The sequence below is a fragment of the Nicotiana sylvestris genome, chromosome 1, assembly GCF_000393655.2.
Source record: "Nicotiana sylvestris chromosome 1, ASM39365v2, whole genome shotgun sequence".
NCBI classification, from domain to species: domain Eukaryota; kingdom Viridiplantae; phylum Streptophyta; class Magnoliopsida; order Solanales; family Solanaceae; genus Nicotiana; species Nicotiana sylvestris.
The window spans coordinates 175034355-175101978 of NC_091057.1; the positions used below are offsets into that span (position 1 = coordinate 175034355).

The 67624-nt window shown below is 38.6% G+C and overlaps 5 protein-coding genes across 6 annotated transcripts; 2 read left to right on the top strand and 3 right to left on the bottom strand.

The window, feature by feature from the left end:
• The first annotated feature begins 12537 nt into the window (after nt 1–12537).
• On the top strand, nt 12538–21860 carry LOC104225214 (pathogenesis-related homeodomain protein). 2 transcript variants are annotated; one of them, XM_009776979.2, is made up of 9 exons: nt 12538–12896; nt 15178–15917; nt 17163–17328; nt 17423–17546; nt 17639–17751; nt 17854–18414; nt 20013–20279; nt 20796–20885; nt 21009–21860. In XM_009776979.2, exons 2-9 carry the CDS (start codon nt 15418–15420, stop codon nt 21429–21431), a joined length of 2244 nt encoding a protein of 747 aa, XP_009775281.1. In that variant the 5' UTR covers nt 12538–12896; nt 15178–15417; the 3' UTR covers nt 21432–21860. The 2 variants fall into 2 exon arrangements, with proteins under 2 accessions (XP_009775281.1, XP_009775282.1); XM_009776980.2 differs by lacking the exon at nt 12538–12896 and adding an exon at nt 12903–13062.
• A 1181-nt stretch (nt 21861–23041) lies between these two features.
• Nucleotides 23042–28064, top strand: LOC104225213 (TIP41-like protein). Its single transcript, XM_009776978.2, has 8 exons — nt 23042–23293; nt 23877–24062; nt 25555–25642; nt 25964–26077; nt 26197–26256; nt 26338–26379; nt 26500–26628; nt 27824–28064. Exons 1-8 carry the CDS (start codon nt 23154–23156, stop codon nt 27938–27940), a joined length of 876 nt encoding a protein of 291 aa, XP_009775280.1. The 5' UTR covers nt 23042–23153; the 3' UTR covers nt 27941–28064.
• Nucleotides 28065–30657: 2593 nt separating this feature from the next.
• On the bottom strand, nt 30658–32601 carry LOC104225212 (zinc finger protein 4-like). The gene has a single exon (XM_009776977.2). It carries the CDS (start codon nt 31534–31536, stop codon nt 31018–31020), a length of 519 nt encoding a protein of 172 aa, XP_009775279.1. The 5' UTR covers nt 31537–32601; the 3' UTR covers nt 30658–31017.
• A 10167-nt stretch (nt 32602–42768) lies between these two features.
• Nucleotides 42769–47182, bottom strand: LOC104246130 (uncharacterized). Its single transcript, XM_070171425.1, has 4 exons — nt 46931–47182; nt 46383–46492; nt 46073–46140; nt 42769–43104 (listed from the first exon to the last, which is right to left on the bottom strand). The coding sequence occupies exons 1-3, from the start codon at nt 47068–47070 to the stop codon at nt 46118–46120; spliced, it is 273 nt and encodes a 90-aa protein (XP_070027526.1). The 5' UTR covers nt 47071–47182; the 3' UTR covers nt 42769–43104; nt 46073–46117.
• Nucleotides 47183–47944: 762 nt separating this feature from the next.
• LOC104246145 (alpha-L-fucosidase 2) lies at nt 47945–54365 on the bottom strand. Its single transcript, XM_009801909.2, has 10 exons — nt 53864–54365; nt 53443–53588; nt 51556–52397; nt 51272–51404; nt 50653–50811; nt 49973–50197; nt 49702–49803; nt 49422–49557; nt 48727–48922; nt 47945–48436 (listed from the first exon to the last, which is right to left on the bottom strand). Exons 1-10 carry the CDS (start codon nt 54078–54080, stop codon nt 48130–48132), a joined length of 2463 nt encoding a protein of 820 aa, XP_009800211.1. The 5' UTR covers nt 54081–54365; the 3' UTR covers nt 47945–48129.
• Nucleotides 54366–67624: the final 13259 nt, after the last annotated feature.

The following is a 67624-nucleotide window of genomic DNA, read 5'->3' on the forward strand; positions in this document are numbered from 1 at the left end:
ACTATCCTTATTTTAAATATGGGGTATTATACCACTGAACCTATCAAAATGACGAGGTCTCTTGTCTGAACCCTGACCACCCCCCTATGATAGAACCATCTCAACTCTCCTGGCCACATTGGCCGCTTCAAGAAAAGAAATCTCACTCCCCGTCTCCTTAGCCATCTGCAATCGAATAGGCTGAATGAGTCCCTCGATAAACCTCCTCCTCTCTCTCTCTCTCTCAGTGGGAAGTATAAGAAGAGCATGACGGGCCAAATCAATAAACCTGGTCTCGTACTGAGTAACAGTCATAGAACCCTGTTGGAGACGCTCAAACTGCCTCCGATAGTTCTCCCTCTGAGTGATAGGAAGAAACTTATCCAGAAATAGCTGAGAAAACTGATCTCAAGTCAAAGCTAGTGACCCGGCGGGTCTAGCCAAATAATAATCTCTCCACCAAGTCTTGGTGGATCCAGACAAACAAAAGCAGCAAAGTCGACCCCATTGGTCTCCACTATCCCCATGTTCCTAAAAACCTCATGACAGTTATCTAAATAATCTTGGGGATCCTCATAAGATACACCGCTGAAAGTGGTAGTGAAGAGCTTGGTGAACCTGTCTAATCTCCACAAGGCATCAGCAGACATAGCTGCTCCATCACCGGTCTGAGCTACCACACCCAGTTGAACTGCTCCAACTGGCTGAGCTGCTGGAGTCTAAAACTGGGGAGCCATCTGCTCCGGAGTGCAGGTAGTAGGAGTCTGGGATCCTCCTCCAACCTAAGAGATGGCTAGTGCTACAGGAAGTAATCATGCCCGGGTGACACTCTCTATAAGGCCCACTAGTAGGATCAGAGCATCCTGGAGGACTGGGATAGTAATCAAACTCAACCTGAGGCTCCGCCGCTGGTGCTGCTGCTCTGGGCTGAGCTCTACCCCTGCCTCGCCCTCTGCCCCTTGTGGGAACTGTTGTTGGGGGCTCGGGCTGTTGATCAGTATATGAGGAAGTGCGTGTTCTCGACATTTGCGAAAGAATAGAGTAGAAATTTAATTAGCATTAAGAAACCAAATCATACGACAGGAAAGAATAGATGTGAAGTTTTTCCTAACTTTGTAGCCTCTCAGGATAAATACAGACGTCTATATACTGACCCCTCAGACTCTACTGAGTTTTTCCATGAATTGTGAGACCTAAGTAACCTAGAGCTCTGACACCAACTTGTCACGACCCGAATTTTCCACCCTCGGGAGTCGTGATGACGCCTACTAGTGAAAGCTAGACAAGCCAATTATTCCGATTTAATTACCTTTTTCAAGTCTTTAAGTCCTTATAATTTCAAAACAACATATCAAAACAGCGGAAATAATAATATCAATAACAATGCAGAAGAAAAAATCTGATAATTTAACTTAATACAAACTGCGAAAGTCTAAATACAACTCTACCTAGAATTTGGTATCACAATTTCACAGACTGTCTAAGAGTACTACAAATAAAGTCTGAATAGAAATACACGAATTTGTCTCTGAATAAGTAAAAACAGAAAGAAATGATAGAAGGATACGCCAAGGCATGCAGACGCCTGCAGGACTACCTCGAGTCGTTTGTTGGACTGAAGTCAGCAACCTCACCGCAGTCCAAAAGCTACAACACCGGGATCTGCACACAGTGCAGAATGTAGTATCAGCACAACCGACCTCATGTGCTGGTAAGTGCCTAGCCTAACCTCAGCGAAGTAGTGATGAGGCTAGGACCAGACTACCAAATAAACTTGTGTAGTTAAATCATATACAACGGAAAATAAAAGCAAATATTCACAGTTAAAGATGGGAGGGGAAAACATGCTACGGGGAGTTCAGATAAAAACAAAATATCAAAGAGGAATGGAAAGAAACCAGAATTTAATTGCTAACAATAATGAGGAAAACAAACACAATATTCACTTTCATTTCTTTCTTGTTGCAGGCGTGCAACCCGATCCCATTTCATATATCTTATTGTAGGCGTGCAACCCGCTCCCATTTCATATATCTCGTTGCAGGCGTGCAATCCGATCCCATTTCAAATATTTCCGTGGTGGCATTCCACCAGCTCCCATTTCATATATCTTGTTGCAGGCGTGCAACCCGATCCCATTTACAAATCAACATAAATCACAAAAGAATCCCGGCAAAGGAACAAGAGTATAGCAACAACATCCCGGCAAGGGAGACAATATCGTAAACAATAACATCATGGCAAGGGAGATAATAGCATAAACAATAACATCCCAGCAAAGGAGACAATATCATAAACAATAACATCCCGGCAAGGAAGACAATATCATAAATAATAACATCCCGTCAAGGGAACCAACAATGTTAATCAACATATTAGGCATGAATAAATCTCAATGGAGTCACAACATTTACACCACTAGACCCACAGACATGCTTGACACCGACGTATAGACACTCGTCACCGTGCCTATACATCGTACTCCACAATTTACACATAGCAATTAAGACACAACTCCTAATCCCTCAAGCTAAGGTTAGACCAAACACTTACCTCAAACTTCCACGGCCAACTCAAGCCTCAAACACTGCCTTTCCTTTAGAATTCGCCTCCAAATTACTTGTATCTAGCCCAAATTAATTTAACAACATCAATAAATGCTAAAGAATTCATACCCAATGCTTAATTATAGGTTTTCTATCATTTTCCCAAAAAGTCAAAAATCGACCTCAGACCCGCTTGGTCGAAACTCAAGGTTCAGACCAAAAACCGATTAGCCATTCACCCACGAGCCCAAATATGCAAGTAGTTTCGAAATCTGACCCCAAAATGAGATCTAAATTCCAATTATTCAAAAAGCCTCAACTCTACCCAAATTCCTAATTTCTACCATAAAAACCCTAGATTTTTGGATGAAAATTGATGCAATGCAATGGGGAATTGAAAGAAAAAGGTTTAGAATCATATAATAATGCTTTGGGGAAGAAATTGTTCTTTGAAAATCGCCTCAATGCTCTCTAGATTTGAAAATATGAAGTTATGGACTCAATCCCGATTTGCTACTATTTTTAATTCACTGGACGAGCCTTCTCCGCGTTCAGGCCCAGTTTCCTTCGCGTTCGCGTTTAGTGGCCCGCGTTCTCTTAGAACCAAAATCCCTTTCCCCCTGTCCCAGGCAAAAGGCCTTCGAGTTCGCGATAGCAGGTCCTCGTTGGCGAAGGGTAGCACCCCCAAAGCTTCGTGTTTACGTCCTGTTTCTCGCATTCGCGTAGAAGGAATTGTCCTTCAAACTGACTTACCCTTCGCGTTCGCAAGAGTCCTTCCGCGAACCCGAAGAACAAAACTCCAGAATACCAGAAACTGAAAACCTGCAACTTTTCTAAGTGTAAAAACATCCCAAAACCTATACAAAATTGACCTGAGCCTTCGGGGCTCCAAACCAAATATGCATACTAACTCAAGAATATCATATGGACTTACTCGTGCGATCAAATCGCCAAATTAACATCTTTAACAACAAATTTAGCATCAAAATAAAAAAAAATCTCAAGAACACTTATGTTTCAAATTTCACAACCGAGGGTCCGATTCACATCATTTCAAGTCCGTTTCATACCAAATTTTACAGGCTTAATCTAAACACCATATAAGACTTGTACCGGGCTCCGGAACCAAGATACGGGCCTGATACCATCAATTTCAAATACATTCAACTTTCAAAAAACTCTAAAAATTTCAGTTAAACAATTTTCTTCAAAAATTCATTTCTCGGGCTTGGGACCTCGAAATTCAATTCCGTCCCATATTTTCCTACGGACCCTCCGGGATGTTTACCCAAAATATTGACTGAAGTTAACTTAAGTTCATTTTAAAAGCAACATTTATCATTTTTCACATATTTTCACATAATAGCTTTCTGGATACACGCCCGAACTGTGCACACAAATCAATGTAAGACAAAAAGAGGTTTTTAAGGCCTCAGAATACATAATCGACTTGTAAAACAAGTGATGACCTTTTAGGTCATCACAGACTAGCTAGTTGTTGACAGGTTAGAGTGCACAATTTTATTTTCTTCAATTGTTTAACACTTATAATTATAGAGGCAAAATTCTACGTGAGCAGTAAAAATAAGGGGAAGCTATTGTCACGACACAAAATCCATTATAGGCCGTGATGGCGCCCAACACCGTTGTTAGGCAAGCTAACACTGATCAATTAGTGAATTCCCATTTTAAATAAATTAGTAAGTGATAACTTTCTCTTTGTTTGATAAAAAGTTTAGGAGTTTGAAATTTTAACGTAAATAAATGGAAACAATAAATACGAATCGTATTCATGTAAGTAAACCAAAGTCATAAGTCTACTAGTGTGTGTGTCAAGACATGGTGTCACAAGTACGTGGGCAATCTAGTAGAATATACAAAACCATACTATCTTACTGTTTGAAAGGAATAGATAGGAAAATAAAGACATAAGGGAGACTCCAGCTACTGTAGAACGGCTCAAAAGGGCAGCTCACCGGGAAGTCTCAAGCTGGGGAGTCAAGTCTACGCGTTGGACTGATAGCCAGATGCACCTGCCTCAAATCTTGTACAATCGAGTACAGAAGTATAGCATGAATACATAAAAATATGTACCTAGTAAGTATATCGTCTAACCTCGAAGAAGTAGTGACGAGGGGTCGACTTCGACACTTGCTAGGGCCAACAATATAATAATATGAAGTTTTAATTTTAAATCATAATGTATGTAGATAACACTAAGCTAAAAATAAGAATAATAACTGAAAAATCCTTCCATCATATTTAAGAATTCAAGACACTTTCTTCATTTAAAACAACTTACCTTTCAAGAAGCAAATTATACAAACTATAAAGAGCTCCAGTTCTATTATCACACATAAATACCACCGAGGACGTTCGGCCCGATCCAACATAAGTATAAATTGTGTACTGTCGATGGTCGAATGGCATCATAGTTGCATCTATTCACCTCGCTCGCGAATCATACATGCGACACGGTCAAACATAAATTTAAGGAATTTCCCCGCTCGCGAATCATGCGTGCGATGCGGTCAAGTATAATCTTATCATTTAAATCATAAACCTTTCTAGATTCTTTTTAAAAATAAAGACAATTCAACTTGAAGCCTTTAAATCTTTAGAAAATCCTCAACTTAATTCCTTTCGTTACAATTAGCACATAGAATCAAATAACATTGTCCATAAAGCATGGTGTAAACCTAAAACTACTCGGACATAACAAAAATAGTAGTTACATACGGACTCTCGTCACTTCATGCGTACGTAGCCCCCACAAACAATCACATATTAATTAAGTTTACCTATGGGGAAATTTCCCTCTTACAAGGTTAGAAAGAGACTTACTTTGCTTCAAAGCCTACTTCCAAACTCAAAAATACGCTCAAACCCTCAAAACGGAGTCGAACAATCCAAATTTATTCAAATAGTGTAAAAACCAATCATTATAAGTTCAAAAGTTTATATTCTAACTAATAAAGTAATTACCCAACCCCAAAGGCAAGATTCCTAAAATTCACCCCGGCCCACGTGCCCGGATTCCGGAAATTTTTGAAGGAAGTTGTTACTCATAACCTTAGAAACATAAATATATGATTATCACTAAGTTTCATGATCAATTTCGTGGTAAAAATCTCATTATTGTCAAACCTTAGGTTTTTCATCTAAACCCATAATTTTCACAATTTTACATGTTAATCTACCCATAATCTAAGTATTTAACTCACATATGGTAGAAATTACTTACCCCCAAAAGCTAGATGAAAATCCTTCTCAAGAAGCTCCAAAATCGCCCAATAATAGACTGAAAATGAGTCAAAAATATCTAAGTCCCGTATTAAATGAAGTGTTGGGTTGGCTGGCATCGCACCTACGGATGGGCTCCCACTCCTGCGGTCCCGCTTCTGTGGAAAGGGAGCCGCTTCTGCGGCACCTAGGTTGCCTTTCCTTGGCTGCTTCTGTGATGCTTGGCCCGCACATGCGAGCTCGCACTTGCGGCTGACCAATCGTAGGTGCAGTTATGACAGTAGCTAGAGCTTCAGCTCTTGCTCCAACTTTCAACTTGGTTTGACCCTCGTCCGATTGAAGCACATGGATCCCCCCTCGAACATGTCAACAAGTTTGGAATGATAAAACGGACTTGCTCGAACTCTCGAAATGCCCGAAACATCATTAAAACTAAGATTCACACCCTAAAACCAATTGAATCAAACTTATGAACTTCAAGTTCTTCAATTTACTTCCAATGTACCGAAACGTACCTATACTACTCAGAATGAACCAAAATTTGTGTGCAAGTCTTAAATGACATTACAGAACTATTCCCGATCTTGAAATTCCATTTGGACCTCGATATCACCAAAATCTGCTCCAAACCAAATTTAAAGAACTTCTAAAAACCTTCAAGAACCAACTTTCACTATTAGGCGCCAAAACACTCCCAGATCATCCAAAACCCAACCCGTACATACACCCAAGTCTGAAATCATCATACGAACCTATTGGAACGGTCAAATTCTGATTCTTAGGTCGTTTTCTCAAAATATTGACCGTTTTCAAACTTGGCATTTTAGGTCAACCTTAAGGAACCAAGTGTTCCGATTTCAATCCAACTCTTCCAAATCCCGAACCAATCATACCGCAAGTCATAAATTAGTAAAAGCAAATACGGGAAGTCTTATTTAGGGGAGTGGAGTTCTAAAAAGAAAAACGACTGGTCGAGTCGTTACAGCTATAAAGCAGGTTAGTTACTTTAAAAGTGCTTTACAATGTAGAAAACGTTGATATGGTGGTAAAAGCAGTGGTGTTCGTAGAATATTGTATAAACATGTTGGTTCGTCGATCTATTGTCACAATTTAATTTTTAAGTGGTTTACACCTAGAATAATGATGGTTATTTATGTTTTTACTTTCTGTTTCGAATTAATATTTTTAATTTACATCAAATTATACTATATTATAATTGTGAAGACCTAAAGGGAAAGTTAAAAAACCAAAATGCCCATAAAATCTGAATGGCCATTTTACCCTTTAGTCAAATATTACCCCTATAATGTTATTGTGGGCATAAATGTAATTATATATTTATATTTTGTTTCTTTCAACTTCCATGTTAATAGCCTTTCTATACCTTCTCTACATTCTTTATAGCATTAAAATTTTCTTACTTATTACTGATTGTTTGTATCTTTCATATTCTACTGAAGTAATAATAATTTTCTTGCACAACTTTTTACATTCTTTAAAGTATTCTATAAAAGTGCAAAATAAGGTGTCTAAATATTTATATATAGTATTGTAAAATAAAATGTATCAAAGAAAGTGTGATGACCCGGCCAGACGTCTCATGAGTTACCGCTCCGTTTCCCCTATTTATGCTTTATTATGTTTCGTTATCCGTATTTTATATGATCGAATTGAGTAGCTTGTGTTCGAAGTGGATTTGGTAAGAAATGAGACACTTAGTCTTTTTTAAGAAGGTTTAAGTTGGACAAGTCAACCGGATATTGATTTATATGTTAGAGGGCTTAGACGTGAGTTCCGATGGTTCGGTTAGCTTCGAGAGGTGATTTATGACTTAGGAGTGCGATCAGAATTGGTTTTGGAGGTCCGGAGTAGAATTAGGCTTGAATTGGCGAAGTTAGTATTTTGGCAATTTTCGGTTGGTTGGCGAGATTTTGATCCGAGGGTCGGAATGGAATTCCGAGAGTTGCTATAGCTTCGTTACATCATTTTAGATGTGTGCGCAAAATTTCAGGTCATTCGGACGTGGTTTGGTTGGGGTTTTGATCGAATACATATTTCGGAAGTTTTTACAAAAACTTAGTCTTGAATTCGATGTGAATTGATGGATTTGGCGTTGTTTGAGGTGTCTTGATGATTGGAACAAGTTTGAATGAGGTATTGGGTTGTGTTTGTGCTTTTGGTTGAGGTTCCGGGGGCCTCGGGATGATTTCAAGTGGTTATTGGAGGAGTTTGATGTTAATTGCAGCTTCAGATTTTGCTGCTTCTGGTATTTTTGCACCTGCGGTTTGGGGACCGGAGGTGCGGTGCTGCAAAAGCGTCAAGATGGGCGCACAAGCGGAAAGAGGCCAGGCGAGCTGGACCACAGAAGCGGCTATTGGGATCGCATCTGCGGAATCGCAGATGCGGAGGGAGTTCGCATATGCGGTTTTGGGCTGGTTTAATGAATTCCGCAGAAGCGGAGGTTTGACCGCAAATGCGGTACCGCAAAAGCGGGTTTTGGACCGCAGATGCGGAAATGCCTGGCCAGAAGGTATATATTTCATCCTTCGCGATTTTTGAAGGGTTTGACCATTTTTGAACTCGGAATTGGGAGCTTTGGGCGATTTTGAAGAGAGATTTCAAGGGAACTTCGATAAGGTAAGGATTTTGGACCTAAAACACACTTCTATGGTAATATTTCATGGATTGAGACTGAAATTTAAGAGATTAAAGGACTAAAAATGGAGGTTTAGGGTTTGAGTTTAAGAGGACTTAAATTAAGGATTTGAGGGGGTCAATTGAACTCCGATTCTTGTGTTTTGGATATGTATGAACTCGTGGGGAGGCGAGGAATCTAATGACGTGAAAATTTCTGAGTTTCGAGAAGTGGGCCCGGGGCTAGGGTTTTGCTAATTTCGGGACTTTTTGATATTTTTCGAATGTTTTCGCTTGGGCTTTGTTCCCTTAGCATATTGTGACGTATTCGTTCTGATTTTGGATAGATTCGACGCGCGTGGAGGCCGATTCGAGGGGCAAAGGCGTTGCGAGCTAGAGTTGTAGCCGGCTCGAGGTGAGTAATGATTGTAAATGATGTCCTGAGGGTTTGAAACCCCGGATTTGCACATTATAGTGCTATATTGAGGTGAGACACGCGCTGGATGAGCGTGAGGCCTTTTACTACTGGGGATTGTGACTCGGTCCGTCCCGAATGATATTTTACCGCGTATTTGATTGAAACTTATTTGTTATCATCATTATTTGGACTGATTGCCATATTTGGGCTTTGTGCCAACTATTTGAACCCTTCGGGGATTTTTATCACTATCTCCTCACTGCTTTGACTTATTATTTGAACTCAGTCCTGTTGATATCTATTGTTTTACAAACTCAGCCACTTTTACTCAGATTTGAAACTTATGTAATATTTCTAAATGATGTTTTGGGCTGAGAACTACTATTTTACTAATGCACGAGGGGCTTGTGATGATTTTCTAACTGAGTGAGGCCGAGGGGCATATGTGAGGATATGCTGAGTGATATGAGGCTGAGGGCCTGAGATACTTTATATGCCACGAGGTGGCTTGAGTGATGTGAGGCCGAGCGCCGAGAGATGATGCCACGAGGTTGCTTGATATAGCACTTGGGTTGTAAGGGGCCCTCCGGAGTCTGCACACCCATAGTGAGCGCGAGTACCCATCATGATCTGGGAGAGTGAGCCTGAGGGGCTGATATTATACTGAGAGTGAGCTCGAGGGGCTGATACTGTACTGAGAGTGAGCCCGAGGGGCTGATACTGTTCTGAGTGATTGATACCGTGCCGAGGGGCGGATTTCTACTTGTTATTTACATATTGAATTACCTGTTTTACTTGTTTTAAAAGGGATTTCGTTTGATTTATTCACTAATTTACTGCCTTAAATGATTTTACTACTTGATATGGAATTGCTTTGTGCCCTTACGTGTTTTCATACTTTCAGTCGTTATTTATAATTATTACTCACTAGGTCGGAATACTCACATTACTCCATGCACCATGTGTGCAGATTCAGGTATCGCAGAGTTCGCTCCTGAGTGCTGATCCTCCCAGTCCAAGCAGTGATTCGGAGACTACGAGGTAGCTGTTGGCGTCCGCAGCCCCGTGCCTCCCTTATCTTATCATTTTCGTGTTCTTAGAACTATTGTATCGGATTTAGTGTTCAGTAGACTTGTATCTGGATCTCTTAGTTGCTCATGACTTGTGACACCCTGGTTTGGGCTGTGTCGGGATGGTTCTTACTGATGTTATCGTTAATTCCGCAAATTATGGATATTATATCATGCTTTAGAACTGTTTATGATATTTAATTGTTTAAAAGAGGTGTTCTGTTTGGTCTGACTGACCTTATCTTCATGAGAGACGCCATCACGATCGAGTTCGGGAATTGGATCGTGACAGAAAGATGGCTTTCTCTTCGAAAATAATATGTTTAGTGATTTTTTATTTACCAAACAACTCGTATTCTATCAAAAACTTTTGATAGAGAACAAGAAGCAAAAGAATATATGTACATTAACAACAAGAGGATTATTTGCAGTTTCCTCTTCTGTCTTCCCATTTTTTTAAGTAGGTGTTACTTTATCTTTTTTATATAAAAGAATTTAAATTCTTCTCCGAGTCACTATCCCTTCAAGATCTAATTCTATGAGGTTATACAGTGCTGATCATTTTATATTTTATATTAATTTTTCTTTGTTACTTCCAATGAGTATTCATGGAACTGTACAAGTATTTATTTTTCATGAGATATATTCTCATTCATGTTAGAACTGGTAATTACGATAGATCAATGGTGATATTCAAAGTAAAGTTTAATGTGCAAGTATCTTTTTTTTATATAGACTCATTCATGCTAGAATTGGTAACTACAACAGATAAATTGTGATATTTAAAGTTTGACGTCTATTCTAACTGGAGGTCATATTACTTCGACAATATTTACTTATAAATTGTATTTTTTTCTTCTTTTTATTAGTTTCTGGAAGAGTTTTAAAGTAAAAATGATATTAATGCAAAAACATCATGTAAAAAGTCACAAGCATGTTAAGCTTATACGGAAAATTTTCAGGACTGTACTGAATACCTTAGAAATTATCATCTTTTATTCAAATAGGCTAATTATTCATCAAATTGAGCTTGTAATTTTTTTTATTTTATATTTTGTTATTACTCATTATGCACATACTTTAATATATTATCTATATTATTTTAAACAAATATGGTTTAATTTATATGGGACACACGTGCAACACAAGTATACAAAAATTAGTATATTAAATAAGTGATACTATATGACATCATTTATTAAAGGATGTCTTCGCCATTGAACAAGGGAGAGGCGAGGGCAGGGAGCGGGTATATATTATTTTGTGAATTTTGTTTCTATTTTTAGTGATTCCCAAAGTTAAATAAGAATGAATACCACTACCTAGGGGTGTTCATAAAAACCCGAAAAACCAAACCAAACCGAAAACCAAATCAAACTGACCAAAAAACCGATACTTTTTAGGTTTGGTTTGGTTTTGGTTTAAATTTTAAAAACCGATCAAATTTGGTTTGATTTTTGTTTTAATCAAAAAAGTAACCGAAAAAACAGAACCAAACCAACTATAAAAGTAGCTATTTAAATTTATTATTACACCTATATATATGTATACTTTTATATAAAGTATTTAAAATTTTATAGTACATCTTAATCACTTGTATTTTTAGTCTAGTTCTTTGCTATTATAATAATTTAATTCTTTGCTTTTACATTCTAATTTGATTGGTAGTTTTCTTTTGCTAAATACAAGAATTTATTTCATATAAAAATAATCGATTTTTAATTGAGTACTTAAATTATTTTTCACTATTTGATTCAATTATTATCAATATATCTTGGTAAATGATAGATTTCTCAAAGAGCAATTGATCTGATAGTGTTACATTGAAAATGTAGTTACCGGAATATGCGTTTGGTAGTGTATCTCTCATATTTAAGAAAACTCCCGATAAATAACCGAAAAATCGACAAAAACCGAATCGATAAAAAACCAACTTAATTGGTTTGGTTTGGTTCCAATATTTGAAAAACCAACTTACTTGATTTGGTTTCTTTTTAGGGAAAAATCGACTCAAACCGAAGCATGAACACCCCTACCACTACCACCATTAAGAGCGAGACTTCAGGTGTATAACAAAGATATACTAAACTCGACTTCCTAATGAAATGTTTAACTGATGTCTTGACATTGGGGGGCAACTGCACAGATAGCCATTGTTAGGAATGCTATTTAAAGATTAGCCAGTATTTATTTTGTCCTGAATTTTTAAACTAAATATCTTGACTTCAGGACAATTTATGACATTTTTATTCTGAAAATTTAAATTGAAAAATTGAAATTCAGGACACAATGACTAATTCCTAAATAGCAGTCCTTTAGAGTGAATATCTGGTGTCATTTCTACGAAACTATGCAACAAGGAAGCGTTTTTCCTAGCCCAATAGTAAAATGGGATCTTTACACAAATAGCCGCCTTCATTGTTTACTTTTTGTATTCGATATATATAGATTATAAAAAATTATATAATATGTTATATATGAACTATACATATATATCATACATCTGTGATTATTTTTAGTTTAAGTTGCAAAATGTGCGGCTATTTTGGGTTAATTGAAAGTTTGAAACAATCCCTTCTTTGTTGGATCAAACTTAAGCCCATAACATAAGGCCCAGCCTGTGAAATCTGGAATGATCAGAGCGAAAGTAAGGGAGGCAAAACAATGGCGGCGCGGCAAAAGTGACCGCGTGAAATGTGAAATTTTCGCTTGAAAACGTTTTCAGCACACAACATAAAGGCACTGCACCAGTCGCACCCTGATTTGAAGGACCAAACTGCACCAGACTCACGCCTACCGACGACACCCATATGTTATCGGCTTAGAGAGAAAGCCTCGGGAACGCCAATTTCTACAGCCATTCTTCCTATTTTTCATACTCTCCTCCACTCAACTCACTCACTCACTTTTCCCAAAAGAAAATTACACCCTCAGTTTGAAGCCCTAGTTCCTACACTCGATTCAAATTCTTTCTTCGTCTCTCTCTCGATTGAAAAAAAAATTAAGGTAATCTTTAATTCTTCTAACCCTTGTAAATTTTGTTGGTCCACACTCTTGCAAACATCGTTTGGGTAAATGTGCGTAGAAACAACAAGAAAAATGGAAATTTGGGACATTTTCAACATTACACTAAATTCATGGATTTTGCACTAGATTCTTTATTCTACTGTTGGTTAGTGTTTTCTTTTTCCTTTTCCCGTACCTTTAGCTTCGCTTTTTTTATTCTTTAACATATTACTAGAGCTAAAATTATGCAGATGAGCTTAATTGTTCGGGTTACTTGAGTTGGCTGGTGGATATTGTATAGTTGCGACTCAAGCTTCTGTCTGTCTCTTTGTTATAAATTGCTAGTTTCTAAAGACAAGCTTTTGACAGATTGGCAAGAAGTTTTTTTTTTTTAAAAAAAAAATTTAAAAAGGAAGATTGCTTTGGTAAAGGTGGTGCTTGTGACAGCTTGTGTTCACGTAGACTATTCTACTTTGGTAGAGGAGATAAGTGAAAAAGGTATTTATGTAACACTCAAATCTAGAGGTCAAGTATGATATGAATTATTCTCAAACTAAACACAAGAAAAGAGAAGGATCCAAGATTTAGCTTCCTTTTCCATTCAACTCTAGTAAATGTAATTTAGTTGGAGATATGCGTAGATTTATTAAGTAGAAATCATGATCCTCTTTTCATTGTATGAACGTGTAATTGATGTTAAGTTTTATTCTTATTATGTCCTTGATGTCTTATTTTGATTTTACATGATGATGAGCACGAATGCCAGGCAAGTGTATATATTGCATAATCCAAAGGAGGAAGTTATTGGTAGTAATTTCTACTAACAAAGAAATAAAGTTTATTATAAAGAGTATAGTGCTACCTTTCTAGCATTTGGTTTAATGTTATATTGACCTTTTCTTTTATTTAGGAAAGTGGACATTATTTTGGACTGACAGATGAGGAAAGTATGCTTTTGTAGTGACCTAAGATCAAGTTATTCATTTGCTCGAGCTGTTCATTGTGGATTAGCCGATTATATCAACCTGAAAAACTTCCTTATCTCAGTATTTCGCCTGTCATTGTCTTTATATTTCTTCCAGAAACTAATGGATTTGTAGGCCAGTGTACTCATCTAGTCCGCCAAAAGAAAATTGAAATTTAATGTTGTTTTGTGCTCAGTTTTTAATATACATTTGAAACAAACTTTCTCATAATGTGGTCAACCTCACTAATTTTACTTACCTAGGTTCGCTAGCTCCTTTTGTGGTCTCGTGTCAGAAGTAAACTAAGTTAAGCCACTCCACCAAAATGCTTTTTATTGATTGAGCATTCTGGAAAATGTTATTGTCTTCTTTCCTCGGTATTTAATGCTGCACCCCAGGCTATCAAGAAGAAGGAACACCACTCACTGTGTCTTTTTGTGTCTGTCGCTGAATGGTTAAAGCTCCCAACCTAGTAAAGGGGCAAATTGTGGGTTCTATTCTTGCTGGACGGGCTGAGAATAGTGCCCGCTCCCTTGCACTTGGGGAGTTGGATGGCTGTTTCTCTCTTTGGAACTTTCCTTCTTTTTCTTTTTAAACGTTAAAGCAAAGGGCTTAAAATACAATTTTTCTAACTAGCCAAAATCTCCTCCCCCAATAGTTAACGCAATATGTACGGCTTGCACAAAAGATGTCACTATATATATTTCATAGTTGAGATTCTAGATTCGTCCAAAAGGAATAAACGAATAGGCTAAGGGCCGTACCTTAATGATCCCTAACCACGTTGATATTCACGAGTTCTAGTCTTTTGATAGGTAAATTATAAGTTACACCATTACCAATTCCAGGGACTTTATGTAGTAATTATAGCATGTGGACGAATGTATTTGGATAGTTTTTCTTGGCCCCCACTACTTGAAAGCAATGAAGGTGCCGAGAGCTGGTGCTATTTATTTCTTCATATCCTTACTACTCGATGGAGATCAATTAGCGTCTCTTGCCTCTTTTGTACAGTTGCTTTTATGAAGTTTAGCAGTACAAAAGTAAATATAAGTAATTAACAGTGCTTTTGTATCATGTGACTGGTGATGAAAACATTAGAGAAAATGCCAGCAACCAAGTGTCTCATCTTTTAACTGATTTCATATCATACATTAATTCTCATTATTTTAAGCGCACAATTGATGAGCTTTTCTATTCTGTATCTCCCGTGTTAGTAAGTATTTGAATGCAATTGAGTGTAAGCTTTTTCAAAAAAAGCGCAACTATGATCTGATATTTATGTGCTCATGCCTTTTTTTTTTTTTGGGTCACAGAAGCAATATTGGATTTTTCAATTTGGAGTGTAAGAAATTCAGCGCCTTGACATTGTCTTTCTGAGGATTGGGATAACAGATTGCTTGTGATCTTGCATTGAATATATTCATCACTGCAGTAACTTAGAACTTGAGCACAGAGGTCATTCAGACTAAAATGAAGCGCATAAACTAGTGGAAGCAGGGATTGTAGGATAACTGTCTCCTGAAGACATTTTTGGTAATTCCAATCAGAAAGAGATGAGACCACAGCTAGAAGATCAAACTGAGATGTCGACTCTTGGAAACACAGCAGTGTCACCTGGAAAGGTGGCAAGAACAACTGCTAGGGGCCATAACACAGCATTAGCAGGTAAAATGTCTGAAAATCCTGGTGTTGAACAATTGGGAGATGCATTTGAAAACGCTGTTCAAAAGCTTAACTTATCAGAATGTCAAGAGAAAACACCTGGTCAACCTAGAAAAAGAAAATCTACTTCAGGAACCCCTATCAGCAGTACTAGACTTCTGCGCTCGAAGTCAAAGGAGAAATCTGGAGCTTCTGAGGTGAATAATACTGTAGTAACTGATGAAGCTAATGAAGAAAAGAAAAGAAAAAGGAGAAAGAAAAAACATAGCAAGCATATAGCTGTGAATGAATTCACAAGCATAAGGGGCCATCTGAGGTACTTATTACAAAGAATAAAATATGAGCAGACATTGATTGAAGCTTACTCTGGTGAAGGCTGGAAAGGACAGAGGTTTGTTAAATTGTATTAGAATTGTTGTGTGGTAAAATGTGTGATACCTTGTTGTATTTTTGTTATACACAGTTTGTCAGATTTTCAAATACTTGACCCTCTCATAGCTGCTTGTTACTCTACTGCAATATTTTCATATTTGTAAAGTTTGAACAGTATACAAGATCGATATTGACCAGTGGATAAGGCTGCTCCTCCCTTAACCAGAGGTTTTGAGTTCGAGTCCTGGGTATGGAAAAATCCTTGGTAGGGAGCGCTACCCCCCGAATGGGGCCTTACTCGGCGCGAATCCGGATATAGTCGGGCTCCAATGCGGGTACCGGACACCGGGTGGGAAACCAAAAAAAAAAAAGATCGATATTGATGAAAGAAAGTCATAATACTAGTGTAGTTCTTTGAAACAAGAGATGTTACTATAAAAAATCCTAGGTTAGTGCTTGTATACGAGGCTTCCCTGGTATCAATAAAATTATTTACCTTACCAGAAATGAAAAAAATCCTAGGTTAATTTTGTTTAAATGATGATGGCTTGAGCTTGCAGGTGCACACCACTAAAGATATGTTGTGAAGTAGCATCGTGGGCCTTGTACAATCTCAAAGCTTGTTGCAGGATATCAGTTCTTTTTCTTTGTTGGCAATATTGCATAATCATTCTGTTGATTTTTGTTTTTGAAGTATTCCGTGAGGTACAGACTTATCGTAACAAGAAAATAATTAGTTATCCGTGAGAGGTACTTTGGAGGTGCTTATGTGTTGCATTATCAGTGTTGCTTTAATATGATGGTCTAATTATTTGCTCTTTACTAGGAGGAAGCAGGTGGAAGCAAACTAACCCTGTAGACTTATTGGTATTGTGCTTTACTGACATCTGCCATAGACAAAGGCAATGGGTTTAGCAGCAGCCAGTTGCTATTGCCCCAATAAGCTGATTCTAGTTTATCGTGTCATGTCACATTGCTAAGGCAGGGAGAATGTATGTTGTATGCCTAGTGCATTGTTATATTTGTAATTATCTACTGTTTCAGATGGTGCTTCACCCTCCACCCTTTACTGCAGCTACCAGCTTAACCTAGCCTAACATTATCTGGCCTGTCGAAAAGATAATAGAATAGAAATTATGTTATCTCTAGTATTTGTTATTCCTTGCTTAGCTCACTTATGCAGTATTTTCCTGTTTATTTTAAAAAATTGAGAATATACTTTGCCGAATCGTTGTTGAGTTTTATGGTGTTGATAATCTTGCAGCTTAGAAAAGATAAAGCTGGAGAAGGAGCTAGAACGAGCCAAGGCTCATATTTTTCGTTACAAATTGAAAATTAGAGATTTATTCCAACGCGTTGATGCTTTACTCGCTCAAGGGAGACTTCCAGCATCTTTATTTGACAATGAAGGGGAGATTGACAGTGAAGATGTAGGATATACTTGTTGACTGCTGTTTTTTTAGATGTGTTCACAGTTTTATGGTGAGATAATTGGATAACTCAGGCATCTTTATTCTTCTGCAGATATTCTGTGCTAAGTGTGGCGCTAAGGATCTGCCGGCTGATAATGATATTATTCTCTGTGATGGCGCTTGTGAACGTGGATTTCACCAGTTGTGCTTGGAACCACCTCTGTTAAAAGAAGACAGTAATATTCAATTATCCTGTTGATAGTTGTTCTGATAGCTTTTGTTTTCTTAAGTCTCTAGTAACTTCTTTACACTCTTGCTATGCTTGCAGTTCCACCTGATGATGAAGGCTGGCTTTGTCCTGGCTGTGATTGCAAAGTTGACTGCATTGACTTGCTTAATGATCTTCAAGGAACAAATCTTTCCATCACTGACAGCTGGGAGGTTTTGTCTTGATCATTCTTTCCGGATAATCAGCAGTTAGTTTTTTTTTAATTGTTATGATCTTAAACATTGTTCCTAAGTGTCTGCTTCTAACATGTGTAGAAAGTATATCCTAAGGAAGCTGCTGCCGCTGCATCCGGGGAAAAGCTGGATGATATTTCTGGACTTCCATCAGATGACTCGGAAGATGATGATTACAACCCTGAAAATCCAGATGTAGAAAAGAATGATTCGGGAGATGAATCCAGTTCTGATGAATCTGATTTTTTCTCTGCATCTGAAGATTTGGAAGAAGTCCCTCCTAAAGATGATGAGATCTTGGCGCTTCCTTCTGAAGACTCAGAAGATGGTGACTATAGTCCTGATGATCCAGATAAGGATGAGCCGGCTAAGACAGAAAGTTCAAGTTCTGACTTTACTTCTGACTCTGAGGATTTAGGTTTGATAGTTGATACTAATAGGCTGCCAGGTGATGAGCTAGGGGTTTCCAGTTCAGTAGATAACAGTAAGCCCAGCTTGGCTTCCCAAGAGGAAAAACCTAAAGGTGGCCGAGCTAAAAGAAATTCGTTGAACAATGAGTTGTCCGATCTTATGCTGTCTTATAGCCCTCTTGTCTCTTGCAAAAGGCACATAGAGAGGTTGGACTACAAAAAGCTGCATGATGTAAGCCTTTCTATTATTATTCCTTGTTTTTTTAATTGTATGTGTCGCTATGTATAATTATCCACATGTATGCTGTTTAATTGTCTACTATTTGTGTTTATAACTATAGCAGTACCTTTCAACCCTCTTGACATGGTCTTGCCTTGGTCTGTCTCTTTTGTTGTGGATTAGCAGTATGAAATTTACTGACGTACCCCATGTAGAATTTCTGTAAGAGAACATGGAAACTTTAGTAGTAACGATCATACCAAAACCCTCCCTCAGGGGTTGGCCTGGTGGCAATTGACTTGAGCCTTAGGATTTGCTCCCTTTCAAGGTCTCAAGTTCGAAACCCACTGGGTGCAAACAATTTCTGAGGGCCATTGGATTGGGTAAAACCTGAATTAACTGTGGTGCACTTGCGGGAAACTCCTTGCCGAGGGCCTATGCACCCCCGGGATTAGTCGGGGCTCTTAGAGACTCGGACACCCGGTGCAAATCAAAAAAAAAAAAAGTAGTAACGATCATACCATTTTTTCTTGAGCGTATTCAAAATGATACTCCTGGTCTTTTTAGCACAATAATTCAATTGCTGTTTGGGTTATTTCCTTGACTTTTGTCTAGATGCAACTTATCTATCCTCGAGCTGTCACTCACATTAACATAATTTCTAGTTTTGTCCAATGATTTCATCAGTATAAAATTGGTTGTGAGAGCTTATTCTCTCTAGGTCAAGGATTGAAGAAAAAATGGGAGCACAAACACAATACCCTTTTGAGTTGGGACAAATATTTAATCTGTTTGTGATTGGTTATTATGATCACTTTCTACCTGAAACATGTTATGGTTAAAATTTTAAACTATCAGATTGTACGTGGCATATATACAAGAACCGGGTCACTGAATTTTACTACAAAAAATTTTCAGAGTAAAAACATGTGGAGTGCATGCCCGTTTTGGCTGACTCGAAGCTCTTATATAAAAAAAATTCAAATTGAGTTCTAACATCTGTATCGGCCTTAGCCTTATAATAGGTGCTTAAGTTGTACAAGCAGTCAAACACTTGTCATTATAGTGGAGAACTGTTGTTACTCTTTCAAGTTTCCTCTCTCAAAGAGGTGCATGACTGATGTTTAGGTGCTGAGGTATCGTTTTCACTGAATCCAGTAGCCGACCTTTGATGTTTTCTCTTGTTGGTTACTTGATATAAAGGTCATCTCTTGGCAAGAAAGCAAATGACATTTATCTCCCAAAACACGGCTTGTAACTTTCATATGATGTGGTTCAGCTGGTGGAATGGACAATTACTCTGATACAACCAAGTTGAAATGTCGAGTTTGCAAATGATCTTGGAAATTAAAATGTGAAGGTTTAACTGCTATTTTTAAGGGAAGATCGAGGAAATTGCTTATTTGCGACGGGACATTATTTTTCTTTATTGTATAACATAAACTAAGATCTATTATACCGGAAAAACAATGATTTATTTCATTGAAATGGTATGTCTCTGCATGTGATATTTCATCGATCATATATGTGCTTGTGTTCTTCAGTGTGACTCCCTATCCTCTATCTTCCACTTGCTTGGATTGATTGCTCTGATTCATCTTTGTGTGAAGGAAACATATGGAAATGAATCTTCTGATTCTAGTGATGAAGATTTTGAGGGTGATCCTTTACCCAAGGTGAGAGAGATCAGAAGTGCCAAAGCTGCTAGGACTTCTCCTAGTTCAACTCCAGCAGATACCAAGTATCAAAGTGGGAAGCAGAAAGTGAGTAGACATACTGATAGGGGTCTCTGCAAGCAACTCAAAATTGGAGGCATGGACACCTCTGAACCTCATTCAAGTGGTAAAAAGAAAACATATGGGGAAGGTGCCATCAAGGTATTGAGGGCTTTACTCTGATTCCAACTTTTTACATGTCTGATCAGTGTTTATAGGTCCAGGTACATCTTACTTTCCATGAAATTAAAAACAATTTCTATTGAAGGTAGGAGGAGGTCATTGTTATGTCATGCTTGAACAAGTTGTATAAAATGGATATCATAAACTAACTTTATTAAGTAGCTATTAAGCAGAACTTGTTTACTCTCTAATTGCCTCCAAAAAAGAACGTAGTATACTTTTTTGTACTTGTGTTAGCCTAATATGGTAATGCCATCTGAAAGAAAGTATCTTTAAAAAGTTGTATGGGTGTATGATTTTTTATTTTGTTTTGAATATCATGGTTTTTTGAATTTGCTTGAAGAGACAACTTGATTAGTTTATGAATGAGTTGTGACTGAATCCTAGTTTGTGATTTAGAGCAATTGATCGACACATTTCTTTACTTTACTAAAAGAATATTCTTAGTTTTCATGCATTTCCCCACTTCAGCTTAATGTTTTTTTGGGGTTTCAGAGGCTCTACGAATCCTTCAAGGAAAATCAGTATCCTGACCGTGACGCAAAGGAGAAGTTGGGTAAAGAATTAGGCCTAACAGCTCACCAGGTTTTATGAGTTCTCCCTGGCATATGTTAATTTCAGCTTTGCCCGCTTTTTGGCCACTTGTATCTTCGATTTTGCTTTGCTGCTGCCTTCTTTTTCCTTAGCTTCTTTTTGTCAAATATACAGGTCAGTAAATGGTTTGAAAATGCTCGTCATTGCCATCGTCATTCTTCTCGCTGGGACTCAATTATGAGTCAAAAAGTGTCGAAAGAATCTCCTTCCTCACCAAATATTATTGGAGAACCACTTGGAACTGAATCTAAAAGCACCATAAACAATGTTTTGTGCAATGGGGTTGGAAAAGTGGAACCACCAAAGCAATGTCTTAACGGAGAAAACTGTCATGCAATAGGTAAGAGCGAGGGAGATTTGTTGATACGGGAGACCAGTGGGAAAAAGTCTAGAAAACCAAAAGCAAAAAATGATACCACAGATCGAGGATTGGATGACAGCCCCGCCAATAAGACTTCTAAGAAGTGGAACGCACAGGTTGATACCCCGAATTCTCAGAATGTCCGTAGAAGTAGCAGGTTGCAAAAACAAGGCTGAGTCATGGAAGTGCTGAATTCTGGAACATACAAATACTTTTGAGTGGAATATAAATCTACCGGGAAAGCTTTTTGATCTATATGAATGGTTAAGATTGAAACATTAGCCAGACGACGGGTCTGACACTTAAATACTCATGCGGGGTTTTGGGGGACACAGATATGTGGAGCCCTCCCGTCTATCCAACAGCATTCTGGAGTCTAGGTGAGTAGCAGAATTTGTACTTACTAGTGAGGAAAGCTGGATGTAGCATTCGAATTTCACCATCCGTATTGGATGTAGCAGGACTTCTGGAGCTGTTCTATTTAAATTTTGATAACAGTTTACATTATGTCTAAATCGTATGGTATACATTGTCTGATGTTGCTATATTGTACGTATTGCAGAGTAAAATATTTCTTCCTTTTTATTTATTTGGTTTTCATCGTCCTTCTGTTGTAACTGCTACAGTAAAACCAGCCTATTTCAGTTGGATTCCTGCACAATCCGTCTTCATTTGGGAGAAGCTTTTAATGCTCCAGTATCATTTGTTAAGAGCCAAAATTCACCTCGTGTAGAGTATATGACATAATAGCGAACTTTCCAGCTCTAATTTTCGACACGAGATGTAGTTGTGAGGAGTAATTTGGCTTGGTTTCTGGAATCCAAAAGTGTGTACCTTTTTAAAATAAAGTAATTATTTTGGAGAGTAAGGGTTTTGAGAAAAAGAAAAGTGACTTTTCATGATATATATAAATTTTTCCGAGAGTTTATATTTTCCAGACCATTTCTTCTTAACTTTATTCATTTATTTCTCAATTCACAGCTATAAACACAACCTCCTTCTCCTCTAACTTTATTTAATTTCTTTTTCAATATTGTTATATGTTGATTTCTAAAGAACAAAAAGAATATTCCCAAGGAGATTGGAGGATCGTGCTTGAATTGTAATTTACATGAATAAATTATTTTCCTAGCAAGGAAGTCACGCTTACAAAGATAATCATGTAAGTTCCAATTTTGTCATTCTATTTAAAATCATTTCCAAAAATGCTTAATGTACATTGTTACTTGTTGAATTACTAATTAAATGTTCTTTTATCAGATAATGTACACTGTTTAAGTTATGTGGCTAGAATGTCTACTTCTTACTTTTCACACCTTCGTGTAATCTACTATAAGTCTTGGGGTACATTTTGTAATAAGGATAACTTTAAGTTTTATTTAGCAAAATGGTATTCTTTGGATAGCTATTAAGTTTTCCTAATTGTGTTTTAGATTGGGTTGTAAAAAGAGAACTACTTTTAGAAATATTTGCATTAGCTTATAGTACTTTTGGTCCTCCAGTTATTAGTAAATTCTAATTTTGATCGATGCGATTGATGCTTCAGCACTTTCATCCTTATGCTTGTGAATTTTACAAGCTCTATAATTTGAGGACAAATAATCTTAAGAATAGCCTAAATTACAATATTTCCTATATAAAGGAACTAAAACCACAAAAGGTTAAATGTACTTAGCCAAATATTATAAGGACCAAAACCAGAATTCATCAATATCTGGGGACCAAAAGTGCTATTTTGCCTTGTGAAAACTATTTTGACTTCTCTGTTATTTTCATAAATAAAGACATCTATATTTGGATCCGCAATGAGAAATTGCTAAAAACTTTTCTAATTTAAAACCTCGGCGAACACTACCGCGTCCCGGGAAGTGAAATTTTTTGAGTTGGTAGATCGGAAAATGGAATGGGAAAGTGATGAGAGAGAATTAAAGGCGGCGGGAGCTGAGGTTCTGCCGGAGGGACGGAGGGGACTCCGAATTCACGGCTGGGAGATTGAGTCTCGGAAGCGTTCCATTCTCACTTCTCTTCAGCTCCAACAGTACTCTTTTTTCCTTCAATTAAGCACTGATTTTGTTTTGTTGAATGCAGCTTGCTTTATTCATGTATAATAAGCAATTCCAACTAGATTATCTGATATATTTCTTACTTAAGCTAAGATGATTTCTGCCATCAATGTAGGAATTATGGGCGTGTTTCATTTTACATACTTCGATATACATAAATCATGTGTTTAAAATTGATTTTTTTCTTTTATTAGCTTTGAAATATGCGGATTCAAGTGCTCCTTTTGCTGTCTTAGTCATATATGAACAATTACTTGCAGACTTTTTATGCTTTTTTTTATAACTGAGAAATTTCCAAGGGCCAGTAGCCCACAGTTCTAAACTCAATGAATAATGGGTCTGCCCTCTGCCTTCTCTAGTTAAATATCAGGCTTTTGTCATGGGCCTAACCCAAACATCACAAGCTGTGCTCTTACTGCTCGACCAAAGCCCCCCGGGGCATAAACTTTTTATGCTTTAGCGTATAATAGTTCATATCCTCTTCTTGTCAAGCACACCTCTCTCTTCAATGTCTTGAAAGGGTCTATTTCCTCCCTAAATGGCTTGATATGCATACAGATGGGAAGAGGAACTCCAGACCTCTCACTTGCCAGAGATGGTATTTGGGGACAATTCTTTGGTGATTAAACATGTGAATACTGGCACAAAAATTCACTTTAACGCATTCGATGCTCTAGTTGGTTGGAAACGCGAAGCATTACCACCTGTTGAAGTTCCAGCAGCTGAACAATGGAAATTCAGAAGGTATTATTAGTTTTCCAATTAATTGCAGCTGATGAAAGAAAGAATGTGCTAATATTTCTGACTATATTAAAGGAACATCTTTTAGGAGGTTCACAAAAACACTGAATTAGCTGTAAACATGCACTTCCTTTCGGGTGGTTATTGCCTAAAGAACTCATTCAGCTTACACTGTGCAGCATGAGTGAGTACCGATTTCAGTTTTTTTTTTTTTTGGGGGGGGGGGGGTGAGCAAGAAGTCAGATGGGGATTAGCAATAGCGAAACCGAAAATTTTGATGTTTAAATTGAGGACTACAAGAGTGTGCATTCTATATGTCAAAGTCCTTATTATATCATTTATTCTGGATCCTCTTTTAGTTAACCTCTCTATGTTCATCTCTGTTTCTTTTCTTGGGGAGGGATACCTTGCATTTCAGCTGTTTATGAAAGCTCCTTCACTCATCTTATGTTTGGTAAAAGTTCCACGTGTAATTGAAAAAGAAAGATAGGAAAGCAGAGAAGACATGGTGCAGCTTTACTAGGAGGTACTGGCATGGTGAAGTTTATAACAATCCTAGAAGAATAAGTGAGCATTGCCATTGCCCTTTTATTGAGATCCACACTCTTAGACTTATGCTTTTTCTAGGCTAGTACTATTGTTGGAATGTGGCCATCTCATCTAAAAGCTTTTTAAACTTTAGGAGAGAGCACTCTTTTGATTACTTAATTATATTATGTCTCAAGTCCCCCCCTCACATGTCGGCTTGATTCTGTTTCATGGACCAAAAACGTGGAAATATCATTTGTCTTTTGGGTGGCGGTGAGATTTTTAGATGAGATGGTTATACTCCAACATGGTATTAGAGGAGGCAGAGGTCCTAGGCTCAGCACACTTCTTTTCAGCTATGTGACCAAATAGCGTAAAAATAAAATATAAAAGTCCACTGGTTAAAAATTGTAAAGAAAAAAGAACTGTATGAAGGCTCTTGCACATTTTTGGTACTTGCTGAATGGTTCTTGGCACATTTGAAAGGCTTAAGCTCTGCAGAAAGAGAACTAAATCAAATCAAAAGGGAGAAGAAAAACAAAAACAAAAATCGCAAAAGAAAAAAAAAGAAAGAAAAGAAAAAAGGTCAGCAACTGTCTTGAATGTTGTTCTTCATTCTTTCTTCCTACCACGGTTGGTAACTTCTAATAACAACAGAATCTAGGAGCATGTCTAATCTCTCACAACATTGGATTACAAAACTAATGTCATGGATTAGCTACTGGCTTAAAAGAATGTTGAGGACATTGAATGATTCTGATACAGGACCTAGTCAACTAGAACTCATATGCTTTAAAGCAAATCATGCCTTTTACTTGGTGTTCATTTCCTTCTTTTCCCTTCAGAAATAGCTTTGATATCTATGGTGAAAGTGGGCCTACAGAATGCTTTCTTCATTGCTCTCTTTCCTCCCTCTCTCTCTCTCTCTCTCTCTCTCTCTCTCATTTATTTATATGTGTGTCTGCAGTAAACCTTTGCAACAGGTGGTGCTTGACTATGACTATACCTTCACGACACCTTACAGTGGAAGTGAAACTTTCGATACGAATGCCGAGGTCTGAATCTTTTATCATTTATTAAGGTTTGAGGATGTCTTATTATTCATTCACACTTTCTAAATTGTGTTAAAGCTAATAGGCAAGCTGGTTTAATGCATGCCACCGTGGTTGCGCTGTTTCATCAGTTATTTTGTCCTTATCCTCCAGCCATTGACTCGAATGTTGTATTTTTGAGTTACACTTTAGCAATAATCGCTGATTACTTGGAAAGTTAATTCATTTGAATGGAACTTTTTCTTTATATTCCTTCTTCTATCTTTTCCTTTAGCTATTGCTCCTTCGCCGTTGAGCTCATTCTTGTTGCTTTTGTATAATTAGCGCGTAAGAGGGTTATCAAATGAAAGCAGCTGCAGTCTTCAATGGGAGGATTGCGCGGAGAAAATTGATTTGGTTGCACTGGCATCAAAAGAACCTATTCTCTTTTATGATGAGGTTAGTGACTCAGAATGTGGTGATTTCTGGGTTATGTGACTGAGTAATGTTATCCATTTTCTACTTGTGTTACTGTTACCTTCCAGCACCCAAGTTTATTTCATTGTTCCATTCAACAGATCATCTTGTATGAGGATGAACTTGCTGATAATGGAATCTCACTTTTGACTGTTAAAGTGGTAATGTTGTTTCTGGCTTTTATTTAGTCATATCAATACGACTGACTTCCAATTCACTGAACGACTTCTGTGTATTTCTAGAGAGTCATGCCAAGTGGTTGGTTCCTATTGCTGCGTTTTTGGGTGAGTGGCTCTGTTGCAAATTCTACATAAGCAATTACCACCATGGTTCCTGAGGATGTTCTTTGCACCCGAATTATTGTTTGTTTATCTCTTTTACTGATGGTTGGATGCGTTACACAGCTTAGAGTTGATGGAGTGCTTATGAGGCTAAGAGACACTCGTTTACATTGTTTATTTGGAGATCATATGAAATCAGTTATTCTTCGAGAAAGCTGCTGGAGAGAAGCCACATTTCAAGCATTGTCTTCTGTGAGTGAAATATTATCTCTATCTGCATTGTCTGTCACTACTGGTGCCTCCCTAAATTGTTCTATAGCCATAATAGGTTGTTTGGCATACTAGAGACGCATTTTATCGACTGTTTGAGTAGGCAGTCTCAATGTTCCTTTACCTTTGTACTTTTAGGTTTCATCCACTCCTTGTCTAGGCTGATTGGCATGTTTCACAATCCCTAAGGGGTTGTTGATGCAGCACTGGTCCAGGATACTCTGGTGCAGAAATTAGTTACACAAGGCGGAATAGTTGACGGGCTTCAGGCAGGATTTTCATTAAGAATTGATTAGGACTTCGGAATACGATTGCTTGTGTAGTGACTAGTGAGATGAAGAAACCAGATCCCAGTGCAGTCAGAAGAAATGCAGGAAACAAAGAAGAGAAGAGCAAGTGGGAGAAAAGGGGTGGGAAGGTGGACAGTCCTCTTTACCCTAATAAGGATAGAAGCTATATGTACATACCACATTTTCAAATCATAATCTTCTTCATAAGCAGACCATTACAACTCATGTTTCCATTACACCTAATAATAATAAGAAGCATAAGTCTTAGAGATCAAAACCTCTTGTTGCCTTTGAAAATCAGGGGACTAAGTTAACTAGACATTTTAGAGATTTCTCCTAGATTTTACAAGGACTTAATTGTACTTCAAGAAACGGGCCTAACAATTATAAGTCTATAACAAATCCCCTATTGTTCAAGTGCACACAGGGAAAAATGAAAAAGATAGAGAAGTCTTAAGGAAAAGTAGTTGGGCCCCCTTTTACCAAAATTTCAAAATATACAATTGAAGGTAAAAGTCCTTGAAACTAATGTCAGCACTATTTACATGGCATATTACACACATTATCTGTATATGGGCTTTAATTATTCCATGTAAAAGCAACTGCAAGGGATGATGTGATTATCTTAGTCCTCTTAGAAGTATATTCAGCCTCAGTTGTATTGTTGGTAAGAATTTTGAGAGAGTTCAGTTTAGTTGGTCCAACTAAGTGTCAGAGATCTCTCTTCTTGTATACCTGTTTTCACAGAAATCACTACTTTAGACGTGCACATTGTATCTAGTTATCACTTCATTTTTATGTTAACATAACTCAGGTGTTAGATCACATTTTGTTTGACTTTTATTTGTTTTGTACAATTCTGTCACTAATCTTCTTAATTTCTGCAGAAAGGATATCCTTCTGACTGTGCTGCGTATAGTGATCCAAGCACTATTAGTGAAAGGCTTCCCATCATAATGCAGAAGACTCAAAAGCTCAGTATCGAAATACCATGTAAGCAATAGGTGTGATCAACATTGTTATATCAGATTCTTCATTCTATGTTCCTCCTATTTGTGGAATTTGGTGAATGATAATTAATCTTCAAGGAGATTATGGAATTATTTGACCTTATGAATATTGCCACTATTTGAGTGCCTGCATCGTGTCATTCTTCTTCTTCCGACTTTTGATTTTCTTCCCCACGCAAGTGTTGTCTTGATCTGAAGAGAAATCACACTGCATCAAGATGTGCAAAGAGCACAAAGACATTGTTGGTGCCTTGAATGAATGGAAGAGCGGAATGGCACAGTAGTGACTAACTGAATATTACATTGGAGACTTTTAAAAAGAATCAAAAGGCTCTGTGAGTGATTAAAATACTAGGTAATTTCCTCCTATCCACCTAAGCCTTGGTGAATGGAGTTATCTGTTACCTGTGCTGGTGGGAGGTTGCACATACCATGTGGAATCGTCGAGGTACGCACAAGCTGTCCCTGACACCATCATTATTAAAAAAAAGGGCCTCTATGGGCGATAAACTTTTGGACATTCTGCACCTTCCCACCTGAACTTCTTTTGCTAGCATTTAACTTTCGAACTCCCAAAATGATGCATCTGTGAACTTATCCTCATATATCCAACAGATATGTCTATCGGCACCTCATCAGGGCTTAAGCATTGATATTTTTGTGGCTCTTGGGGAAGATGTTGCTGGTGGTGTTTTGGTTGCATTAGAAGAGTTGTGCTGATCAAAAAATAAAAAATGAAAGCACGTCGTATGCTTTTCGTGAAACTTCCTTTCCCTTGATATAAGATCTGGTTGAGCAAACAAATCTGTTGTTCGTGAACTTTTTGGCTGAGGAACAAATGTCATTTGGGAACTCACTGATGAAGGACTTAGTAAACCAACGCCATATAACCCATTTATGTGATGACAATGGTCAACTTTATGATCAACATTATTGCAGAAGTAAAATAAATAAATACAAAAGTTGGTGCTTTTATCAACAGAACTATTTAGTGTGATTGGCCAAAGAAAAAGAATCGTTGATATTGGGTACTAGTTAAACTTTAGTCGCAACCCAACTTTTTCCCCCCAAAATACTTTCTTAGATTTTTTTTTTTTTTGTGTGTAAAGTGCTCTATTAGTACGTGTAACAGAGATTGCCTTCAACTATAGGGTGTGGTTCTGATTTATATAAACTGTAAGATTACAAAGTCCATTAGGATTTGATGGTCTATGCTAGTACAGCTAGGGCAATGATGAGATCTAAAGGGGCATTCTCCTTTAATCGGCCAAGCAGGGATATTAGGTTCAATGGGTTATACTAGTATATCTTAGATAGTGAAGGGCAGCCCCGAAGAGTTTATGAAGTGCATTCAAGCATATATGCAGCATGTAAAGAATAAATGAAAGTCAGAGGTGGAGAGTGGTAATTTGTAAAATGTGAAAAGAATTAAATTTCCTAAAAGTGTTATAAGCTATGTATTAGAATCTTGTATCGTTCTTACCAAAAATTTATAACGCACACCTTAATTTACATTCCCTAGTATAGGTGACTGTTGACTTTTAATATCTCAACTGGTGAGCAAGTGGTACTGATGGACTTTTTCTCAAGTCAATACAAAATATAAAAGCTTCAAAGCATTCACTAATCACATCAAAAATTCAAGGTGGCGGTGGGTGAGGAGTGGAGGCCTGTGCTAAGTGCTAACCCTCCTTTTTAACCGCCTCATGTCAATCGAAGATCACCACTTCTTCCTCAGAAAAGTTCTTATGAGAAAGTGCATGGTATGCAATAACATTGAGGAAGCACCACTTCTTCCCCAAAGTTTTGAGATGCTCAAAACTTGAAAATTGCCAGATTGAGAAGTCTAGCTCTATTTGCTACTGGCTCTGAAATATTTTAACTCCGAGTGGTAATGTGGGTTGATAGGGAAGTTGTGAAGTCACATAGGTCAAACATTTGGTGCTACAATGAATATTATCTTACGTTGCTATCTGTTGTGTATTGGCCAATCTGAAAGTTGAGAGTTTGACTAGTAGGTCTGCTATTTCTGGAGAATCTGATAGCACTAGTATACTGCTCTGAACAGTTAGTGTGATTACCGACATGCTTTCGCACCAACCTCATAAGCACTTTGTGGAGAATGGCATGCTGACTTTGGTGCTGAATAAAGTAGGCCTAGATTTCTGTTGATTTTGGCATGGGAAAGTATAAAATGATCTCATTTAGATTTGTATTTCATGTGTGTGTGGCAGAAGTTCACAAAATTCTAGGAGGAGTGCAATTGGTGGGTTTCTACATTGCTGCTTCATGCAGTAATTTAAAATAAGTGTTGTCGCTGACTGCTGACTGCTGACTGGAAGGCGTTTTTATTTCTGTTGTTTGGCATGTGATAGTGGAAATAGGTCCAGCTTACATTTGATATGTTGAAAACAATAGAGGTGAAGGCCCACTCATTACTTTGGCAGTGTACTATGTCACAACTTAATCCTGAACACCATCCACCACCATCTAAAATTACAAGAAGTAGGGAAGAAACTCTTACTCGGGTCAAATATTTTTCTCAGTATGAGAACTCTTTCATAGCTTCCATCTGGCACTAATACCTCAGTGCTCCTTTCACACACTCTTCCCTCTCATTCTCTCCATTTTGCAAGTTTACCTCGTTAAAGTTCATCGATAAATCAATAGAATTGTTGCTTCCTCTAAAAATGTAATTGGAATTTGTCTAATTTCTTGTAGCTTAAACATAGTGCTTCTGGATTGCTGGAGCTTAATACAAAAAAATTATACATGCATAACTCAGTAACCTTCTGCCACTATTTGGGAGAGAGTAGGATGTTAAAAAGTTGTTCTAGGTGCAGTAGCAACAAAAGCAACTGAAAAGTACATATTACATCTTAGGTATCATTCATCTGACAGGTTATAGCTGGAAATCTTGACATCTAGGAGCACTGCTTCTCTTGGATCTTTTTTAATCTAAAAGTGTTTGCAGATCATACAGTCAGTTCATGTACTGATGATGAACCAAGCTGAAGCTGTTACAGGAGAGGATAGTAAATAGTTCCATTTGTGATAGATGAGTAGAATAATTACAGCTTGAGATTGAGATCTATCTTATTTGTATTTGAGGCCTGGTCTTCTGACTGTTGTGGATTTAGTCGGAAACTTCCTGGCCACTTCAAGTCAAATCTTTCATCTACTGGATTGGGACGCGATGTCATTTGAAAGCCTGCACTAGCCTCGCTGAACCTTGCCACTGTTGTACTTACATCTCTGCCAGCTTTATGCACAAGTGAGTGGGGAACCATGCCAAGAGATCTGTACATGGGATTGTTGATAGGCAAAGCCATCATTGTCATCATCCTCTGGGACTGATACTGTCTCACTGCTCCTCTTTCCCTCTTGTGAGCATTCTGATGGCCTCCCAGAGCCTGTGAACTGTAGAACTTTCTCATGCAGAAGTTACATGAAAAAATCTTACCTGGAGTAGGTCTTGTCCGTGACTCAGATTCTTTAGATGTTGTAGGTGAGATTCTTCCTAAGCTCAAACTCAACCACTCTCCTTGATCAACTGTCGAAGTTCCCCGGCCATCCTCGTCACTTCTCATTCTGTTGGCTGTTGCAGTTATGTAGAAATCTTTTTTTCCCTCCCCACAATATCACTGAAGAGCAATTTGAAATTTGTAGATGTAGTTAGAGGCTTTATGGAGATACTGACCAAAAGGACTCTTAAAGGGCTAGAGATCAGAGAGGCAAGGAATAAAAATGAGATCATGCAGGAGGTGAAGGTGAGATTAGGTATTGAAATTTATCATCTCTCTTTTCACTGTCCCCACCTAGTGAGGCTTGGTGTTCGGGGGGACAATGCTTACGTCATGTTTCACTGCAGTCCCTGTCAACGCTGTGATTCCCACTTTTTTTTTCTTCTCTTTTATCTAATCAAATAATTCTGCCTTTAACAATTTCTTGTTGGAGTTAATCTAGACTGCCAATCACTATGATTCAATTTATCGTCTAATCATAATCCTATAGTTTGTTTTGTCTGCCGTGTTGCTTCTTCTAATGTAGACTGTGATATAGGATGTATTAGATTATGCTAGTATTGCTCTTTGGCTGTATGATAAGAATTTAGAAGCCACACCACTGAACTTTATGGGTTTGAGATCAGTTCAAGAGGCATAGATTCTTAACGGATCTGGCAGCTTGAGATTATAGCTTGTCCAATTTTGAAGAATTAGTTGGTTTTTCGATCAGGATATTTACCGGATAGCTCCGAGAATAATGCACTGATTCTCTCTATCATTTTTCCTGTTATTTTTGCTAGTTTTGGGGTAAAATTTTGTAGTTTGCGAAAAATTTCATATAAAGTAGGTGGTGAAGTATTATAAAGATGGAACCCACCTGCAGAGAGTTGTTTCCCTTGTGAAAGACTGAGTGAATGAGAAGCTTTAAGAGCAGAATGTGGATGTAGGAGTTAGTGGTGATAGAGTCATACTAAATTGAGTGTGGCTTGTTTCAATGTCTGATGGAGTGGTAGGGTCCAAAGATTTGGCAATAATAGTGATTAAAATAGGATAGAGATGAGATAGCATCTTTGCCAACTTTGTTTAGTATTTTCTTCTAAACATGAGTATCTATGTGGGTGTCTTCATGTTGGGGTTTCTTTCCTGACAGATAGTGGGCATTGTATATGAACAGCAGAAAGCCCAGTTCACCATGAGATAAAGATACCTCTCTCTCTCTCTCTCTCAATAATTAAGTTGTTAGAATGAGTTGATAAAAAAAAATTGAGTGAAAAGTATTTGTTTTGTTGAGTAACAGATAATAACTTTTGCAACATATGGTCACCGCCATTATTTGAAAAAAAAAAGCTTCTGCAACTGAAGCTAGAATTATCGTTTGGTGACTGTCACTTGATGTCTTTCCTTTTATGGAGCATCGGGTAATTGGTTGAGGTTCATGTAACGAAGTCTTCTACTGTCACATAGGTTGAGGCAATAGTCAGTTCAATGTTGTCCTGTTTTAAGATTGTCCTTATTCTAGACAATTGTAATAAGAGTTACAGTTTCCCACTTACTAGTCTGTTTCGTCATAGTTCACCTCCAGAAAATGAAATAGTATTTTTACATCCCAAATGTCTCAAAAAGTATGGTGGGTCACACTTTTACACTTGTTAAATCCAAGGGCTGATCCAGAGAATTAGATACGGGTTCCCGTAAACCCAGTAACTTTTGTCTAGATCCGGTATTTGTATTGAAAAATTCATTAAATATATAAAAATATTTAGTTTGGAACCCAGTCCGTTAATCCAGTTATTGTTGTATATTAACTTAAGATTTGTGTAAAAATGCATAACCTTAAAATTCTGGATCCGCCTCTTGTTAAATCCATACCCCTCTTTCTTTATATGTTACGTATGTTTTGTGGTTTGTCTATCTTTTTTTTTTTTTTTGATTACGATTGCACATTACCGCGAGTAATTTTACCCACTAAGACTAGATAGATGAGAATAGATCATTTAATGTTTTTTTTTGTCTCAGCTGGGTTGGAGTCATGTTCTTTCCACGCCTTTATTTTGTTGACTGTTAGGCTACACCCATAGATGCTTGTGATTCATCCATTCTTTTGTTGAATCAAAGTTACACAAATATTTAGCCTGTGTATTCAGGTATATGTACAACGAAGTAGTGGATTCCAACTTTCCAAGCTTCTCATGTGGTCCAAATTACCAGTTAGGTTTATTCCTTGGCTTAGGTACGAATAAGTTTGCTGACCTTATTTGAAGAATCAATGAGATAAGGCATATTTGGAGGAGGATAACGATGATGATGCGACTAGTCAATCAACCATATGTCCTTCCCTATATCTCAAAGAACCTTTTGCTCTGAACTATGATTTTCGAGTAGTTTCATCTTTTTGGAAAGTAGTTTAGATATGGTAGATAGAGAGGAATCCCCAACTGAAGACATTAAGCGAATTTCTAGCAGAGTTTGATTTGGACCTTAGGCCAATTGGGAGCCAAAATGGTGCTTTTTCACTGGCAAAGGATTGAATCAAGAGTAGGTGGTCTTATTGAGTCAAGTCTATTATTGGTCGGACGGAGAGGAGATAATGAATACGATAGATGGACGTTTTCATGGGTCGAATGTTAGTTATATAACTTTGACATCTTTTTTCATTAAAGTTAGAGAAGTGCTAGGTCAACTATGGCAAAAATCAACAAAAACTTGATGAGGTGCTGATACTTTAGAGAAAGAAGGTATATCATATCATGGGTAGGCTGATAGGCATCATGAGGACCAACTTTAGATGAAATGCCAAATTGCTTTTTTGTTCACTCAACTTTCTCTTTAGAGAGGAAATATATCTTTTTCGACCGTTCTTTGTAATGAGGGGTTACATAATCACTAAATAGATATGAGGAAATAGTTTCGGCTGAACGCAAGTAGTAATAATTAGCCCCGTGAGCATAAATTCTTATCCCCGTGAGCATAAATTCTTATCCAGTATTTACAAGTACTCAGTTTCAACACTTGTTTGACCATGAGTATTTGCAACGATGCGAGTTGTAAATGTTAGAAATTCAAATAGAATGTTAAAACACTAGTTTGTTAGTGTATTTAACTTTTCTAGTTTTAATTAAAATATGAAATAATAATTTTTTAAAGATATCTATATTACGAGCTTAATAAGTACTCAAGTTAGTCAAGTTCAGAGGCGGAGCCAGGATTTTCACTAAGGGGTGTTAAAATATAAAATATAAAATATATCGAAAAGTCAAGGGGAGTCAACCTATACTAAATAGACATAAAACAAAAAAATTTATCTAGCAATACTATATAATTTTCCAGCGTCGATTGACACCCCTTGGCTGACTGTGGTTCCGTCACTGGTCAATTTTCTTCGAATGTTGAGTAATGCGTTACATTAATTTTAATCCAAAATTGCGTTTTCGGCGGAAGAGAATGAATTCTGGTGTTTACATCAGATTCCCCGATTAAAAGATCAAGATTGAATTTCAAGATTAGCTAAGGAGCAACGTCCAGTAGATGTGGAAAAGCCTCCATCTCTAATTTATTCCATCTTTTGGGAAAACAAAATAAAACGAAAGATCTACAGTCCTTCAATAGTCTATTTTTGGCGCATGTACTATCATTCTCCGAAAATATGCATGTTTTTCTCCATTCTGCCAATGGAGGTAAAGCACTCTCAACTGAAAGATTTTTCATACCAAGATATGAACTCAAGACCTTTGCTTAAGGTTAGATGGAGAAAAAAAGGCAGCTCGATGCACGAAGTGTTGAAGTTTGGCAAAATGCCAAAGTCCCACATCGGTTGGGAGTTGAGTTTGGGGGGAATTTTCCCCTATAAAAGAAGGTCTAATGTTTAGGATTTAAAGACACCTTTTATTTGCCTTCTCATCTGTTTAAGGCATTTGTATCTTCTCTCTTTAGTATTATTTCACTTTTATTTTTGGAGTGGAATAAAATATTGGTTGTGTCCGAGGAGTAGGCAAAATTAGTCGAACCTCGTAAATTCTGGTGTTCCTTTTATTGTTGCTTTATTGTCTTATTTATTATTTAGTGGCTGTCATAATTTTTGGTATAGTAGTTGTGACTTATTCACAATATATACATTTGGCTTCCGCAACAATTGGTATCAGAGCCAAGGTACTGTCTAAGTATGCTCTGTGGTTGCAGCATAGTCTAATCTTCCACATCAGAAAAGATTTATCTTGGTAACTGAGTTAAGGTTCTGCCTGAGTATGCTCTGTGGTTGCAACTTAGTCTGATCTTCTACATCAGAAAGGAAATAATCTTGATTTGTGTCGTCAGCTATTAAATAATATTTGTGTCAAAATTGGGAGACAATAAACAAGAAGAATCTACATCAAATGTCAATAATACGTCATCATTGGCATCTTCGCTTATGACAAGAATTGTGTCAAATGCGAAATTTGCGGTAGAAATTTTTGACGGGTCCGGGCATTTTGAGATATGGCAAGGCGAGGTTCTAGATGTCCTTTTTCAACAAGGGCTAGATCTTGCCATTGAAGAAAAGAGACCAGATGTTATTGGAGAAGAAGATTGGAAAATTATCAACCGTGTTGCTTGCGGTACCATTCGATCCTTCCTTGCTAGAGAGCAGAAATATCCATACACAAAGGAAACTTCTGCAAGTAAATTATGGAAAGCACTGGAGGATAAATTTTTGAAGAAAAATAGTCAAAATAAATTGTACATGAAGAAGAGACTGTTTCACTTCACCTATGTTCCTGGTACCACGATGAATGAACATATCACCAGTTTCAATAAGTTGGTCACAGATTTGCAAAATATGGATACAACTTATGATGATGGTGACTTGGCCTTGATGTTGTTGGCGTCACTTCCTGATGAGTACGAGCACCTTGAAACTACTCTACTCCATGGAAATGACGAAGTTTCTCTTAGAGAAGTTTGTTCGGCTTTGTACAGCTATGAACAAAGAAAGCGAGAAAAACAGAAGGGCGGAGAAGGAGAAGCACTATTTGTGAGGGGTCGTCCTCAAAATCAAACGAGGACAAAGAAGGGAAGATCCAAGTCAAGATCCAGACCCAGCAAAGATGAATGTGCCTTTTGTCGAGAAAAAGGGCACTGGAAGAAAGACTGTCCGAAGTTGAAGAATAAGGCCAAACATAACAATGGAAAGGCCATTATGGATTCAAATGTAGCTGATTGTGATGATTCAGACTTCTCATTAGTTACAACAGAGTCATCAACATCATCAGACATATGGTTGATGGACTCGGCTTGTAGCTATCATATGTGTCCCAACAGGGACTGGTTCGTGGAATTTCAAGAAGGAGAATATGGAGTCATCCACACAGCGGATAACAGCCCTCTTACCTCATATGGCATTGGTTCAATACGATTAAGGAACCATGATGGAATGATCAGAACATTAACAGATGTTCGATATGTACCGGATTTGAAGAAGAATCTCATCTCTGTGGGAGCCCTAGAATCAAAAGGGTTCAAAATCATTGCAGAAAATGGAGTGATGAGAGTATGCTCCGGTGCACTAGTGGTAATGAAGGCTAATCGGAAGAATAATAATATGTACCGCTATCGTGGCAGTACAGTTATTGGGACAGCGACAGTGACATCCAGTGACGACAAAGAGGCAGAAGCAACCAAGCTATGACACATGCGCTTGGGACATGCTGGAGGAAAATCCTTGAAAACTCTATCAGATCAAGGATTGTTAAAAGGAGTAAAGGCTTGCAACTTGGAGTTTTGTGAGCATTGTGTCAAAGGGAAACAGACAAGGGTTAAATTTGGTACAGCGATCCATAATACTAAAGGCATTTTGGATTATGTACACTCTGATGTTTGGGGTCCTTCCAAAACACCTTCATTGGGTGGGAAGCACTATTTTGTAACCTTTGTTGATGATTTTTCCCGAAGAGTATGGGTGTATACAATGAAGAGCAAAGATGAAGTGTTGGGAATTTTTCTCAAATGGAAGACGATGGTGGAGAATCAAACAGGCAAGAGGATCAAGTGTATTCGCACAGACAATGGAGGTGAATACAAAAATGATCATTTCAATAAGGTCTGTCAAAATGATGGCATCGTCCGACACTTCACTGTCAGACATACACCACAACAGAATGGAGTGGCAGAACGTATGAACCGGACCTTGCTGGAGAAGGTACAGTGTATGTTGTCCAATGCCGGCTTGGGCAAAGAATTTTGGGCTGAGGCAATTACATATGCATGCCACCTCATTAATCGTCTACCATCTGCTGCTATTGATGGCAAGACACCATTTGAAAAATGGTATGGAAAGCCTGCTGTAGATTATGACTCTTTGCACGTGTTTGGCTCAACTGCATATTATCATGTGACAGAGTCAAAATTGGATCCAAGGGCAAAGAAGGCTATTTTTATGGGAATTACTTCTGGAGTCAAAGGATATCGCTTATGGTGTCCTATGACAAAGAAAGTAATATTCAGCAGGGATGTTACCTTTGATGAATCTATGGTAAATAAGGTAACAGAAGATACCAAACAAAATAAAGGTGCTTCTAAGCAGGTGGAGTTTGAGGGAAAATTTATTTTTCCTACACAAGAAGCAGAGGAGGAAACAAATGAAGATTACCCTCTGGAAGGAGAGCCAGTAGAGGAGATTCCAACTCAGGAACCTCAACAACAACTTGAATCAATAGCAACCAGCAGGCCAAAAAGAACAATAACGAAACCTGTTCGTCTCATAGAGACAGTTGCTTGTGCAACCTCAATTGTAGCTGATGATGTTCCTACCACTTATAAAGATGCTGTCCAAAGTTCAGAAGAAGATAAGTGGAGGATTGCCATGAATGATGAAATACAGTCCCTTCATCAGAATCATACATGGAGATTGGCCAATCTCCCGAAGGGAAAGAAAGCAATTGGGTGCAAATGGGTATTTGCAAAGAAGGAAGGATTTCCTAACCAAGTAGATGTTCGCTACAAAGCAAGATTGGTGGCCAAAGGATATGCTCAAAAGGAGGGAATTGATTACAATGAAGTGTTTTCTCCAGTTGTAAAACATTCCTCCATTAGAATTATGTTGGCTTTGGTAGCACAATTGGATTTGGAACTAGTTCAGATGGATGTAAAAACTGCGTTTTTACATGGAAACTTGGAGGAGGAAATCTACATGACTCAGCCAGAAGGATTCAAAGTTGCTGGAAAAGAAAATATGGTGTGCAAACTTGAAAAATCGTTGTACGGATTGAAACAATCTTCTAGACAATGGTACAAGCGATTTGACGAGTTTATGTTGCGGCAAGGGTACAAGAGAAGCAAATACGATCATTGTGTGTATTTGCACAAGCTTAAAGATGGTTCTTTTGTATATCTTCTCCTATATGTTGATGATATGTTGATAGCTTCCAAGAATTCGGAAGAAATTGATAAGTTGAAGATTCAACTGAAGAAGGAGTTCGAGATGAAGGATTTGGGTGAGGCAAAGAAAATTCTTGGCATGGAGATAATTAGAGATAGACGTTCAAAGAAACTCTGTTTATCTCAAAAGGAATATTTGAAGAGAGTACTTCAACGTTTTGGCATAGATGACAAGACTAAGCCAGTTAGTACTCCACTTGCTTCCCATTTTAAGCTAAGTACTACTATGTCGCCAATGGATGAAGCTGAACGAGAGTATATGTCAAAGGTACCATACGCAAATGTTGTTGGTAGCTTGATGTATGCAATGGTTTGCACAAGGCCTGACATTTCACAAGCTGTTGGAGTTATTAGCAGATATATGCACAATCCAGGGAAGGAGCATTGGCAAGCTGTGAAGTGGATTCTACGGTATATTCATAATACTGTAGATGTCGGGTTAGTTTTTGAGCAGGAAGACAATCAGTCTGTAGTTGGATATTGTGACTCAGATTTTGCGGGTGATCTGGACAAACGAAGATCAACTACTGGTTATGTGTTTACTTTTGCAAAGGCACCAGTTAGTTGGAAGTCTACTTTGCAGTCAACAGTTGCTTTGTCTACAACAGAGGCAGAGTACATGGCTATTACAGAGGCTGTGAAGGAGGCAATTTGGCTTCAAGGATTGCTAAAGGAGCTTGGTGTTGAACAAAAAGGTATCACAATTTTTTGTGATAGTCAAAGTGCTATTCAATTAGCGAAGAACCAAGTTTATCATGCAAGGACGAAGCACATTGATGTTCGGTATCATTTCGTACGAGAAATCATAGAAGAAGGTGGAGTCACGGTGAAGAAAATTCATACTACAGAGAATCCTGCTGATATGCTGACAAAGGTGGTGACTGCGATCAAGTTTCAACATTGTTTGGATTTGATCAACATTGTTGAACACTGAAGATTGAAGATGAAGACACAACCAAAATTTGTTATTGAGAGAAAATTGAAGATGTGGAATTTTGCCAAGGTGGAGATTTGTTGAAATTGGCAAAATGTTTGTCCCACATCGGTGGGAAAACAAAAGTTGGGGGGATTTTCCCCCTATAAAAGAAGGCTTAATGTTTAGGATTTAAACACACCTCTCATTTGCCTTCTCATCTGTTTAAGGCATTTGTATCTTCTCTCTTTAGTATTATTTCACTTGTATTTTTGGAGTGGAATAAAATATTGGTTGTGTCCGAGGAGTAGGCAAAATTAGCCGAACCTCGTAAATTCTGGTGTTCCCTTTATTGTTGCTTTATTGTCTTATTTATTATTTGGTGGCTGTCATAATTTTTGGTATAGTAGTTGTGACTTATTCACACTATATACATTTGGCTTCCGCAACAATTGGTATCAGAGCCAAGGTACTGTCTAAGTATGCTCTGTGGTTGCAGCATAGTCTGATCTTCCACATCAGAAAAGATTTATCTTGGTAACTGAGTCAAGGTTCTGTCTGAGTATGCTCTGTGGTTGCAGCTTAGTCTGATCTTCCACACCAGAAAGGAAATAATCTTGATTTGTGTCGTCAGCTATTAAATAATATTTGTGTCAAAGATGGGAGACAATAAACAAGAAGAATCTACATCAAGTGTCAACAATACGTCATCATTGGCATCTTCGCTTATGACAAGTTTTAAAAGATCAAAAGTTATGACTTGCCGCTTTCAGTTTACAGGTTACCACTTTTTACAGTAACTTGCTGCATGGAACAGTTTAGAAAAATGGACGCTTCACCTAACTCAATTCCAATATAAAACACTCTTTCTTCCATTCAGATGCTCTTTATTCACATCATTGTGATACAGGTATGTAAGAAAATGGAAGGCCAATATTTTTCTGACTCGGAACAAACAAAAGGAAGGAAAAAAAGAAAAAAGAGAGGCAAATATGGTGCAGGTATGTATAGATGTTGAAGGAAAAGAAAATTAGAAGAAAAGGAAAATAGGGTAGGTATGTATAGTTTATGCAGAAAATAATGATAAATCTATTTCTTCATTATCGGTCTATTGTAATTGTGTAAATTCTTGTAGCAAGTGTTATAGTTAACTTCAATGCAAGTAAACCGGATTTGCTGACGTTGCTTGTAGGGGTGTGCATTCGATTTATCGATTCGATTTTGACCCTTATCGATAATTACTTATCGATTATCGATTTGTACATATGCTTATCGTTATCGTTTCAATAAGGTTTCGATTTTTTCGATTTCGATTTATCGATTTTTGGGGCTTATCGATTCGGTTATCGATTACACCAATAAGAAAATTTACGGGATTCCACGGAAAGTATATCGCTACAAACACACCTAACTAATATGGACAAAAGGAAGCTAAAATAAGAAGAACACCGTTTATAACATAAAAATTGTGTCAACAAGCACATGCAACGAAACTAAAGTAAGGGATCAAATGTATGTCACCAACACTCCAACAGTATAAACAAACAAAAAATCAAAATACATCATCACGGCTAATTCTGTTTTCCATTAATTTGAACTTCATTCACTTGAGCTTTAAATATGATCATTCCTTAAATGTGGTAGAGGAAATAATAGGGTTAGAGACTTAGGATAAAGGAAAGGGTATTATAGAATAAGGGTAAAAAAAATTTAAAATTTTTTTAAAAAAATTACTGTATCTTATCCGTTTATCGATAAACCGATAATCGAAGAGGACAAAATCGAAATCGAAATCGATAAATCGATAAGGAAAATTTTGAAATCGAAATCGATAAACCGATAACAAATAATCGATTCGATTTATCGATAAACCGATTCGAATGCACACCCCTAGTTGCTTGTGTTTTATTCAAATGTACAGTTATCAGGTATGCTTCAACGACTACTAGAGAAATAAGGGCAAAAACCACTTCTTCATATTCGTAGACCTGAACTTGATGAACCAAAAAAAAGCTTTGTTTCCCCTAAACGGTTGGAAATAAGCTTTTTATTTTTCCATATTTACCAAAACTGTGATAGCGTGGTGCAGTTTACTAAGTTGTGATCACAAATGGAAAGTGAGTATGTGTAGGTGCATGAAAGAAAATTACTATTAAAGGAAAGAAAATGAAGAAAAAAAAGGAAAATTTCGTGCAAGTATGTACATTGATGCAGGAAAAGAAAATTGCTACTTAAAGGAAAGTTAGCAGATATATTGATGGATCGAAGCCCAATTTCAATCCCAGTTTCAGTTTCCAATTAGGGATGTAAATAGGGGGCGGGGTGGGGCAGGTCTAACTTTGACCTGCTAAAAAATTAACCCACCCTGCCTTGCCCAGTTTAACATTTTTCAATAATTATTAACTTAGTCTAGTGACATTGATGGAGTAAGGCTGTGGAAGACCAAACATCATATCGCCAAGATTTTGTTTTCATGTTCAAGTTCACAGTTCACAGTTCAAGCCGTTACTAATAGTGTGACCCTCTTTAATGTACAATGGAAGCGAAAAGAGAGGCACGTTTTACATAATCCTACCTAAAGCATTATAAGACCCTCAAGGATACATAAAATAAGGGGGGGGGAAAAAGCAGATAAAGAAAAATACAATACGCTATCTAAAATGAATTGTCCCTCTTTTGAAGCGGTAAATCAAAACCAGTATCTTACTCTGAGTGAGTTTTTCTTTTTGACAAGTGCTTCCGACTTTACAAGCTATTTCTTCATATGCTGTTTCAAAATCATCGAGATATAGATTTCAAAATCATTCTCACTAGTCGCTAATGTGTTGAATACAAATAATCGCAGATCTACACCAAAACACAGGTCATAGAAGGAAAGATTTTACAGAAGTTCTCCCAAAGAACCAAATCTGCTCAACCCTGAGTGTATTGTTGCACTAACAATAAAAGATGGCCACAGTAAAGGCTGGAAATGCTCCTAAAGTACGCGCACATTAGACAACATAACCTTGGCTCAATTTATATCAACGGCACTAGTAAAATGACATCAAACAAGATTGCTAAAGAAAAGCAGAATAAGAAGCATTTTAAACTGCTTACATAAAATAGGTCAACCACGAATGAGCACTAAGACTTGCTCTCGTGTTTCAAACTTAAATTTTGACAAGGTCCAAGCAAAAGATATTACTAGTCTCTCTTTGGAAGATGAATAACAAATACTACGGCTATTATTTTGTGCATCCAAAACAGATTGTCACAGATGCATTTACCCCCCAAGACCACCATAATATTCATGCACTTTGTGCTGCTCCAGTAATGTGTTCAAGTACCTGGTAGAAACAAATCATGTGCTATATGTGTTAGTCAATGCAAGTGTATAACAACAACAACAACAAAAAAAAAAAAAAAAAAAACAAGCTTAATCCCATATGTGGCGTCTGGGGAGGATAATGTGTAAGCAACCTTACCCCTATCCTATAAAGGCAGAGAGAGGCTGTTTCTGATAGACAGTCAATACAAGTGTATAGAACTACTAAAACAATTCTAATAGTGCTAGGTTTCAAAAGCAACTCATGCAATTTAGGTCCACCACCAAAAACACATGCTAATACTCTTTGACATAGAAATCTTGTTTAATGATGCACTCGAAGTTACAAATCGAGGTAATGGTGCATCTCTAGGTCTGCATCAGAAGTATACATCATTTTACAAAATTCCAAGTGCATCTGAGTGATTCTAGCCCTAGTACATTACACTAAACTTATATCAGGCGAATGAATAGAAGGGGAAAGCTATTTAGAGAAAAGGTGCTCATGAAAAGCTGCTTGTTTTTTTTTGGAGAATGAATGAAAAGCTGCTTGTTAGTATGTCTTGTATATACTCGCTATATGTACATGCCTCCAATTCCAAGTTGACAGGTTTTAGGGACACACCTAGGATCAGTATAATTAAATTCAAGAAAAGAAATAAGATGCTGACTTATTAAATATGTCATATCTTTTGGCTGACCTTACGATCCCTCTTGAGCCCAAATAAGATAATTCCACAAGATGGAATTAGGAAACCAACAAAGCTGTAATTGGGAAGGAGACACTGTTTTCTGTCTGTTGTATATAGGTGTCTTGGTAGCAATAAGGGATCTTGAATTTCCAAATCTTACTATTTGGTGTTTCGTAGCTCATACTAGGTCTTAGTTATAGATTATTAGTAAAATACAATGGTGTTGACCATTACTTCTTTCAAACCACCACTCCCTAATGCGAACCAACTCACAACTTACCAACCCACACCGGGGTATCTCCCCCACCTAAATGTTTAGTTATATTTTTATCGACTTAACATATGGCTGACTTTACTTGCTTGTCTGTAACAAATAAATGGCTACACATTACACCAGATTCAGTCGTATCATAATCCCCTTGCGTATAGTTGCATTACAATCTTACTAATGCGACCATAGTTGATTCTTATATCTGATTGAATTCGAATCAGACGAACCCAGGTGTGGGCACTAAAAGAATTTCCCAAATATAGGAAATCTAATACGTGATAAAGATCATCTTCCAACTTGTCTAGCTACAACAGAGTTAGTCACCCACAGCGGTGACCATTGTTTTAAAAAGTGATCGCTTCATCGCTTTAAGCGAGAAGCGATGCGAAGCGACAGCCCTTCGCTTTTTTGAAGCCGAGGCGACTCGACCAGCAGAAGTGATCGCTTCAGGTGTTGAAGCGAGAAGCGCAAAAGCGATCGCTTCAGTCAACATGGGCCAATTTTTATTTTTATTTTTAAAAAATAAACCCAATCTTTTTTTTATTATACAAAACATAGACCCCAAAGTGAACTGAAAACATTTCTTATCTTCTTCCCTTCCATCGACCTCATTCTAGGGTTCCGTCTAGCAGCCTCCGGTCCAGGTAATTTTTTCTTCTTTCTTTTTTTTGATGACCGAGAAATCCGTCTGGGGCCGATCTTTTAGACCAACCGCAGCCTTCGAAACTCGGTGGATAATGGGGCCGCCCCTCTACCCTTCTCCACTTAAATACCAGGCTTTGCTTTGCATAGTGTGGGGGCTTGAACCTGTGATATAAGACACAAATCCACCACCCTTTGCCACTTGAGCTAGGCCCTGGGGGCTTTTCTTCTTTCTTCTTCTTCTCCTTTTTTTCACATTTCTTTCTTCTTCTTTTTCCCATTCGTCTGCTCTGCTAGGGCAGGCTCGTTTTTTTTCTTTTTATCTTTTCCTTTTATTCTTCTTATTTAGCCTTTATTTATTAATTTTAAGTGTATTTCAGTTTATAAAGTTAATTTTATATATATATATTTATTACATTATGTTTGTAACAATTGCGCTTCACTTCAATGAAGCGTGCGCTTCGCTTTTGAAGCGAGGCGAGCCCTTGCCGCTTTTTTGCGCTTCTCGCTCTCAAAACACTGGCGGTGACTTCTTGTCCCCTCCCAACCTAGTTAAGTGCTGTTTTGAATCTTAATGCCCTTTGGATTACTTCCTTGATGCCTGCCTGATTGTTTATGCCATTTGACTACCAAAGATTTTACCAGTTCGGTTAACTGTTGATAACTCCATTATGCTATGTTACTAGTCCATGGAAAACAATTGAACTGCATTCCTCCATAGCTTATAGGTCACCTCTTGAACTACACTATACACTTCGATTGAACTGCTTATGGATTATACTCTTAATAAAAAGAAATTGTCTTGAACTATAAGGCAATTTCTGTTATCTCGATACTACAAAATGAATAGGAATATATCGGAATAACTACTTAAAAATTTACACAGATGTAGAAGTACTAGAAAAGAGCAAAAAAACAAAACTGTCTAGAACCTACTAGCTCCTTAAACATCAATGATTACATTAGGCTTAAGTTGACTAAACAGCTTTGATCATACAGATTAAATTTACAATGTAGAAGACAGGTATGATAAGGTTTAGCATAAGAAAAGACTTAACAACACAAAGAAAACTGCAAATCATACACATATGTGAATAGCTCCCATAGAGAAAGTAACACTTCATTTCATATAAGGCCACTCAAATTCTGAAGACTCTCTGTAAGATTTTCAGGGCCTGTACTTGTAAATATAAGATACCAGCCCCGTTTTTTGGGTGGTGAAGAATATAATTGTTAACTTTTTCAAAAAAAAAAATCTGAAGACTCATCATTTCTCTGACTCAATGCAATTTTTTGCATCAACAATGCTGAATTGCTAACTTAAGATACTATTATATTACCAATCAAAAACCATAAAAAAAGAAGGTGGAATATAAGAAACCTACAATGCTGCAAAATGCCCCGTTGGAGGTTTGGAAGCGCTGCTGACATCACCCATCTTTTCCATTCCTCCCTATAAATCCCCAATTCCTTCTTATCAACCAATTATAACAAACAAAACAAATATTTAACTAGAACACCCCTCAGTTCACCAATCAAAAAGGCAAGCAACATTCTAGTTATGCACACAAACATGTGAGAGATTCTAAAACTGCTTTCCAAACATAATCATTCTATTTCTTCTATCCTAAAAAACGGAAACAAGACTCACAAAGAGTTACTACTAGCGATCCTGACAAGAACGTTGGAAGGTACCATGATACAGCTCGCAGCAAGCCCGCATGTTGACTGTCAAGTGAGATGTCAATCGAGTTCCTGCCACCAGCGGCAAAAGTGACTGTGTACACCCCAATGCTCCAAATGTCCTAATCAGATATAACAAATCAGACATAAACGACTTGTCATAAAACAATTCTCCTTTATTTTTCATTTTTTGTGATAAGGGTGATAAAACAAATATAAAATACAATATTGGAGCTACTTTAACAACAAAACAATATGAATCTTCTATATTCATTCTGCTCTATTTGGACCTGTATAATTCTAGTTTTATTTTCTCACTCAGTAACAATAATTACTATGCCTCAATCCCAAATAAACTAGTTGGCATTAATTAACTATATAAATTCCCTATAATTTGTGTCTAATTTGTTTCTCATTTGCTAATTCTCTTATTCAAGCCCAACAATTACTGTTCCTCAATCCCAAACTAGATGGGAACAGATATCTAAATTCTCTATATCTATTTATATCCATTTCGTTGCAATACTCAATAATTCCCCAAAAAACAGATGGAGGAGGACCTGGGAGCGGCGAATGAGAAGCGGCGCGTGTGGGAACGAGGGGCGGAGATCGGCGGAGTGCGGACGCGGTTAAGGGCGGGGGATGAACGGGAGGTGGAAACCCTAGCGAGTGATCTGGTAATGGAACCACGCCAAGCCATAGCTGCTCAGATTTTCTGTTTGAATCTCGAAACACAGCAAATGCTCTTTGAGGGTTTAGATTAGGGTTTACGGTTATACTATGCTGCTGCTCATGACCAGGTAAATGGATGTGTACTTGCTGAAATTTTCATTTGCAAATAATAGCCCCAAGTAAACCCCGCTAGTATGATTATTGGCTAACCAGTCCCCTTGTTTTTATATTTGGTGTACATTTTGTCCCTAAAACGCGTTCTTATTGGATATTGAACATGAAATTCCATCCAAGAGTAACCATGTAATCCTTAGAATGGATATAGCTACATATATTTACGTGTACTCTTATTTGGTCCTAGTTGATGAATCCTCAATTTTAATAAAAATTTAATCACAATTTCAGTATGACCGATCATTATTTATTGATGTAAGTATGCCAAATTAAATCTTTGAACGTAGGTGGTAAACAAATATCAAGTAATAAATGGTCACTAGCCTCAAACATTATTTTGCTTTTGTGTCTAGCTTGGCGGGTTCTAGTCCTCATAAACTATTCATGGAAAAGGATAAGAGGATCAAGTGCTAAACTAACTTTAATGGAGGACGAAGAAGAAAAAGAAAAGTAGCTCTCTCCACAGAAATTCACTTGATCTTGATTATGGTCCTTTAACAATTGCAGCCAGAACTAGTCAAAGGAGTCCTCACTCATTTCAACCCTTGTTAAAGGTACGAACTATTTTAGAATTCAATATGCATAAATGACTCTGAACTACAATCCATTTGGATTGTGACGGATAACATGGGATAATACAATACCACCAGATTCAAAATTTAAATTTAATTGGTCCAACTTTTAAGCTTTTACTACCGAACTCATTACACTTACCATCGTAGAACACGTTTCATCGCTAATCTGGTTCCTTTTCATTCACAAGCAGATAATACTTGATAGTAGCGGGAAGAGAAGGCAACATCACATCTAAATTAAAGGGAAATCGGTTATTAACATGGTAATTTTACCTTCCGCTAGAAAATAAAAGTGACATGTAATGAGTTCAAATTCCCATCAGGCTAGCTTGGAACCACTAGAAGAGAGCGTATGTTTTCACACAATTCAACTGCTTGTTGAACGTGTAAACCTTGCCGGTCAGTATCTTTGTTGCGATACTACGCCCTCTGTAATGCAGCCGTTTTGTAGTAGTCCGTCCATTTGACCATAGGCCGAATTCGTGGAGATCTCCTTCATTCCAGCAGATGCTGACCGTCACACCTCCACGTGCTTTCAAGCCTTTAACACAACCGTTTGGCCATTTATCTCTAGGAAGGGCTGGGAGCAAGTACAAATCTCTCATGGTGCTCTGCACAAGCATTTCTGCTACTGCTGCAGAAAAACTAACAACAAATTTGCAAATTAGCACCTTCAGCAATCCAGCATCCGTTGTGTCATTTGTCAACGTTTAAATAGGCAAATGTCATGAGTTATGTTATTTCATACAGAAATCTCGACATGTCATTAGTTTCAGTTAACAACAGTACTGTCAAAGAAATTAGATGAGCGCAAAATAGAGAGCGATGGACTTTATGGATCCATATAGACAACAGGCGTAGTTGTTGTTGTAACAACAACGTCAAAAGTGAACTTTCTAAAGACAATTACAGGGAACCTCATAATAAGGACTTACCCAAAGTTGGCATCAATCTGGAAAGGAGGGTGTGCTGTGAACAGGTTAGAGTAGAGACCTCCTTCAAAGTTGGCCTCATGATCAGGATCTACCAAATCAAACAGATGCTTGACCATGCGGTATGCATGCTCGCTGTTATGAAGACGCGCCCATAGTGCGGTTTTCCATGTTGTTGACCAACCTGGACCCTCCTCCCCTGCTCAAAAAATAAGAGTCTTGATTCTTCAAATAATTGTATGAGCCTAGCACCAAAGCTCAAGCACTCTAAAGTCTAAACCCCAGCAAATAGAATAGAAGAGAATAGAATCAGGGATGTCTACAGATGGCATCTCAATGACATAATTTGAACTTACGAAGAAACGAGAGGAACAAGAAGAAAGTGACGTGAAGCAAGTCAAACGCTTTTGAAAATATGGCCTTATTTCTTGTACAAGAGGAACTCCTTTTCTCTGGTTCATACATAGTTGCAATAGTTCCGAGCATTTTTACTTTGCAATACCTCTGAGTTCCCCGTAATGCATGGTTATATTGCTATAAAAATGTTTGGAAGTTTTTTAAGGTTGGACAATAAGGAGAACACCTTTGTGGAAGTACGATTTATAGAATCACAGGCAATAAAAAAGTTAATCTAGAGCCAATTTCAGGAGTCAACTAGAAGAGTCGAAATGATCTCCAACTCATATCCCAAAACAAACCTCTTTTATATAGGGTATAATCTGCCGCTTTACAGAGGGCAGGAGTTCCCCGTACACCGATTGTGTGCCCTGGGAAGAGGCCAAAAAGGTGTGAGACATGACGATGATGAATCTCTGGATCCTCAAAATCTTGTGCCTGCCATTACACCCATAGTATGAATTACTAACGATAACGTTATCTCAAATTAAAGTTTGTTAAAACTTGTTACTCATAAGCAGCTCAATACTATGAAGACCATTCTCCCACCAAGAAGTAAGGAATCTGTGCTTCATCACATACCCATTCCATGATAGAACCATCCCTTGCAATTCTGGTTGGACAAAGATGAGGTTGAGCTTTAAGAACTCTTTTAATTAGATCATCATCACTTTTTCCAAGTACCTGCTAACAAGAACTGAACTTATTATATGTTGCACAAATATTTTATTTTCATTTTTCAATAAGGTATATGTGGCATCATATTTGTAAGTATATGTGATAACATACATAATAAGGTGCCGAAAAGAGAAACAAAAAGCTAAAATGTCACTAAATCAAGAAGAAAATCGACCTCAGCAGCAGAGACAATGTCACTGAAAACTTCTTTAATGATTGACATGTCCATGGTTGATGAGTAGCTCACACTAGCAGCCTTACCATCCGGTGCAATAAAAGCATGCTCAGGAGAGGTTGATGGGTTGGTTTCCAAATAACCTCCGCGGCCTTCAATTAACCAATCCAACAGAAATGAAGTACAACCTTCCAGCAAGGGATAAGTCTTATTTGCCAAAAACGCCTATATATTTGCAGAAGATGCACACTGTCAAACAATGGTTGCAGTATAATTTTCACGTTAAGGAAATAGAGTGCTTGTCCTAAACTTATGCAAGCACGATATTCTTGTGCTTCCGATGGATCAACAAATAGTTAGAATACAAAATCCTTTTCTCATAGTTCTTCTCCTTTTAGGATCATGGTATTAGCAGTAGCATGTGAACCCTTCATAATGCTTCAATTTCTTTTATTACCATAACTAATGTGCCAGTAAGGAAACCAAAGTCAAGCAATTCTTATTCCTTGATTGACCAAGAATTTGCTTAAGTCAGGCAACTGGCCTTCTATTTCTATAGGTGGCCAAAAGTCAAAACAACGGGAAGTGTTAAAACTGCACCGCGAAGTAATTAAAAGGCCTATATCATATAAAACAATGTGTCTGCAAAAGAGATGGAAATTGCATTAAGAGACTATTACTTTATCCAATGTGTAAGTATAATGCTCCCATAAATGGGTGCAAATCCAAGCTCCACCCATTTGCCACAGAGCCCAAACAGCCTGACCTCGATCTGGGGATGTTTTTGCCCATATATCAGACACTTGATGAGCAACCCAACCTGATGCTTCGTAGTTCACCTGTAATGTACTGTAACTAAATACATGAGGGTTGCACACATAATATGACAAGAAATGTCAAGGACCTTAACCGTCACAAGATACTAGCAACAAACTCATATACTCATGATTACTGGAGGATAGTACAATATAAGGATTCCAAAATTTTCTAGCATACAGCAAATTACCAGTACTCAGAAACAAAATTTCACAGCTTATCCAAGTACACGGGTTATCATTTTGGTGGGGTGGGATAGAAGAGCAGAAGGGATAGAAAGGATTGAAATCTTCCTGCACTGCAGCTGTATGCCCTACTCATTAACAGAGGGCGTAAGCTATTCACTTGCATACATTATAAGATTCTGCTCTTAACAGGGATGCTGCTTTGTGTACATCTCCAGACATACAAAGCATGTTTTGATATGCACAGAAATGACATTTACAAAGAGTTGAGCATGCAGGATGAGAATAAAGCTCTTACTTTTGCAGTTTTGCATCCACTGAGGGACAGAGATGTTGTGTAGTCGTAAAGAGGTTCTTGACACTCCTTAAGATTGCACGAGAGTGCAGGCCAATAGTTCATTTGAAGATTGATATTCAAATGAGGGGCACAACTGAAAAGGAGAAAGTAAAATTCAAAACAATCTTGATTTTTACAACATGAAGAGAGACTGTAAAGTAAAGCTATAAAGAGAGGGTCCAGACTAAAAGAGTTATACATTCAAAAAGCTAAAGAGGAACTAAAAATATTTATGAAGGACATACTCCCATGGTGGCTCTAACATGCAGTTCCATATGCCCTGCAGGTTCGCTGGCTGGGTACCAGGACGTGAACAAGCAATAAGCAGGTATCGACCATACTGGAATAGAAGCTCAACTAGAGATGGATCTTCATCAGTTTTAAAGGATTTCACCGTATCTGCAGTCGAAACTCTACCACTTTCTTTTGCTACGCTGTCTGAGCTTTTTGACAGCTGCAGTGAAACTCGATGAAACAGCTTCTGATAGTCATCCAAGTGCCGCGCATACAATTCAGAATATGAAAACTTCTTTATTGAATTCAACATGCTTGAACACTCTGACTTGGGATCCCTTTTTGAATCCGCAGGCTTAATAAAAGGTCCATCAAATGATGAAGAGGCCACTAGAAGGATAATAGCCCAATCACAATGCTCGACACGGAACCTCCTATTGTCCAAAACTTGTAGATTATCTGAGCCTCCACTGATCTGTAAGTCAAGAATTGCTGTAAATTGAATTCCCTTGGGATTGTCATTTGCGTCCACCTTGGGGGGCTTTCTTTTGCCTGGGCAACTTCCTTCCATAATAATTTGATTATCTCCACTGACATAAGTATGATGATGCATTTTGCTATCCATAGATAGAGTAAAAGCCAAATACCCCGGCTTATTTGCGGAAACCTTTGCTGCAATCACTTGATCTGGATTTGATGCAAAATATTCCCTTGCAAATTCTACATCACCCACAGAGTAGTTTACTTTCACTGTTGCTGTGTCCAAATCCAACACTCTCTCATACTTTTCTTCTTGAAATGTCCCATGAGAATCATCAAACTCCAGCTTAATATCTCCAAGGAGCTGGTAAACCTTCACCATTGTCCATTGACATTTGCCCCAGCAAAAAAAAAAAAAGAACGGTTATTAGGAAATCTAGTTAAAGAGTGCACTCTTCTTCACCTTGTCAAGATTTAAGAAGGAAACCTCATCTACTTCCTACAAAGTTGGTCCCTGCGTCTGTACCAGCCCCTAGGTGTCAGGAGACATGGCTTAAGCAAGCCAAGAAATAAATGGGACTTCATGTATCAGCAGAGGGTTAATCCCTGCAACGGCTAATAACCGTGTTACATTAATTCCTCAATACCTTCATAAGGCTACTAACAATAGCAAGATCAGACTGTTCCATTAATATTCTCATACTTTTTTCAAGGCATAATGTAACAGGTGTCGAATCGATATAACTTAGTAGCCTTATTAATGTCGGAATCTGTGCAAGTATTGGTACACCTTAGTGGCTTTATGAAGGTCTTCATGGTATAATGTAACACAGTTGTGGGACTTAGCCGCTTCAGGGATTAACCCTCTGCAAGTGCTTGATGGGAACCGCTCAAACTACTCCATACTCTTTTGTTTTTTCGGAAACAAGAGCAAACTACCGTCCACACGCCATTTACTTTGTTTTAAATAATTTCATGGAGCTGGGTGGGTGGTTTCTAAGGATTTTAATATAGACTAGAACATACAGATGCAAACTTAAAATTCACATATAGAGCATAAAACTCTTAATGTGATCACAACATGCAACTTGGTAAAGTTCCCGCTCTATTCCATTATTTGTAACCTCTTTGGTAACATTGTCATTTAAGTGAAACATAGAATTAAACAAAGAGAGACGGAAAATCAAATTTCAACAACAATGGACTATTTATTTTCATAGTGATTATCTCTTCATTAGTTCACTTCATTTTCTCTTTGTTATATAGAGTATCTATGTGTTTAACAATGAGGCTTGGGGTTTTCTTTTAAATTATTATTTTATACCAAAGATCAAAACCAAACCATTAAAAGTTGAATGATGCAAACAAAGGACGAAGGCGTGATGGTAAATAAAAACCAAGCTAATAAAGAAGCGCACATCAGGGGAATTATCCGTCAATTGTACAGCCGCTTCAGTAGCCTCAGCATATTGGCCATTATCAACAAGTTTTCTGACCTCAGCCAATGACTTTGGAGCTTCAGGTTTAGTATAATCCCCAGGAGTTCCAGTCCAGAGTGTGTCCTCTAAACAAATCACAAAAGAAACTTCAGTTTGTAATGCTCTCTGCCTAAAACCAAAATACTCTAAGATAGCTCTTTAAATTCAAAGGTTAAACAAAACATGTTTAAACGGGTCGAAAAATATAAATCCTGAATGGTAACACAAAAGCAACTAGTGCAAGTTAATATCAGGTCTTTTCTAATAGGAATTCCTCAAAGAAATCTTTATTTCTAAAAACCCAAGTAACCATATTAACAGATGAAAGACACATGCATTACCAAGGAAACCAGCAGCTTACCATTAAGATTGAGAATTTCAGATGAAACACCACCCCAAATCATGGCACCAAGCCGGCCATTACCAATGGGAAGAGCATCAGTCCAATGCTTAGCTGCCTCATTGAACCTTATCTCCAGAGGCCTCGAAGAAGAACTTTCTTCACCATTTTTCAAACTTGGGCTCCATATATCTCTGTCTGTGGGCTCCTTTACAAGAACCCATTCACAATCTTCCATTGAAACCCCAAGAAAAGTGACTCAAAGAAAGGAAGTCACTTATTAAAGTAGGGTTTTGAAACTTGAGTGCAGTGAATTCCAAGCACTTCCGATTTTAATTCAACCCGTGAATTGAGCAAACAAAGGATATATTGAAGTATGGCAAATGTGACGTAGAGAAAGAATACTGAGGGCGGTTGGGGCTGGTGTGTAACGAAGAGACGGTGACAGCAAAAGAATGTGACGCCCAGTTTTCTTCTCTTGCACTGCACATGACATGTATGTCCAAGAATTTATGGTCCCACGTTTTCATTGCTTTAATTTGCACAATAACTCCATTTGCCACATTTAGTAAAAGCTACAAAACTACTGCTACGCATGTCAGCTCCCACAGTAGTTGCCTCGCGTCTCGTCTCATAGTGCATGGGCGAATATTTTGTCTTAGATGTACGGTGTATTTTGAATCCTCTTCCCACCGCCCAAAAGCACATAGATCAATGTGATGACCTGCCATGTTATCATGTTATATAGGCGTCATTTAGCAATATTAATGTCATGTGGAAACTTACGTGGGAGAAAGGCTAGCACTTGGGAGAAGATTCTAGAAAAGTCTGGATATTTCATTAGAAAGACCCTAGATCCATATGGATTTGCTAGGAAAGTCCTTGGAATCTTCTAGGTTTGTAGAGAGTTCTAGAGAAAGCCCTTATTTTGTAAATATTAAGGACTTGTATAACAATTAATATTTACATACTATCCCCTAGGAGACTAGTATATAAATGGGGTCATTCATTTGTAATTCTCCAAGAAAACAATTCAAGTTCTCTCTAATACAAACCTGTAACGGCCCGACCGGTCATTTTGAGCTTTTGCACTTCGCTCGCCAGTTCTCGGGCATGACTTGCCCCGTGTGGTGTATTATAACTTATGTAAATCGTTGGTGTTGGGTTTCAGGTTAATCAGAATGAATTTGGAAGAACAGTCTCAGTTGAAAGCTTAAAATTTGAAAGGTTTGACCAAGATTTGACTTGTGTGTATTTGATCTCAGATTGGAATTTTTATGGTTTGGTTAGCTCCGTTAGGTGATTTGGGACTTAGGAGTGTGATCGGAATGCATTTTGGAAGTCCGTGGAAAGTTTAGGCTTGAATTGGCGAAATTGAGATTTCGGCGTTTTCCGGTTGATAGGCGAGATTTTGACATAGGGGTCGGAATGGAATTCCGAGAGTTGCAGTAGCTTCGTTGTGTCATTTGGTATGTGTGTGCAAAATTTCAGGTCATTCGCACGAGATTTGATAGGCTTTTTGATCGAAAGCATAATTTAAGAGTTCTTGGAGTTCTTAGGCTTGAATCCTATGTTAAATTGGTGATTTGATGTTGTTATGAGCGTTCCAAAGTTTTGAACAAGTTTGAACAATGTCATGGGATGTATTGGTACAATTGGTTTGAAGTTCCGGGTAGGTTCCGAGATGTTTTAGGCCAAAAATCATAGTTGTAGCAGGTCCAGAAGGGTTGCAGACCTCGGAACCCACCCGCACGGTCCGCACAAAAAGAAGTGCGACCGCGATATGTGCTGTGCGGACTGCACAAAATAAAGTGCGGCCGCGGTAGGTGCTGTGCGGACCGCACAAAATGCAGTGCGGCCGCGGTGGGGGACATTTCTATGGTCCTACTTCGGAAGCTCATATCTTTTGATCTACAAGGAATTTTGAGATGATTCAAAAATGAAAGTTGTATCCCTTCGTGTCTAGTTTTCAGAAAGGTAAATATAATGCAATTTGGACATTTGTAGCGAAAGTTATGGCCAAAATACTAAAGTCTATCACTGCAGAGGAAAGCCTGTGCGGCCGCGGTCATTTTTGTGCGGACCGCACTGGTTTTGTGCGGACCACGGTCGATTTTGTGCGGTCCGCAGAGGTGGAAATATGTGGGGAACTCTATAAATACGAGGTTTTGGATTTTGTTTGATATTTTGACCTAGAGAGCTCGGATTTTGGCGATTTTTCGAAGGTTTTTAAGAAATTCATCGGGGTAAATGATTCTAACTCAGATTTGGCTAGAGTACATGAATCCATCATTTAATTCGTGATTTGGGATGGAATTTGGGAAGAAAATTGTGAAATCTTTTAAAAATGTAAAATGATGAATTGAAGGATCAAATGGTATCGGAATTGGATAATATTCATATGGTTAGACTCGTGAGGGTATAAGGATTCTAGTTTTGTGAATTTTGTCAAATTCCAAAATGTGGGCCCGGGGTCGGGTTTGACCAATTTCTAGAATTTTGTGGTAATTCGATTGTTTTCGCTTGGGCTTTGTTCCCTTAGCATATTGTGACGTATTCGTTCTGATTTTGGATAGATTCGACGCGCGTGGAGGCCAATTTGAGGAGCAAAGGCGTCGCGAGCTAGAGAATTAGCCGGTTCGGGGTGAGTAATGATTGTAAATGATGCTTTGAGAGTTTGAAACCCCGGATTGCATATCGTAGTGCTATATTGAGGTGAGGCACACGCTTGTTGACGAGCGTGGGGTCATGCACTATTGGGAATTGTGACTTGGTCCGTCCCGATTGATGCTTTTACCGCGTATTTACTGAAACTTATTTGTTATCATCATAATTTGGGTTGATTGTCATATTTGGGCTTCGTGCCAACTATTTAAACCCTTCGAGGATTTTTATTACTATTTCCTCACTGCTTTGACTTATTAATTGAACTCAATCATGTTATTTTCCACTATTTTACCACTCGACCATTTTTACTCCGTTTTGAGACTTAAATGATATTCTAAATGATGTTTTGGGCTGAGAAATACTGTTTTACTAATGCCCGAGGGGCTTGTAAGTATTTTTGACTGAGTAAGGTCGAGGGCCTAGTTGTGAGGAAACACTGATACTGATTAAGGCTGAGGGCCTGAGATATGTACGCTACGAGGTGGCTTGTTGATATTATTTATGAGGCCGAGGGCCTAAGATATATACGCCCCGAGGTGGATTGATTGATATGAGGCCGAGGGCCTAGATTTGATGCCACGAGATGGCTTGATATTGCGCTTGGGCTGTAAGGGGCCCCTCTCGGAGTCTGTACACCCCCAGTGAGTGCGGGTACCCATTGTGATGTGAGAGATAGCCCGAGGGGCTGATATTGTTCTATGTGATAGCCCGAGGGGCTAGTATTGTTCTATGTGATTGCCTAAAGGGCGGAGTTGTTGACATTGTGCCCGAGGGGCGAACCTTTATTTGTTTATCTTTCATATTTACTTGTCATTTTATCTGTTAAACTATGGTATTTGTGCCCGAGGGGCAAATTTCTGTGCTTCTCTGCACTAACTATTTTGCATTCATTTGCGTAACCGTTGAAAAAGCCATTTTCAAAGAAGTTTAAACTGAGCTAAGATATTTTAAGAGATTTTTACAGCTTCACTGCTTTCTTACTGGTTTTGGACTGCTTCTATACAACATCTTGATATGTTTTACGTGATTTCTTGCCTTCAGTCTTTATTTATTATTATTACTTACTGAGTCGGAGTACTCACATTACTCCCTGCACCTTGTGTGCAGATTCAGGTATGTTTTGGTTTATCAGAGGCAGAGTCATCAGAGTTTAGCAAGGTAGCTACCGGCGTTCGCAGCACTGCTTTTCTCTCTCTTCATTTCATTAGACTGTATTTGCACTCTAGGCTTTCAGTTGTATTTATACCTTAGTAGATGCTCGTGAATTGTGACACCCCGGTTAACGCTGTGTCGGGTTATATAACCGCTACTTATTATCATTAAATCATGTTTAGACTACTTTTATATTATTTAACTGTTTTAAAAAGTAAATTGGGTTTAATTGGCTGGCCTTGTCTTCACGAGAGGCGCCATCACAACCGGGTTCGGGGTTAGGGTCGTGACAAGTTGGTATCAGAGCCTAGGTTACATAGGTCTCACAAGTCATGAGCAAGTTTAGTAGAGTCTCGCGGATCGATACGGAGATGTCTGTATTTATCCTCGAGAGGCTGCAGAATCTTTAGGAAAACTTCACATTCTTGAATTCTTATCGTACGTCCTTTGATTCAACTTGAAATGTAACTCTTTGAATTCCTTCCACACGTTCGTGTGCGTGCATGAGCGCTCAGTATCAGATGTGCATCGATGGTTTGTGATTCCCCGATCGAGGGGCGAGACGTAATCTCTGTGAGTTGATGTTGGGTTAGTTTGGAGGACTTGAGGTCAGATATTTGCCTATAGCTTGAGCACTGAGGTGCTGATTGTGCGAGCAAGTGTCTTCGAACTGATATGTTCGGTAGTGTCCCTATTAGTGGAAGTGACGACTGCATAACTATGTGATGAGTATGTTAGTACTGCGAGATGTATCCATATGATTTGGAAGCGACGAGAAGGGCCTGCTGGAGGATAGAAGAACTATTAGGTGCTTGATTTTCATTTTTGATTTGAGGTATAGCCCCGAGTTATGGGTGTGCGACGAGTTTTTTCATGTGTCCTAGTTGGGAGTAAAGTAAATTTCATGTTGCGGTATGAGTACAGACTCAGGAAGGCTAAGTGACTGCTAATGTTTGTGACGGTGGAAGGTATACAAAAATGTTAGTTGAAGACAAGGCAGGTAGGTTATCTCCTGCGAAGTATTCTGAGGTTGTGTGATCCTTATGTGTCTTTTAGAAGTTCTCATTTACAAGTGAAATATAAGTGTTGAAATTTGAATTTTGAGTCGCTTAAGAGAGTGGGCTTGACTGTTGCAAGGATGAATGCGAGATTTGCTGAAGATTTAAAGTACTAGATGTTCTGTGTTTTCACAAACTTACAAAGGGATTTGAGTTTAATCTCACTATGGTATTATGGCAGCATGAGAGTATATGCGTTGTGAGTTATTGGGTGTGTGATGATCTATGGCTTCGAGCCAAGTGGGGGAGTCTGCTATTAATTAGTTGATTGCACGGTTATGTGCTATGTTGATTCCAGTTTGAGGTGTGCTGGTGAATCAGTTATGGCTTGCAGAAATTGAGATCGAGGATGGCTCGAGTAAAGGAATTTTTTTAACAAAGGTTATAAGATGTTTCACAGGTGTGTGAGAATCACAGAATGTCTTGAGTTGTTGTTGGTAAAGGATGCTCGGTGCATAGAGCAGGAAGTTGCTTGGTTGTAATGGAATGATGTCACATTCTACGGTGTCAGAGTGCCAACGAGGCACGAGTTGTTCGGTTCGCTTGATGAGGCTAATTGCATTTTAAATAAAGTGAATGATTCTCGAGAATGGTTCCAATGTATTTAAGATTCTACATGTAACAATTGGGTATTTTAAAGTCGTATATATGGTTAAGAACTGAGTTTTCATTTGGAAGATGTCAAGACTTATGGTACTTTCTACATTAACTATGGGATTCTATATATCAGTATCAAGAAGGTAAAGGTAACGGATTTAGATTCTCATGAAGTTTTCTCAGCGTAAAGTATTTTGAATGTGGTGCTTTTGGGAATATTTGAGAGAGTACTCAGCGGCTTGTGAGCCTTAAATAGTGTAGTTTTATGCTTGGGTCTCGTGTGGTAAGTCTGGGTTGAGGAATTGTGGTGCTACAGCAAGAGGGGATATCAAGTTGAAGATAAATCAGAAGGAAACTCGGATATATAGGATAGCTGGGTAGTAGGCCGGATCAGTATGGTAAGGATATGATTAGTTCCTTGGGTGTATACGGGGTAATGAGTTCCTACAGGTATTTCACGGTAATGCTCTTAGGTTTTGATGGCTTGCATAGCTTGGTCGAGTTAGAAGGATTCAGTCCTGGCAGGTCTGGCTTGTGCAAGGGGAACTCGGAGAGTTCTTGATGGTTTCTACTTTGATTGGAGATGTATATTTTCTATGGACATGAGGAGCATGGTATGCATAGTGATTTTCTTCTAGATAGGATCAATGGAAAGTTCTTGACTAGTTGAGTACGTAGATGTTTGTGGCTTGGAAGGGAGATGAAGTTCTCATGTTATCCTAGGATGGTATGGTATATGCGATATATTGTGGAGGATTGAGATTTGCGTGTGTAAGGTTACAATTCAGTTTTGAATGGAAAGTCATAAAATTCTTAGGCAGCACGGGTAGTTTCAGATGATTAGAGAAATGAACTTCAGATGAATAGGGGGATGATATCCAAGTGATTAAGGAAATGGTATTGCTAAATGGGAGTGATTTGACGAGGGTATATGTTTCAGAAAAATCAATGTGATTAAGTTGATGGTACTTTGGTGGAATCGCGGCACTTTCTTGTTAGATCGACTGTTGATATTCGAGTTTGCTTGGTGACACAGGGGAATTTTAGAGTATCTTTCGTTGAATGATTGGGTATTCGAGGTGCGGTATACATTCGGACGGCAGAATTGGGATCAGGTGTGTTGAGTCATGTGCCATATGGACTTAGAGTCAGGTAAGTTCTCATATTTAGGCTATATTGTAATTGTGAGTCATGTGTATCAGCACTGTTTAGTGATTATTGGGGGTTTGGTGACCCGAGCAGATCTTTCGTTGCTTGGTATATTAGATTTTGGATGTGATATTGGGTTCAGACTGGTTGTCTCCATGCTGTGTCATTTTGGACTATTGCAGTAAGGCGGCGCTGTTGGCTATGCCGAAAATGCCACGGATTGAGTGGCGAGGTTCGATGGATTATGTCCTATTGAAGTGGTTTTATATTTTGAAGACCCAACGGACTGCTGGGAAGAATTATTTTTCTTATACTCGTAATAAATGTCAGTGTAGAGGCTCCTACCATTGATTCGGTTCCGGTGGTGATAGACTTTTCGGATATGTTTCTTGTGGTCGGGCATGTCACCGGGCAGGGTGGTTGATTTCGGTATTGATTTGATGTCGGTCACCGTATCGTATGGCACCGTCAGAATTAGAGGAGTTGAAGGAACAGCCTCAGGATTTCCTTGATGAGGAGTTCATTGGCAGGCCAATGTGGATGCGTGTTCTAACTTGAGTTAGCTTGGGTGGCTCCGAATTGTATTATTGAGAGATGTGTTGTGATTTGTCGGTTATAGGCATCTAGGGTGCGGTTCTATTGGTGTTTCATAGTGGAAGTCGAGCAGGAAGAGAAATTGGGTGTTACTCGGTGAATGGTGTATGGGTTATGTCCTTTCGGGTTTGTGTGGTATAGGCTATTTGCTCTATCGTGGGTATGATGACTTGCTTTGGTTCCAAATATCAAATTGTGCGTGGTTGTCGATTTCGAGCATAGTGACTTGAGGTAGTTCATGTAGAGCAGTGTTGGATAGGATCGCGCATCGCAACGAAGTTATGTGGAGGTATGACCTTGCGGGTTAGATTCGTGTGTTCTGTTCCTACGATGCGAGATGGGTTCTCAGCCTTGTGTTGTGGTGGTACTAGTGAGCTTGAGGTACAGCTTTTTCATTTTAGTCATTTTCATGATTTGAGTATGTTCGGACCGTTGCTTATTGGTGCGCGCATTATGCAAGTTATGGCTTAGGCCTATATTGCTGTGTTATGTCACCAGAGTGGTGTGTTGGATTAGATGAGATCGTTGGAAACATTAATGAATACGAACAGATTCGATTTCAGCATATTGGAAGGATAATATCGAGGTTCGGCTCGGAGATTTGCTATGGTATTTGCTAAAGGAGAAGTGGTTTCATTAATGGTTGATCTGAGATATGGTTATGGTTTATTGCGTGTTTCATTTATCGTTGGTAGTATATGAAAGTGTTGGAATGAGATTTTAGTTGATAGGAGGTTTTCTAGCGGTATTCGATTGTTGTGGGCAGCTATTGTGAATAGAAGTTATCACTACGAGCGTTTGAGTTACGTGGTTTATCATGTAATTGCACCTGAGGTTGCAGGTATGGGTTATTACAGCTGGTTCGGGCTTATTATGAATATTGATGTGAGATTCTGATCGTATTGAGGATTTTAGAAGTGGAAATGTGATTCTATGGTTTATGGGCTAGATTGGGGTGTGAAATTTCAGTTACAATGTGTTATCGGACCTATATGAGATAGGGTGACGTGGGATCACCCCTGGGTATATGCATGGTAAGGTTATTCAGCGATTGGTTGGCTTTTGGAACAACTCTAAGCACGTTCGAGGACGAACGTATGTTTAAGTGGGGGAGGATGTAACGGCCCGACCGGTCGTTTTGAGCTTTTGCACTTCGCTCGCCAGTTCTCGGGCATGACTTGCCCTGTATGGTATATTATGACTTATATAAATCGTTGGTTTTGAGTTTCAGGTTAATCAGAATGAATTTGGAAGAACAGTCTCAGTTGAAAGCTTAAAATTTGAAATGTTTGACCAAGATTTGACTTGTGTATATTTGATCTCATATTGGAATTTTTATGGTGTGGTTAGATCCGTTAGGTGATTTGAGACTTAGGAGCATAATCGAAATGCATTTTGGAAGTCCATGGAAGGTTTAGGCTTGAATTGGCGAAATTGAGATTTCGACATTTTACGGTTGATAGACGAGATTTTGACATAAAGGTCGGAATGGAATTCCAAGAGTTGCAATAGCTTCGTTGTGTCATTTGGGATGTGTGTGCAAAATTTCAGGTCATTCGCACGAGATTTGATAGGCTTTTTGATCGAAAGCATAATTTAAGAGCTCTTAGGCTTGAATCCTATGTTAAAATGGTGATTTGATATTGTTGTGAGCGTTCCAAAGTTTTGAACAAGTTTGAACAATGTCATGGGATGTGTTGGTACAATTTGTTTGAAGTTTCGGGAGTTCCGGGTAGGTTCCAGGATGTTTTAGGCCGGAAATCATAGCTGTAGCATGTCCAGAAGGGTTGCAGGCCTCGAAACCCACCCGCACGGTCCACACAAAAAGAAGTGCGGCTGCAGTATGTGCTGTGGGACCACACAAAATGAAGTGCGCCGCGGTAGGTGCTATGCGGACCGCACAAAATGCAGTGTGGCCGCGGTGGGAGACATTTCACCGGTCCTACTTCAGAAGCTCATATCTTTTGATCTACAAGGAATTTTGAGATGATTCAAAAACAAAAGTTTTAGCCCTTCGTGTCTAGTTTCCAAAAAGGTAAAGATATTGCAATTTGGACATCTGTAGTAAAGGTTATGTCCAAAACACTAAAGTCTGTTGCTGCAGAGGAAAACCTGTGCGACCGCGGTCGTTTTTGTGCTGACCGCAATTGCTTTTGTGCGGTCTGCGGAGGTGGAAATCTGTGGGGTACTCTATAAATACGAGGTTTTGGTTTTTATTTGACATTTTGACCTAGAGAGCTCGAATTTTGGCGATTTTTTAAAGGTTTTTCAAGAAATTCATCGGGGTAAGTGATTCTAACTCAGATTTGGCTAGAGTACATGAATCCATCATTGAATTCATCATTTAATTCGTGATTTGGGAAGAAAATTGTGAAATCTTTAAAAAATGTGAAATGAAGAATTGAAGGACCAAATGATATCGGAATTGGATAATTTTTGTATGGTTAGACTTGTGAGGGTATAAGGATTCTAGTTCTGTGAATTTTGCCAAATTTCGAGATGTGGGCCCGGGGGTCGGGTTTGACCAATTTCTAGAATTTTGTGGTAATTCGATTGTTTTCGCTTGGGCTTTGTTCCCTTAGCATATTGTGACATATTCATTTTGATTTTGGATAGATTCGACGCGCGTGGAGGCCAATTCAAGGGGCAAAGGCGTCGCGAGCTAGAGAATCAGCCGGTTCGAGGTGAGTAATGATTGTAAATGATGCTCTAAGGTTTTGAAACCCCGGATTCATATCGTAGTGCTATATTGAGGTGAGGTACACGCTTGTTGACGAGTGTGGGATCATGCACTATTGGGAATTGTGACTTGGTCCGTCTCGATTGATGCTTTTACCGCGTATTTACTGAAACTTATTTGTTATCATCATGATTTGGGCTGATTGTCATATTTGGGCTTCGTGCCAACTATTTAAACCCTTCGAGGATTTTTATTACTATTTCCTCACTGCTTTGACTTATTAATTGAACCCACTCATGTTATTTTCCACTGTTTTACCACTCAGCCATTTTTACTCTGTTTTGAGACTTAAATGATATTCTAAATGATGTTTTGGGCTGAGAAATACTGTTTTACTAATGCCCGAGGGGCTTGTGAGTATTTTTGACTGAGTAAGGCCGAGGGCCTAGTGGTGAGGAAACACTGATACTGATTGAGGCCGAGGGCCTAAGATATGCACGCCACGAGATGGCTTGTTGATATTGTTTATGAGGCCGAGGGCCTGAGATATATACGCCACGAGGTGGCTTGACTGATATGAGGTCGATGGCCTAGATTTGATGCCACGAGATGGCTTGATATTGCACTTGGGCCGTAAGGGGCCCCACCCGAAGTCTGTACACCCCCAGTGAGCGCGGGTACCCATTGTGATGTGAGAGATAGCCCGAGGGGCTCATATTATTCTATGTGATAGCCCAAGGGGCTGGTATTGTTCTATGTGATTGCCCGAGGGGCTGGTACCGTTCTATGTGATTGCCCGAGGGGCTAGTATTGTTTTGAGATATTACCCAAGGGGTGGAGTTGTTGACATTGTGCCCGAGGGGCGAACCTTTATTTGTTTATCTTTCATATTTACTTGTTATTTTACCTGTTAAACTATGGTATTTGTGCCTGAAGGGAAAATTTTTGTGCTTCTCTGCACTAACTATTTTGCATTCATTTGCGTAACCATTGAAAAAGCCATTTTCAAAGAAGTTTAAACTGAGCTAAGATATTTTAAGAGATTTTAACAGCTTCACTGCTTTCTTACTGGTTTTGGACTACTTCTATACAACATCTTGATATGTTTTACGTGATTTCTTGCCTTCAGTCTCTATTTATTATTATTACTCACTGAGTCGGAGTACTCATATTACTAAAGTTGTATTTATACCCTAGTAGATGCTCGTGACTTGTGACACCCCGGTTAGGGCTGTGTCCGGTTATATAGCCGCTACTTATTATCATTAAATCATGTTTAGACTGCTTTTATATTGTTTAACTGTTTTAAAAAGCGAATTGGGTTTAATTGGTTGGCTTTGTCTTCACGAGAGGCGCCATCACGACCGGGTTCGGGGTTAGGGTCATGACAAAAGCTTCCTTTATCAATTTCTTATGTTCTTTCTAAAATTCTTTTAGAGATCTTAAGTGTAGTATTTTAGGCTGACTTGGCATAGCAAGATCGTGAGCGAGTTATGCAAGAACTCGAGAAAATTGTCAAGTGTCGCACATGGGCTTAGTTGAAGACTAAGGACGTGACAAAGTGGTATAAGAGCAAAGGTTGCAATTAAGGGAATGGCGAACGACGGAGAAATTAACGCTGCCAACACCCAAGCCAACATCATCTAGGATGCTGCTGGTAAGAAGGGCCGTAACAAAAAGAGGAATGCCACTAACAAGAGCCAGAATATGCCACCCGAAGTTATGTCAAACGAAGGGCTTACATCCCAAGAACCATTTGCCACTGAGGCGAGCGAGGATGAAGTGGAGGTCCATCCCGAGGACATCTCGCTCGGTAAAGAGTGGGTGATGAAGATGAACACGAGGATGGACGTCGTGAGATCTTTGGCCAACACTTGGGGAAGGTGGAAGGCACCCTTAGCGTTCTTGAGGGGGAACACTCTTGAAGAGATTGAGAGTATCCGAAATGACATGGAGGGACGTACACATGCTGAGATGGAACTAAGTCAAACCATCACTGCCTTAGAGTGCAGACTCATGGAGGCTTTGAGTACTATAAATGCTATGAAGGCAAAGATAGAGTCACTTGAGGAGCATGTTGATGTTGGCATGACAGAGGCAACCAACAATGTTGTGGTAACGAGGGAGGCCAAGATCGAGGCTCCCAAACCCCCGGTGTTCAAAGGTGTTCGTGGTGCACAAGAAGTGGAAAACATCCTTTGGCATTTGGAGAACTACTTCAGGCACAACAAAGTGAGGGACGACGAGGCCAAGATCAACACTTCGGTGTTGTGCCTCTCAAAGACTGTCATGCTATGGTGGAGAAGGAAGATGGCTGATATGGATAAAGGTCTATGTACTATTAGCACGTGAGATCAGTTCAAAGCCGAGTTCAAGTGATAGTTTTTTCCAAACAATGTCTTGTACGAGACAAGGCGCAAGCTTAGGGAGTTGAAGCAAATAAGGAGCATACGTGACTATGTCAAGGAGTTCACTACCCTTATGCTTCAAATCCACAACCTGACCAATGATGACTTGTTGTTCCACTTCTTGGACGAGTTGCAAAATTGGGCTAAGTAAGAGTTGCAACACCAGCAAGTAGTGAATATAGACCAAGCCATAGTAGAGGCAGAATCATTGATGGATTTTTGGCATGACAAGCACGACAAAGGCAAAGGCAAAGAGTCAAAGGTTAACAATGTCAAAGGTGGGGGAGACCGTGGCAAAGGCAAGGAGATACAACAACAATACTACAAGACTCAAGATTCCAAAAAGTCAAGTGGCCGTCAGGGCTATGCCAAGAAGAAGGCACTGGCCGAGAAGAAGGGATGCTATATATACGAAGTCTGCACGGCTTCAGGAATCCTAACCTAAAAAGCCTCAGTGCCATGGTCCGTGAACGAAAAGGAGAAGTCACAAGGTGAGAGTTCGGGAACCGGACAGTTGGGTATGATCGGATTATGTGGTGTTGTCACGAAGAAAGTTATCCAACCTACCGAGAATGACAATCAATACGTGGATCTCACCATCAACAACAAACTCACTCGTGCAATGATGGATACTGGAGCAACTCATAATTTTGTGACTGAGGCTATTGCAAATAGACTAGAATTGAAGCTTGCCCCAACCAACTCTCGCGTAAAGACCATGAATGCCGAGATACGGAATGCTCGTGGGGTAGTTAATGGAGTTGGTGTCAAATTCGGAACTTGGAAAGGTATGACAAACTTTACTGCAACCGCTATGGATATCTTTGACATCATACTGCGGCAAGAGTTCTTTAGACATTGTCATACTTTGATCGACCCCTACCTCCAACATCTCTTGGTATGGAGTGAGAAGGATCTTGCGTGGTACCTACAGTGACTATGCCATACGGACAGAGCCAAGCACAATTGTCAGCTATGCAGGTTGTCAAGGGGATCAAGAAGGGGGAGCCGATGTTCGTGGAAACCATTGCAAGTCTGGAGGAAGACAAGGGTTTTCAAGAGACACTGCTGCTTTGAATAGAGAAGTTACTTGAGGAAAACAAAGATGTCATGCCCGAGGAGTTGCCTAAGCATTTGTCGCCTAGGCGAGAGGTGGATCACAAGATTGAGTTGGAGCAAGGGGCTAAGCCACCCACATTTGGCCCATGTCGTATAGCATCGCCCGAGCTAGAGGAGCTCAAGAAACAATTGAAAGAGCTGCTAGATGTTGGTCACATTCACCCATCAAAGGCACATTTCGGAGCACCAGTATTGTTCTAGAAGAAGAAGGATGGATCATTGTGCTTATGCATAGACTACCGAGCACTTAATAAGGTCACAATAAAGAATAAGTACCTGATCTCGCTCGTTGCTAACTTGTTAGATAGACTTGGGCAAGGCAAGTGCTTTACCAAGGTGGATCTTCGCAAGGGCTATT

Bases quoted from the DNA above. Each gene is read 5' to 3' on its own strand.
- LOC104225214 (XM_009776979.2), top strand. From the start codon at position 15,418: ATGAGACCACAGCTAGAAGATCAAACTGAGATGTCGACTCTTGGAAAC. The intron at 15,918-17,162 runs GTTTGTTAAATT...ATAATCTTGCAG, and splicing joins GAAGGCTGGAAAGGACAGAG to CTTAGAAAAGATAAAGCTGG. The intron at 17,752-17,853 runs GTTTTGTCTTGA...TAACATGTGTAG, and splicing joins CCATCACTGACAGCTGGGAG to AAAGTATATCCTAAGGAAGC.
- LOC104225212 (XM_009776977.2), bottom strand. From the start codon at position 31,536: ATGAGAAGTGACGAGGATGGCCGGGGAACTTCGACAGTTGATCAAGGA.
- LOC104246130 (XM_070171425.1), bottom strand. From the start codon at position 47,070: ATGGCTTGGCGTGGTTCCATTACCAGATCACTCGCTAGGGTTTCCACC. The intron at 46,493-46,930 runs GTCCTCCTCCAT...ATATCTGATTAG, and splicing joins TTCTCATTCGCCGCTCCCAG to GACATTTGGAGCATTGGGGT. The intron at 46,141-46,382 runs GTACCTTCCAAC...GGGGATTTATAG, and splicing joins TTGCTGCGAGCTGTATCATG to GGAGGAATGGAAAAGATGGG.
- LOC104246145 (XM_009801909.2), bottom strand. From the start codon at position 54,080: ATGGAAGATTGTGAATGGGTTCTTGTAAAGGAGCCCACAGACAGAGAT. The intron at 50,198-50,652 runs GTAATAGTCTCT...GCAAATATATAG, and splicing joins ATACTTACACATTGGATAAA to GCGTTTTTGGCAAATAAGAC. The intron at 49,558-49,701 runs GTATGTGATGAA...GTGTAATGGCAG, and splicing joins ATGGTTCTATCATGGAATGG to GCACAAGATTTTGAGGATCC.
- LOC104225213 (XM_009776978.2), top strand. From the start codon at position 23,154: ATGGAATGGGAAAGTGATGAGAGAGAATTAAAGGCGGCGGGAGCTGAG. The intron at 25,643-25,963 runs GTCTGAATCTTT...TTGTATAATTAG, and splicing joins CTTTCGATACGAATGCCGAG to CGCGTAAGAGGGTTATCAAA. The intron at 26,257-26,337 runs GTAATGTTGTTT...GTGTATTTCTAG, and splicing joins CACTTTTGACTGTTAAAGTG to AGAGTCATGCCAAGTGGTTG.